The sequence below is a fragment of the Taudactylus pleione genome, unplaced genomic scaffold, assembly GCF_031769625.1.
Source record: "Taudactylus pleione unplaced genomic scaffold, aTauple2 ptg000408l, whole genome shotgun sequence".
Taxonomy (NCBI): domain Eukaryota; kingdom Metazoa; phylum Chordata; class Amphibia; order Anura; family Myobatrachidae; genus Taudactylus; species Taudactylus pleione.
Window position 1 is genome coordinate 3,444,340 of NW_028284810.1, and position 72,089 is coordinate 3,516,428.

General features: G+C 38.4%; 2 pseudogenes; one reads left to right on the plus strand and one right to left on the minus strand.

The window, feature by feature from the left end:
• Nucleotides 1-31,010: 31,010 nt before the first annotated feature.
• On the minus strand, nucleotides 31,011-31,129 carry LOC148506281 (5S ribosomal RNA; annotated as a pseudogene).
• A 2,506-nt stretch (nucleotides 31,130-33,635) lies between these two features.
• On the plus strand, nucleotides 33,636-33,754 carry LOC148506282 (5S ribosomal RNA; annotated as a pseudogene).
• Nucleotides 33,755-72,089: the final 38,335 nt, after the last annotated feature.

The following is a 72,089-nucleotide window of genomic DNA, read 5'->3' on the forward strand; positions in this document are numbered from 1 at the left end:
CTATGGGTTCTTGTGCACCAAATGTAAACTGCGACCTTTCACCGGAGTGTAAGGCCCACTAGTGCCTGAAAAGAAAAAGAAGTGAAAGAAAGACAGACACACACAGAAGTATCTCACCGCTAGTATTCTATTCAACTTGCCTTATTGTCTGCTCACAGTGCCCTGAGACATACACCCACAGTTCCTTATAGTACTCCACTCTATTCATACTGAACTAAATGAAAAAGCCCGAACTGCAACAGAACTAATGTCAAAACAGGTAAACAGTACTAACTAGATGTGTAGTGCCCTATCTTGCAGGTCTATCTATATCCACAACAGTTTAGAGTGAAACTTTACAGGACATTGGAGGCAATCTATTTAAAAAATAGACAATATACACAGAAAAAAAATGTAAAGAACAATGCAGACAATATACATCAAGCACAGACAATAAATAAATCATTACACGGTATCAACCTGCAGGAATTGCTTTTAAATTGCACTCTCTAAACCTTACTATCTGGCCAGCTTTTTTGTATTACCTGGGGCCTTCTGCTCTTTTTCCTGGTTAAGCTTATCTACAATGTTTTGACAGGAAAATGCGAGTGTGTGTTGGCAGGAAGCTTTTGGTAGGAAAACCGTGGCATGTTGTGTTGTGGCCAGTAAACCCTGGACACATGGGCCTAATACTTGACCTACTAATGTGGCACAGGCCTATTGCCATATCTAATGGTGAGGTACAGGCCTAGCACCCGAGATAACTGTAAGGCACTGGCCTACCACCTGACCCAAATATGGGACACGAGCCAAACGCCCAACTTAACTGTGGATCATGGTCCTAGCACCTGATCAGCTGATGGTTTGGGGGTTAAAAGTATGTGGAAAGGATGGTACCTTACTGACTCTGCTGCCATTGGATATGAGTAGAGGATTTTACATTTGTTGCTACAGTACAGTTTGCATACAATACTACTATGACTGTAACTAATTGAAAAACCCCTGAAAAGTTGTAAACTGGAGACATGGTGCTTGCATGCCACACACATTCACCCATTGAGATGAATCCCAGTATCAGGAGCCAGTAAGGTTAGCATCCAACATATTGATCTAGCCTTTTAGATTGTCCCTATAGATGTTATTGCAATAACATGTTGTTTATATTATAAGTCAAGGAGCTGCTGCTCTACTTTCATTTATGCTGCTTTATTATTGTAATGTTCACACTGTTATTTCATACTATGCCAAAGTATATTTTTCGATAAAATGAGAAAAGCTGCATTAGCTGTTCTAGTTCAATAAATGTGCTGGATTGGCTTCTGCAGGACACAGTGTATCACAGTATGTTAGTACTGGGCAGGGGGGCTCCCGAATCTAGCCCCTGTGTACAGTATTTTTAGACCGCTCCACAGAAGACAGAGCCTTGTAGGTACTAAAAACCAATTGCAGAGATGAAAAGCACCCATTGTACATAAGTTAACACACAGATATGTCCTTAATCATCTATCCTCCGTGCCTTATACAGTAAGTCGTGTTACACAGGGCTCATGAGTGCCATCGCTTCCCATGGGAATCTTTTTCACTGCAAATTCATCTTATTCGCAATGCAATGTGAATAAGATGCACAGGCAGACTCTTCTGATTAAAATGGCATGTGGTATGTGTATGCTCTGTGTGCGGCTGAGTCTGTAAAAATCATCACGAAGGAACATGGTTTCATTGACACTGTAACGTAGCTTTTCATATATAGATACAGTTGCAGTTGCACACAGAACATACTCATGCAGCATATCATTTTAATCAGCAAAGTCTGCTTGTGTGTCTTATTTTTTGTGGCAAAAAAAGATGCACGAAAAGACCCTCGGCATGTGTAAGCCTGCATGGGACTAGACATGACTAGAAGGGCTGTTTAATGCAACTGCTGCAAAAACGATGGAGGACACATCTGTATATATACCTTTGCAATGTATATTACAGGAGGGAGTGTTACAGAAACAAATCTTTACTTAGCCATTTATATATCTTCCATCTCCACAAACAATTAGAAGGGCAAACCTTACCAGTATCCTGGTCTCATATGATTTTAGGAACATCTCTCTGTATCTTTTTCTTTACAATCATAGAAAGATACAGGTCTTAGGATACCTGGATTTTGAAGATATCAAAAAGACATAATGATTTCAAACGGCCATTGCTACATCTCTTGGATCTATGATTTTAAATTCAACTCTAAGGGCTATGTAAACAGTGAATTATGCATTTCAGAAACAAGGTGGAAGAGCTTAGTGGTGGCACAACTCCAGTCTGCAATGGGATCATTTGTGGGGTCTTTCTTTTTCTTATATTGTTTCCCAAATGTAATAACCTGCAAGTTGTAAGTACCAGAGCAATTTTAAATGGCAAGAATTTAATAATAAAACCAACCTTTTTTCTTTTAAATTATTGCTGCTTTAAATCTAGCGGCTGAATCGCCCAAATCAAACCGGTACCTGCAAGTCGGAGGCTACAACTTTTGGGCCTCCATCTCTTTATACAACTTGTTAAGATTGTGATTCTCTGATGCTATTTCATGGGCCTCAGTGGGGTTTGACGGATCTTTAATTGTAGATACAGCTTTCTAAAATTCTGCAGAAGTCTTTGTTTAATCTCCTGAGATACAGTAGTAATACTTTAAGAGACTCTATGCCTATTCAATTTGCTGGCAGGGATTTATATAATTAATCTCTGCACAGATGAATCACATAGGGTAATGGTGCCAAGGGCATCACCAGTGTCAGGCCCGGTATTTTTTGTAAGATAGCGAGTGATCTCTCTTATAGTTTCCTTTTTCTTTTTACATGGTCAGTAGCTGCATCTTACAAAGTTATTTTCCCTTGTTGTAGGAAACCCAGCAGTAAATGTAAGTGCTAATAATAAGCTCTATTGTGGATTAAGGCACACATTTTTTAATGAAAAAACTTTTAAGAGGGTCAGCATAATAGTGTATGCCAATTTTAAATATTCACTTTAGAATTTAACAGTACAATTGTAATTTAACAAAGCACTCACAGCAATAACAAATTAAAACTGATTTTCAGTTTGCCGCACATTAATAATCCCATATAGTAAATAGTCAGAAAGGCATGCCCTGGAGAGTACTGTTATGGTAATATTATTACAATTATATACTTATATAATAGCCTTTTCCCAAATCTAATAATGTTTTACATACATAATGAAAATTAATAGTGTATGGAATCCACTTATTCAGACTATTTCCACATATTGACTTGATCAAATCTCACCAAGTTGATTACCAATGTGATTCTTTTTAGCTTTTAACAATTTCTATGGAATGGTTTCAGGGGAACACTCAAGCTATGGTAAATCATAAAATTCATTTTGTTTTGCATCAATTCATTCATCCGTGTTTCAACTAATCACCTCATTTAAAAATTCAATAAACCTAAATACCTGGATTTATGGTGCTTTGTCAGAGTGAGCAAGGGAATATAAGCAATGCAGAACTACATGTCTATTGCAACTTAAAGACCAGCTTTCAGTTGAAAACAATTAAAAAGACTCTACAGCAATAATTATATTCACAGTGTTAGCAAATAAAATAAATTAAAACCGATTTAATTTCTGCTGTGGGAGATGGAGAGGAAATACTGAAAGGCTTTAATGTAGATACTTAAGACATTAAAGTTGTGCTAAAGTGAAACTTTAAACAGTCTATAAAGTGTTGCTGCAGCATTAGGAGCTCCTAATTGTAAAGAGTGTATATACAGTATGCTGCACAGGGGCATTTTACGACTATGCTGTTCTGTAACATTTTGTAATGGTTCAGTTCATTTCTATCTACTGTAATTTGAATTAAGAGATATTGCCTATAATGTGTCAGACGTGATAGAAAAGCAATAGCTGGGGGAAAAAAGTATAGTGTAAGTTAAAGTATATATGTTTTATTTTTCAAGTATTTATTGTTTACTTTTATTCTGTTTATGTAATACTTCTTTATAAATCGGTATATTGCAGAATTGTTTTACATCATCTTTTCAATACCTCCAGTTTTGGGGGGGCTTTATCAAAATTTGTTATTTTTTTATTTTTGATTTCTTCAATGATGTAAAATATCAAAGAGAAAGAGACATTTATAAATACAAAATAATTGACAAGATGTAATCCACTAATTTCACACAAGAGTCAATTAACAAATTGAGAACATTTTGAGATAATGCAATGCTCCTGTGCAAATTTGAGCTTGCAATTACAAGGAATATAAATATTTTTCTTTTAAATGTAATCATTTTATGTTTTTTTATTTCTAGTAATTTGATACAATCTCACTTTAGATTTTTACATGGTACTTAATATTTTGTGAATCAGTGGCAAACATTTTTGATTTGTTTGTTTTTTTAATTTAGAATCTGGAACAAAAAAAAATCTGAAAAACTGTGTTGAGAGACTTATGAATATACTTTTTTTTGCAAATTTTATACAATATTTTTGGTAACTAGATTTCTAGTTGTGTTAATAACTTTTACTATAATATTGATAGAAATTTCAAATGGCCCACTACTGCAGAAGTATACAAATTATCTTTGTCATTATTGTATGGGACTTTTCTACAGGATATGTTCATTTAACCAGAAGATAGACTGGTTTTAGAGTGATGTTATAGTACAGTGACGAACATCCATAAATGACTTCAGGACAGTCTCAATAAAAGGCATTAGATACATTCATTGTAGCTACAAATCTATATTTTATTGGTTAATACTGGTTATGTGATTTGGGTAGTAGACAATGATGGGACATTAATACATCAACTTTATTATTGAACTGTTTTGGTTTATACTTTTAAAATGCCTCATTATAAAGCCGAGTGCATCTGAGAAAAATATTGAGAAGTGTTGTATGATTTCATAGAATAAGTACTTTTGAACAAACTTTATTGGTAAATCCTAACACATAATTTTTAGTTTGAAAAACTATATTATTAACTTGATTACATGCATGTACACATATCATGCACAATTTACAGATGTGTCCCCACTTACTGGTGGTCTGTATGCCATACGGTGTGAGATGCCTGGCATGACTGAGTCACTCCAATTCCAGTATGCAGACATAGAGAAAAGCCTGGTGTGAGGATAAGCTGCAGCAGCTCACATCGGAGCCCTTTTTACAAAGATTCAGACTCAGTCGCAAACAGATGTACAAATGTCACAAACCAAATTGATCAGTGTGAGTTTGCAATGTCATTGTGTAGACTTTATGTGTTTTAATGCGAATAAGATGAACATTCTGAGCAAAAAAGAAGACAAGCACGGAACCTGACGTGCCAAGAGGGTACTGTTTGGCGCAACTGAAACAACAATAAAAAAATGACACATTTGTACACATAGTACTGGAGCTGTTCTTGGTGCCCTATTGGATTATATTTCTTCAAATTGCAAATGATCCTCTTTGGTAGAAAAAGCCTTTTTAAGATACTGATGTCTGCTAGGTGATGTTGGTGTATGTGTGTGTATGAGCATGAGTGTATGTGAATGGGGTGTAAGCATAAGTCTATATGAGTTCACCTCCCTCCCCTATAAAATAAAATAATTGTCAAATCCATTTAATATCATCAGCAATTTACAAGAGGTAAAGTTATAAAGCATAATTTTTATGTGAATCACCAAACATCAGCATACAGTACATCACCAGTGACTTTACCCTCTAAATCATGGTACTTATTATATAATGTAGCATTTATGGGGGGTTAAAACTAAAAAAAAATTATTTGGTAGTTTGAAACTACTCAAAACTAACTTGATTCCCTTTTCATATGCACTAAAAAGGGCTGCCTACTGCCTTCTATTAGTTGACTTAGGAGTTAGTGGTTGCAGAGAGAGCAGGGAGAAGAGACAATAGTGCAGTGATGTAAATTACCTATTGATTACTGAGTGTTTAATTATTTTAAGCCTGTGTTTTGTCTAGTAAATTTTTTTTTCAGCTTACAATTTATTTGTCTGTGTCTTGTTTGCTTTACTTGTCAACTGTTTTAGTTGTGTGGGAGTACTATGGGAGAGTGTGTGTAGTGTTTTGTTTCCAAAGTGAAGTTCAATATTTAGTTATTGTTATAGCAATGTACAATTACATAATATGGCAGCAGCATAATACAATATTCTGCCATCATTTTTATGAGCATTGAATATCGACATTCTGCTTAGCAGTACTTTCAACAATGGTTTTTAAGATTCAAACATTTGATTACGCAATGGTATTAAGTACAGTAATCACATTGTGGTTAAATGGTACATGAAGAATATGCCACATGAGATGACAAAGTGCAATGTTGATGTACTACAAAAGGATAGAACAGTGTTATATAGGTCTGTTGATTTATTTTTGTTGTTTATTACATTACCTCCCATTTTTAGATATATATATAAGTTATTGCACAATTTAGTATTTAGCATTGCATCCTTTCTGCACTCCTGCATTGCATCCTGTTCAGCTCAATGTTTCAAAATTAATATTCTCTCCTTCTGTGGGCCCCATATTTTCCTACACCCTGAGAAAATGACTATCATTTGCTATGTTCTGAAAGCATGAAAATTCACAGTGTTACTTGTGCATAGTCCATTGAGAGATATGCAAAATATTTCTAAAAATAGTTATCAAAATAATAATTTATTTTGTTCTCAGAATATTGAAAAACATGCAGGGAATGTGTGAAATACATCTCTAGAACATTTTTTACCGGTAAAATATGTAAAACAGAAAGTATGTCAGTAATTAAAATGTGAGATTCAAGGTTGAAAGGTTGTTAGCCAAGAACTCAGCAATTGTGACAGGAAGTTGCAGAAATTATGATGGTTCAAATGGCATCAGATATTTGGGTCTCCATTAATTATAGTTCCTCTTTTTTCCCTACACAGCAGGTGTCATTTTCCTAATATATTTCCTGCCTATGCAACCTGATGCACTGTCTGCAGAATAAAGTAGCTTTACAATAGCTTTTATTACAGTAAAAAATGCTGAGAAGTGCTATTTGTCAGAACGTAGACGTAAAACACTAATGTTGCAGTTTTGCTCTAGGCAGTTTTGTATAAAAACAAAAATCTGTGAAAAAGTTTATTTGGCAACATGTGAAAAAAAAGAAAATAAAGCACTTCAGTTAACAACAGACACTGCTGTGAAAACTGGCTGATATTTAGTATTCTGTTTTATATATTCAGCAATGGTTTAATTCTGGTTATAAGCATAATATTAATTATCATATCAGTTTACTTGTGCTATTATTATTATTACTATTATTATTAATAATAATAATAATAATAATTATAATAAGTATTTTTTTTTAGGTTTTCTGTCCTGCTGTTAACACAACTGAAAAAGTACTAGTAAATTGTTCTTGGTAAAGGATAATGCATATTCTCTGTAACGACTTTTAAAGAAAGATCACATCTTATGTTAAATCACCAATTCACCAAAGGGGACTGGAACACCGGTGCAACCAAAGAATATCACTTTCATTAATAACATCAGATTTTCTTAAATGAAATGCCAGCAGATAATTGTCGCAAAATGTGATATGTAAAACCCTGTGCTGTGGTTCAATGATCAGAAATAGCAAACAGATAGAAACATAATTTAGCCTGCAGACAACAAGTCCTTGCATTCAATTATGTATCATGCATAAATATTGATTTAACTATGAACTTACACTTTCAATGCTGCTTCTGAATAAGCCTCTTGGACTTAATAGTTAACGGTAGCAGGACCGCTGCAAAGCTCCGTGGCACCCTGTCACGACCAGGGTTTCATGGAGTGGAGGTTTGCGGTCCTTACCGGTGAGGGCAATGTGGCGCGGTCCTTCTGGTGGGGGAGCTGGCATGTGGAGACTGACATTGCATGTACGCAGAGGTTTGTCAATGTTGGGCCATCCTGGCAAGGGTGAGTCTAGTGGCGTCTCTGCGTCACAGCTGTCTGGGCGCCACCGTCTTGTCTTTGGCCATGTGACCTAGCAGGCCAATCGTCTGTGGGTCACCTGCTCTCTCTAGCCTATCACGTTCCATTACTGGGTACTTAAGGGTGTTTGGAGCGCCCTGTAGTTGACAGTGCAACATGTTCACAGCATCAGCTGTGAGAGAGAGTTATCTGCTCTCCTGAACCTTATACTTGTGCTCCGGTGCTTGCCCTAACTCTTTGTCAGCCTCCGGCTTCCTGCATAGCCTGCACTGCTCTGCCTTGCCTTGCACTCTGCTGGGATCAGCCCTGCACCATCCACCAAACCCACTCTTGCCTGAACCTGTCTCCTCAGTTAACCCAGTCCTGCGCTGCCATCATCACAGCATTACCGGATTCTCCTTTCAGCCATCATCACAGCATTACTGGATTCTCCTTTCAGCCATCATCACAGCATTTCCAGATATCCCTCTCATCCACTATTCAGCATACCAGGATATCCACTTCACTCTTACAGTCTATCTGGATTCATCTCATTCATCTATGTCACTGATCTGGACATTCGTTTATTCCCACTCACTACAGTTCCCTCCTGCCACATATATTAGTTGTTATTACTGGACTATAGTTTATCTTATTGCTCATGTCTACCAACATTCATTAAACAACCCACCTTGCAGTTTAAACCTGTTTCGGTGTTTACGCCTGTTACCACTCTGAGTCGACAACAAACACAGTCTCTAACACACCCTAGGCAAAGCTTCAGCTTAACACTCGTCCATTCCCTTAAGACCAACTTCACTACTTTCATCACATACCCTATGCTGCCCAAGCCAAAGACAAAAAAGTGTTTTTCTTTCTGGATAGACCACTATGGACCACTAATATTAATTGAAATCTTCGTACTTTATTGATTATTCCTTAAAACACATAATTAGTTAATTTCCCTAAATTGGGACCCTAAAGTGAAGTCATGTAACAAAAGTATATCTCTTTCAGAGACATCCTTAATGGTTTTGCTGACAGACTCAGCGGTGCCCTCTAGGTTCCGGTGCCCCTGGGCAGCTGCCTAATGGTGGCGCCTGCTTTGATCAGTAGCAATATTACCTGTAAAACAAGAGTACATTGAATAATTTATCTGTTTTCAAATTATGACATGTCAGGAGATTTCAATAGAATAGTGTTAAGTGCTAAACATATACAGTAGTATGTAAAAAAGGGGTAAGGGCTTTTATAATATAATAATCTAATCAAATGGCTAATATGTGTTACACTATCTTAATAAAATCTGAATCCTTTTCAACTATGGACATTTTCATGCTTTCACCTTTCTATAATTGCTTTTTGCAAAAGAAGTTCTACAGATCTGTTTGATACAGCATGTAAGCACATTTATAGGTCAACACATTAAAATAATAATAATAATTCAAAATACTGTACAAATGTGGTTATCTTGCAATGTAGTGGTAATTACCCCTTCTTATTAATGATCACTCCTCTTCTCTGAGTTATCTGGCTAAACAGCTGGCAGCGCTGCAATAATCAGTAAAGAGCTGCTTTGTCTTGTGAACTTAGTCATGGTGGGGATGATCAGGACTAGAGATATGTGTGGACCCCCATATTTTGGTTTTGGATCTGGATTCCTCATCATGTTTTGGTTTAGCAAAACCACCCTAAAGTGTTTTGGTTTTGGATTCAGATAAAAATGTATTAAAAATCAACAAAAACGAATACAAATTGATACAAACAGTGAATCCCAAACCCGAGTTTGGTTTTTATATCAGAGATCCTAACCAGCAACAGATCCGAACCGGGACACAAAAGTGAATCCAAACCTTGGCCTGCTTCTACTCAGAACCCCTAAATTCAGGTGTATTCGGATTTCAGAAATCCAGACCTGCACATCTCTAATCAGGAACATTGATTCTGAAGAACAAAGGGAGAAAGAAATGCTGTTACGGACACCCAAAAAAGATCAACCTCTTGTGAACTGTAATAGATCTCATACTGTCAGCTTGTCCAGGAAATGTTAAGGTACAACTGTTGCATAAAGTTAAAGCCCCAAGAGCAACAATTTCTAAAATAAGGAAGAGCAGAGACTCAAAACCACTATATCTTAAATTGATATATGTGATATTTTAAAATTACTCAATCCAGGAGGTCACAAATACATAGTAAATTTTATATTATTCAACTAATACACTAATTTATCTAATGAGGAACAAAGATCAAATATTGTCAAATTACAGATTTATGCAAATCATTACAAGTAACAAGTTGCAGTGAACTCCACTTAAGTTTTGAAGTGACAATGGTGGTGAATTTACAGGACCTACTGAAATAATATAGTATTGGCCACCAAAAGACAGTTCCATAAACCTTATAGTGAAAGGGGGTTGAGGATAGGAAGAACAGCAGCACAACTCTGGACTTAAAATATGTCAAGCAGTCAAAGGGATTATGGTAGGATACAGTGAGAGTTCCAAAGGATACAGAAAGCTAAACCTAAGAACAGACAAGTTGACTATCAGCAACAGCATTAATTGTGTTGAAGATGTAAGAAATTATACAATGATCTAGCTAGCCTTACATAAACAGGAGAAACAGGAGAAGTCCATCACTATACGACTCACCACACATCTTCACCATGAATGAGAGCATACAGTCAAGAACAGATTACAAAGTAAATAATTGTACACTGGAAAACAAGAATCAACCACTTCTATGCCTCTCAAACAAATCAAGTGTAATTAATATATGTGAACCCACATTCTAGAAAGGCATATCTCATCTTTCTGAAAAGGAAGCCAGCAGATGGACAAAGCAATTGTAGTCCATTCATGATAACCAATCCTGGATACTCTATGAATTTCCAGCAAGGAGAAAAGTCATGACCTTCATATTGCTTGCAAGGTTGATTGGTACAAAGATGGTAAGGATGATCAAAACAAATCCTTTCTTTCAAAAAGACATAATAAGTTACTAAGGTTAATTGGTGTTACAGACTAAGCCTCAGCTGTTGAGAAAGGGTGTAAGGTTAGCAAATTGTGTGTTGATGAAGGGCAATATATAAGCAATCTCATTGACTTATTTGTTTTCATTGGACAGTGCCATCACCCAAGTCTTCGGCTCTGGTTGTCACTGGGCATTAATAGGCATTCCTCTTCTTGAGAAGACCCATCTTTACCTAAACTAACCTTTTAAAAAAATGTCACTCAACACACCTACAGTAGTGTGACATAGATAAACAATTTACAGATGTGTCCATTTACATCTATCCTCTGTGCACTACAAATCGCATTACACATAACGCCTGAGCACCATGCGACTTGGTAAAGCCAAGCGTCTTTTCGTGTGACTGTTTCCCTTAAAATGTGTCTTATTTGTAAAGTGATGCTGTTTGCAGTTATATCTGCATGAGAAATGCTACATTACAGTGTCAGCTGTTGTGCACTACTGTAATGTAGCATTTTGCATGCAGATACAGCCACAGTCGCACACAGAACATAGGCATGCCGCATATCATTTTATGTAGTCTGGCCATTGGGCTGCAACCATCGCAACTGATGTCCATCTGACAACATACAACAGAGTAAACATTGGTAACATTGTTGCTGTTCAGACAGTCACGTAGCTTGTATGTCAAGTCAGACTTGCCTCAAACACTGCAGCTCTCCTGACACGCAGAGAGCTCTCATGCTGCAATGGAGATTACAATGTCTAATTCATGCACACCCATTATACGGAATTTAAATGGTCCCAACACACCTGCATTTGCCTAACCCCCCCATTACGTCTCTCAAACGCTGACTACATGTGAAACCTCTGTGCAAGCATGATTGCAATATTATCACTGCTCATGCACAGTGCAGCATTTACACATTATTATTATTATTATTATTATTATTATTATTAGCCTTTATATATATGGCACCACAAGTGTTCTGCAGCGCCTTACATAGTACATAACCTAATAAATGAACAAGAAACATGTAACTTACAGTACATTACAGTGCAGGACAAGGACACGACTTATATACATTGCTGCAATAGCGATTAAAGCACTCACAATAAGCAGCAGGGAGTTGGCAGTCACGTGTTAGGTGCCCTTATGGGGAGTAAGGAGTAGAAGAAAATGTAAAGAGAAGCACATGAGGGAAGAGGTCCCTGCTCGTGAGAGCTTACTATCACATGCGCAATGGCTAGCAATCGGCTGTTCTGTGTAAGTATCGGCATGCATAAACCTAGGATTGCAGATGCATGCGGTAGGCGTCTATTTCCTACAGACACCTCCTGCTGCATATGCATTTTAGTTGGACGGTATTGTGCACTGTTCAATATTGTTGCATTCAGAATCAGGCCCACAATCAATAATACTTTACTGAAGAGCATTTTTTTTTCAAGTAGTTAGTATAATAGAGTTTTATCTATATGAGAGCAAGCAAATCTGAAAGGCAACATATGGATTTTTCTTTAAATAAATAAAAGGTGGCATTTTGTTCAATAAACTCTGTGTTGATGTAGTGAAATTATAGAAAACTAAAACATAACCTTTTAAGCATTTTTTTTAAATAGTTACTTGTACAGTATTACATTAGACAGGAAAGGAGTCAATGCGGTCAAAATTCTATACTTTATATAGCTTTGTAACAGTTTTACAGTTCTGATTGCAGAATAAATCCAGACAATTCCATAATAAATATTAAACAAAATCTTATTAATTTAAACAGAACGTCATCTTATATTTTGTAATATTAAACAGGATATCTAAAATAATGACATACAGTGTTAAAGCTGAAATATGTAAGGCACGTGTAAATGCACAAGCTAACCAAGATGGGTGTCACGGCCAACATGACATGAAAAAACGTATAGCCACCAGCAAAAGTGATAACAATAGTTTCTGTCAGCACATCAAAAATAGTTATAGAGCAGCCAGAGGGAATACCACAGTAACCCAGAAATGTCCTATACTTTCTTGTTCCATCTTATGATAAATCTGTAGTGACCTTTACAGGGAGGTGTTCTGTTTGTACAGCAGATTTATATCTTGCAATATTTCTTCAAGATAACTTTTGCTACCTATTCTAGCGAAGGAAAAAAATATATTTGGTAAGTTTGAGATATTACACATAAAATACATTTAGGTATTCAAATAACATTATTTGAAAATGTATTTGAATATAATTTATTGTGGCAACTTGAGGCTTCCTATTCCATAGTAATAATATTAATCTTACAACAATAGCTGGAAACACATAAAATATATACATTACTGCAATAGTTAATTGTCATAAAATATTCTAGTGCAGCTCAACCAAGAGTGTGTGTATATATATATATATATATATTTACATAACAGTGTCAAGAAAATTGCACGCACTTCAAATATCTGGGTGCTGCAATCACATGAGATGTTTCTTATGGGACAACTGTATGCTTACAAAAAAGCAATAAAGAGACCAGCACACCACCTTCTGAATAAGCAAAAGCTTTTTTTAGAAGCAAAGTATCATCACAGAGCCATAATGGTATAGCATCGATAATGTAAGTCACATATAAATTTTGACTGCAGATATACAGTACTCATCATCTGCCATGTGATGTCATGCATCCATCAAAAATTTACACTGGCCCGACGTCCATTTCGGTGGTGAACCGCCTTCATCATGAGCATGACTGCCACAGGGACTGCAAACACAAACTGTAAATGCGTGCCATTGATTTAGAAAATCATTAATATTTATGGCTATCAGTTGCATTTCGAAAGGTTCAATATTTGTGATGTCGAGATCAGTGGTGATTTCAACATTGTTAAAATCTTGACATGTCAATATTTTCAGAAAAGCTACATGTGGAATTCCAACATTGCCAGAATATCGACTTTAAGGTTAGGCTGCGGGATGGGAGGGTTAGAGTTACGCACTAGAGGGAGATTAGGGTTAGGAGGGGGGGGGTTAGGGTTAGGCACTACAGGGAGGTTAGGGGTAAGGATTAGGGTTAGGGGCACTGTACTTACAGAAATGGTGGCACAAAGATGACTCCTCCAGAACTGACAATCACTTGACTGCCGGGACTCAGAAGCTAACGCTGGGGAATCTGCTGCCACCAGGACCAGGTAAGTGACATCTGGAGCACCAGGGATGATATGTCAACATTTTATGTCATCATTTCATCAGTGTCTACATGATGTAGCAGTAGAATAGAAGGTTTCCTTTTAAAGAAACCTTTTGCATGTAAATGAAAGTGCTAGATGGGTAATAATTATGAAAAGTTAAGTCCCGTTCACACTTTTATCACAATATGGGTACATAAAAAACAATAATACAAATATCTAAAGAAACATTTTATAATATTGAAACAATGCTTCATTTTTTTTCAATACTGTATCATCAGGCTTTTTTTTCCTGCAATTTCATCTAGCTAAATTCACTTGAGACAGTGAACTTGTATTACAGGAAATGATAAAATTGAGCAGGACTTTGTACTTGGAGATAATAATTGGATAGGTCAGGTAGGTGAAAAAATGACATATATTACAATATATCCTATACATGAAATGGACATCCTAATTTTTTGCTTTCATACACAAAATTTCCTGTGCTGATTTGGAAGTCATAGAAGTTGAAAACTGTCTTATTAATAGCAGCCATCAGCTTTTCAGTAGTTAAAATGTTTAACAGATGACTAGGGTTAGTCTTCTTAGCAAAAGCATGATATTAGCAGCTTGACTCAAAAAAAGTCTTAATAGAAGTGATCCTTTAGTAATTAGCTTGATCTCTTTATATTAATGAGTGTAATAATTTTAGTTAACCTGATTAGAAAAATGGAGTCAATTTATATTTAGATCATAAAGTATTTTAGTAATACATAAATAAGAAAAAATGTAAATAAACAGCACGAGACACCTAGTGCGACTAGAACACTTCAACACAGTAATAGGTTGCAAATTTGTAATAAATGCGAGTTTAGTGCTAAACTGACATTTTTTTACTCACATGCCAATGTAATAGGGTGCAACTATAATAAAACTCACATTTCTTGGGCTTTACTATAACTCGCAAAAAACATCTCGCATCCAGAAGTTTTCCCATTCTCTAGATAGAACCCGGGCAATGTAATAGAGTTCAAGTACTTCACTCACACAAATTACTGCCTGAGAAATCACAAAAACAATAGACCAGCTTCAGGATAGTGAGTTTATCCTGAGCAGGTCAGAGTAACACAGAAACATACACATATCCATGAGATACATGCAAGCTTCTGTGTGTACATATAAAAACACTTTTAAAAATTAAAAAAAAGACCCCCCAGGAACATAACCAGCACTGGGCTATATAAAACCTTTCCTGGTCCTAAAAATACAGGGTCCAAAATGCGTAGGGGGCCCCTGTATATTATGTACTAGCACAAGGCTTTTCTGACCCGGTCCTGGTTATGGAAAAACGGGACAAAACAAGTAGTGGTCCCCTGTAATTTCCATAACCAGCACCGGACTCTTTCTAGCAGGGGGGGATACTGCCACAGCCCTAGAAATCCTTTCACCGGGTTCCGTGGCCAAAGCATTACCCCTAACCACTAGTCAGTCCAGGCCGGAGATCCCTGGAGAGTTAGGGACCCCCCCAATAAAGGGGTCCCCCTCTCCAGAGCACCCCATGTCTAGGCCGATAGCCCAGAGCTATGGTGGGTACCGGGTTGATAGTGTAGTGTTGTGTAAAAATTAGAAGTAAAATATTGTCTTTAGCTGTTGCACTACACATCCCAGCAATCCTCCCCCATATGCTGGTACTTGGAGAACCACAAGTACCAGCATGTGGGGCATTATGGGCCCGCTGGTACCTGTAGTTCCACAGCTAAAGAAATACTTAAGAAAACACAACACACACACCGTGTCAGTAAAAGTGTATTATAACACACATGCACATTCACACTTACACTCACACTAACTGACACACATACTTACCTAGTATCCCTGATGACATCATGTCCCCTTATCAAGTAGGATTACAAAGGGGTACCTATAATAAAAAATCCATACTCAACTCTCCTATGCGATGTTAATGTCCTCTTCGGTCCCTGTAGGCATCCATTGGGTTAAAAAAAACAAAATGCATAAACCCGAAACCATACTGGTAAGGAATCTATATTAGAACCTCTATACACTCCTTCCTATACCTTCTAATATCCTGCCTATACCTTCTAAGGATGACGCTAATTTGCGTACGCAGTCATACAGTAAATAAATACTTCAGACCTGGAATCTGTGGGTCCAAAGCACAAATATTATTCAAGTAAAAGTACAGTCAGTTACACGCTATTGATCCAGACACAATTTGGCGCAAAGGAATTATACAGACCCAAGTACAGTATACATACACAGCGCTTCCGGACCAGATGTTAGGCATCAGCAAGAAACCCCTTCGTCAATCAGCATTTAGCAAGAAGACTAAGACCCAGTGTTGGAGCACACATATTTATACCCCCCAGAAATAGACAACACAATAGAGAAGTTTGTTGCTGATGCCATTGTTTCCCAAGGGGGATACATCTGTTACAGAGCATTTAACAGGCTGAATCAAATAGACCCAACCCAGCCTCCAACAACTGAGGGTCTCTTGTTTCCCGCCCCATGTAACATCCTAACAGTTGTTCATGTTATATACATTTTGTTGCTTGAAGTCTCTGCGGTCTATAAGTTGAGAATGCATGATGCGATTTCCACACCAATAATACCGGAATTCTGTTGCTCAAAAGTGAAGTCCTTTGTTCTCCCAGGCTCTTGTGTAAATGCAAATTAGCACAGCTACAAGACCAAAAACCTAAGATAACACTCTTGGCTTTGAAGGTATTTTTATTGCAAGAAGCCTGCTAATGTAAGGTGTGTATTCGAGCAGGGCCACCTGGAGTGAGAGCAGACGTTGTATCCAGGATGATTGTCTACACAGACTAGTTGTCACGTGGCCATTTGCTCTGTTCAGCTAATGCAATATATCCTTTAGGAGAATTATAATAATATACACTTTATCCAGAGCACCCAAACTACGTAAAGGCATGAAATAGGCTTTTGGTGAATCGCCGTAACTTATGGCGATGGTCACAGATGCAATCGCATGATGCTAATAGTAATATCGCCACATGCACTAAAGAGTGAGTTTATCTAAAATGGCGCTTAGGCGGTCATTTGCAAAATGGCGTCTTGCGGCCAGTCGCAAGATGGTGTCGCTGTGATTCAATTTTAAACTGATCTTGTCTCAGCCAATAATCCAGCTTCGACACTGGACAGGAGGAAATCCTACTGTACAAGGGGATATGATATGATGTCATCAGGAATACTAGGTGACTATGTGTGTCAGTTAGTGTGCATGAATGTGTGCATGTATGTTATAAAATTATAATAAACTTTAACTGAAACGGTGTGTGTGTTGTTTTTTTTGTAAGTATTTTTTTAGCTGTGGAACTACAGGTACCAGCAGGCCCGTTATGCCCTGCATGTTGGTACTTGTGGCTTGCTGGCTTGCTGGGATGTGTATAGTACCACAGCTAAAGACAATATTTTTGCTTAAAATTTTTACACAACACTACACTATCAACCTGGCACCCACCACCTAGGGGTGCCGGGGATAGCCCCAGGATATGAGCCAAGGCCTGGGGTACCCTGGAGAGCAGGACCCCTTTATTGGGGGGTCCCCACCTCCCCAGAGATCCCTGGTCTGGGCTGACCCAGGATCAGTGTGAACGGGGCTGACCTGAGCATAACCCAGATTGATTGTGCTGTGTAAACGATGTCTGACCTGGGTTTGAACCATGGACCTTATTCAGACCCGCTCGCTAAGGCGTGATCGCTCGCTCTGAGCGATTTTTGCACGGGGAAGGTGCTTGTGAATGGGGCAGTGGATGTGCAAATGCAGGCATGTCAGGCCACCAAAATGCCATTTAAAGGGTGTGCATAATTAGTAAAGTAGCATCATTGTACACGTCACCAGCATATATCTCAGCCAGCACTGATCGCTGTGCTTGCGGCAGGCTAAGGCAACCCCAAGGGCTGCGTGCAACTCTAATGGCTCTCGCTGGTCCCGTTTAATCCTACATTTTCCGGAGATGAAGTGTGTTGTGAGTGGCAAGGGGGCGTCTTTAGACACTTGCGAGTGCACTTTGCCGTAGCTCGCTAAAACATAGTGGGCGGCCTTATGCGACGCAGTGCGAGCACTTCATTTAAATATCCGGACCCTTTTTGCAAGCGAGCGACCGCAACTTGCGAGCAGGTCTGAATGAGCTCCCATGTCTGAAAACCCAGGTCGGGTCCCATTTTTGGTGGAAAAGAGGTATAAGTGGTATTCTGGTGGTATTTTAAATTCTTAAACATCTAAGTCCATTCTTAAACATCTAAGTCCATTCTTGTGTTTGGCTCCACAGAGGAAGGCTGGTCTATAGTCTGACAGACACTAACATTACTAAAAATAAAATTGTCCATATGTTTTTTTCCACTGTTACAGACCTTGGAACTGTATAAGGCTTCAGTGGTTTTACCAAATGTTCAGCTCAAAACAATCAACAAACCAGAAGCTAAAAATTATAGATTTTATAGATTACCTGAAGGTGTCACTAATTTCATAAAGGCTGATGTGGATAATAATGACATAAGTGTGTGCTAATTTTGTATACAATTGTTCTAAATACTGATTCCAGTGATAAAAAGTTGTATACAATAAATTAACTTTTTAAAAGATTTTGTATTAACAATCACTGTATAGGGCTGCAAAAGTATGATGAGGACTGCCATTTGAAACTAAGTACATATAAAACATAAATGCCAATGACAAACCAATCATGAATTCTGGTTCTAAATGTGATATTTATTTTTTAGCTGCAATTAAGAAGCTGAATTACTTTAATAATGATGTATAAGTATTTAGCCACTGTAATTGAAAGATAAGTTGTTACAGCAAAAACAGACTATTATCACATCATGGATTAAGGGTATAGCCTTGTACACACTGGACAAAATATATGAACGATAATGATATCTTTTTGAACTATATATCATTCAAATCGTCCAGTGTGTATGCAATTACCGACAAATGATGCGCACTTCCGCGGGTCGTTAACGATATCACCAGTCATTTGAACATGCGGTTGTCACAAGCCATCGCACAGCTAATACCATGCAAGGTGAACGCCGGACAAGTGTTCGCTGAAGTCTGGTTTCTGCTGAGCCTCTGCACTAATTACTGCCTGTCTGTGTGTACAATAAGGTGAACACTGATTGATTCTCCTGTCTCTGCACAGCCCAGGTGCTCTCTGGTCTGTCATTAGGGAGACTTGCTCTGGTTGGGCCCTGTTTCTGTTAAATTGTTAAATTCCAGCCAGCCCTTCACTTCATGTCAGTGAGAGAGTTTTCTGTTCTGGCTTGTGACTGTATCTCCTGTACACCAGTAGAGTTCCAGTGTTCCAGCATCTCCATTGTTCCAGCATGATAAATTACCTTGGCCACTCTGTTCCATCCAGGCGGCACAATCTGCATCCCACCTGCTGTGTGCTGCTCGAGTCATCCAGGCAGCACCGTGTGCATCTCTGCGCTCAGCCGCATGTGCCATCCAAGCGGTACAGAGTGCACCCCCGGGCACATGTTAGCGTCCAGCATCTTGTGTCAACCCGGTGACATTAAGCCACACTTTAGCATACTCATAGTGCTATTCTGCACATCCTCACCAGTGTCAACCTGGCGACATTGGCCGCACTCCAGCATCCTCAGAACGGTATTCAGTATACCAATGCCAGTGTCAACGTGGCAACATTGGCTGTACTTTAGCTTGCCAAGGACGCAATCCAGTATTGTTACACCAGTGTCAAACTGGCAACATGGCCATACTTCAGTGTCCTTATTGTGCAATTCAGCGTGCCTGCACCAGTGTCAACCCGGAGACTTACCAGCCCTCAAGGCTGCTTCCACAGCCCAAAGGCTGCATCTCACCTCCAGTCTTCAGGCCGCAACTAGCCAAGGCCGACCAGCCCTCAAGGCTGCTTCCACAGCCCAAAGGCTGCATCTCACCAAAGGCCCTCAGGCCGCAACTAGCCAAGGCCGACCAGCCCTCAAGGCTGCTTCCACAGCCAAAAGGCTGCATCTCACTTCCAGCCCTCAGGCCGCTACTAGTCAAGGCCGACTAGCCCTCAAGGCTGCTGCACGGCCCAAAGGCCACCTCATCTTCACGGCCTTTAGACCCATCATGCCAAGAAATCGTCCAGCTTTCAAAGCGGAAGCATAGCCGCATCCTGCCAAGAATTACCTGCCCTCAAGGTTGATAATCCGGTTATACCCTCAGAGTCACCACCGTGGAATAACAGCAGTCCAATCTGGTAATATCATTAATGATGCCATGCTGCCGAATGCAGCATGGCACCCACCGTCGTTTGTTGTTTCTGGCATCTGCAAATGTGTATGCAGTTGCCGATGCTGGCACCCCCGCTATGTCCGCCGCATCTGACATTGCTGGGTACACACATCGTCTAGTGTGTAACCAGCTTAAGCATGTTGCATTATAATTGGAAAACATACTAGCACAGAGGTTCCCAAACGTGGTCCTCAAGGCACCACAACAGTTCGGGTTTTAGAGATAGCCATAGTTGAACACAGGTGATTAAATCATATTGACTGAGGCACTAATTAATTCACTTGTGGTCCAGCATGGATATCCTTAAAACCTTGCCTGTTAGGGTACATTGAGGACTGAGTTTGGGAACTTCTGTATTAGTAATTACAGGTATGCAACTCAAATCCTTGCAGTACCAGTATGTTGCTAGTATTAAATGACTGAGCTGGAGTACATTTATACAGTCAAATGTAGAGTTTAATGTAAATGAATGAATCCCATGCATGACTTTCATGTAAGCTGATTTACGTTTAATAAAAACCTGAATAGCTGAGTATAAAACTGATACTTTAATTTAATAGTAAGGATTATTGTGCTGACTAATAAGTGTTTTTATTGTATTTTTTTTTATAATCCCAATACAGAGACTTAATTTAACACTAAATAAACTGATCTCAGATGTGGATGATTAATCTTTGTGTTTTAAACACTGAGTTTAATCACTCCTGTTCTGAAACAAAGTAATTAATAGAGTTTCAGAATTAGTGCTAGTACTGAAAGCCTATTCAATAGTATGTGTCAGTGTGGAAGCAATTAAGTGTTACATTTAAAATGTGGTGTAGAGTCTCCTTCTCACATTCCCTCTAATACTGACACTTGTCTTAATTGTAATTATTTTGGTACAGCTGGTTTCCTTTATACAAACTCACTTTAAGTTTAGGACTCTACTGTAATAGTTAACCCATTAGATGAAACAATACTGTGCGTTGACTGACTTTTGTTTCATTTAGGTATTTTTTTACAAAGCTATCCTCCAACATAGTTTTGTCACAAGGCACACAATACTAGTCCCAATTACTTTCACCATTTAGATCTCAGCCTGCTGATTGCCTTCATTCAATTTTTCACATAATGAAACTGCCTCTTTCACATGCAGCTCTGTCTTCACTAACAATCACAGAAGTGGTTATGTTGCTGTCTCCTCTAAGATCAACACACTCATCTCTGGAAATAATTTTTGCTGCTGTGAACCATGTGATGACCTGAGATCCTACAGGTTTTTCTATCTCTGCCCACTTCAAAACTTTGTACACATGGAACGTTTATTTTATTTAATTATCATGCATGACTCAAGCTGCATACACACACAACGATTTGGTAAATGAACAACTTTAGTAAACGATTTTCGTAAATTTTTCCCTTGAAAAAATGAACTAAAATCGTTCATTTACTAAATGTAATGAACGATTTTTTTTAACTACAAACGATTTTTGCATATTCCCTTACTGAAAATCGTTGAGTTGGTCAGTCTGACTGAACTACAAACTACAAACTTGAACGCGCATGAATGAAAATCGCTCATCGTTTTAACTCAGAAAGTGAACAATTTTTTCAATGATTGAAAGATAACCGATATTGTTATCGATAATCATTCAAAAAATCGTTGTGTGTGTATGCACCTTTAAGGGTACATGCTAATATACACAGAGCCACAGTGGTCTGTTTTTGGAGCGGAGTGGTTACCTATGTTATATATATATATATATATATATATATATATATGTGATCAGTATGTATTGCTGGCTATAGGGATGCCTCTTGTCACAATACCGATAATACTTACTCTCCTCCCCCCTAACGCAAACCCTCCCTTCTTGCTGCCTAACCCTAACCTTCCCCACCTTGCAACCTAACCCTCCCCGTTAGTTCCTGAAATTAAGTCGCCCTCCTACATGCCTAAACCTAACCCTCCCCTTTAGTGCCTAAACCAACCCCCCCAGTGGGAACTGACCCTAAACCTCCCCCCTAAGTGGGTTCCTAACCCTAACCTCCCCCCCAAAACCTAATGCTAACCCTGCTAATTGCCCTAAACCTAACAGGACGGGTGCCCTGGACTTTCCTCGTTCAGGCACGTTTCCTCCTGGATTCCAGCATCAGAATTAAGATAGGCATTTGTATTTAGATGCCTATATTAACTCCCTTTTTGGGATTTCAGCATCGGCATAGAGACCGGCGGCCATAAGGTCTGTCGACTACATCCCATATATACAGCAGGTAAGATAAGTATTGAACACATCAACATTTTCACAGTAAATATATTTGTAATGGGGCTATTGTAATTAAATTTTCACCAAATGTCAGCAACAACCCATGAAATCCACACATACAAAGAAATCAAACTTTAGATTTCCATAAATTAAGTTATGTGTAATAATGTGAAATGACACTGGGAAAAAGTATTAAACACGCTTACTGAAATTTATTTTTTTACCTTGTACAAAAGCCTTTGTTAGTAATGACAGCTTCAAGACGCCTCCTGTATGGAGAAACTAGTCAGGTGTGATTTTGGCCCATTTTTCCACACAAACAATCTTCAAATCTTGAAGTTTCCGTGGGCCTCCTCTATGAGCTCTGATCTTTAGTTCGTTCCATAGATTTTCAAGTCAGGTGATTGGCTGGGCCATTCTAGCAGTTTTTTTTTTCTTTCTCTGAAACCAATTGAGAGTGTCCTTGGCTGTGTGTTTGGGATAATTGTATTGCTGATATGTCCACCCTCATTTCATCTTCAGCATCCTGGTAGATGGCAGTAGATTTTTATCAAGAATGTCTCTGCACATTTTTGCATTCATCCTTCATTCAATAATATGAAGTATGCCAGTACTGTATGCTGAAAAACAGCACCACACCATGATGTTCCCACCTCCAAACTTCACTGTTGGGATGGTGTTTTTGGGGTGATGTGCAGTGCCATTTCTCCTCTAAATATTGTGTTTATTATGCAGTCTCGTAACTAGGGTATTTGGAGCCCAGGGCAATTTAAATAGTGGAGCCCCCCCTGCACAAGTAGATGTGCGAGCGAAAAAGTGGGCATGGTCACATGCCACAAGGGGTATGACTACTGGAAAATGGGGACATGGCAACATGACACACCACCATTTATAGTCACTCTGGGAACATTCCTTTCAATTCCATATGCACCTTAATGCCCCTCTTGCAAGGACCACTGTAATAGTGCCCCTTATGCAATGTCCCCAGTAGCAGTGACCCTTCTGCACTGCCCCCAGTAGTGCCCCTTATACAGTGCCTGCAGTAGTGCACCCAGTATAGCGACTGTATACAGTGCCCCTTATACAGTGCCCCCAGTAGAATCACTTATATAGTGCCCCCAGTAATGCCCCTTATACAGTGCCCCCCTATGCAGTGCTCTCAGTAGTGCCCCTTATACAATGCCCCCAGTAGTAGTCCCCCCTATGCAGTGCCCCCAGTAGTGGTTCCCCCTATGCAGTGCTCTGAGTAGTGCCTCTTATAGAGTGCCCCCAGTAGTGGTCCCCCTATGCAGTGACCATTTTACAGTGCCCTGAGTAGTGGTCCCCCCTATGCAGTGCTCCCAGTAGTGTACCTTATACAGTGCCCCCAGTAGTGGTCATCCTTATACAGTGCCCATTATACAGTGCCCCAGTAGTGGTCCGCCCTATACAGTTTTCCTTTTATAGTGCTCCCAGTCCCTCACATGCAATGCCCCCAGTAGTAGTTTCCCCTATGTAGTGCCCCCAGTAGTGCCCTCCATTCTCCCGAGCTGGCCCGCACTGCATTATGTGAGAGACATCATGACATCTCTCCCATCACCCACTGTGGGAGCTGGAAGATGGAGCACATGAGTGAGCTCCAGCCTGGCTCTGGCAGGGGGCACAGCAGTCAATGAGAGTCTATATGACTTTCATTAGCTGGCTGCCAAAACAAACACACTGCCGCCGGGTAGTATGAGTCTACTATTCGGTGGCGGTGTTTGTTCATGTGTAGTGCAGACTACACTCTGAGCGGCCACACTACATTCACCACCCATGTCCTGGACTGTGTTTGGCTGCGCTCCTCATGCCACAAGTCTGATGGCACCCAGGGCATGTGCCCTGCTCGACCTTCCCTAGTTACACAACTGGTAGTATGGTATACAAAGAGTTCAATGTTGGTCTCACCTGACCAGACTATTTTTTCCCAGTATTTCATAGGCTTGTCCAAATATTGTGCAGCAATCTTTAAACTAGCTTCAAATTGCTTTTTCATCAGCAATGGTATCTTGGGTGGTGAGCGTGCATACAGGCCATGGTGGTTGAGTGCATTACATATTGTTTTCTTTGAAACAATTGTACCTGCTAATTCCAGGTCATTCTGAAGCTCTCCACAAGTGGTCCTTGGCTCTTGGACAACTCTTCTGATAATTCTTTTCACTCCTCTGTCATAAATATTGTGAGGAGCACCTGGTTTTGGCCAGTTTATGGTGAAATGTTCTTTCTACTTCCAGGTTATGGCCCCAACAGTGCTCACTGGAACATTCAGAAGTTTAGAAATCCTTTTTTAACCAATGCCATCAGCATGTTTTGAAACAATAAGGTTGCGAAGGTCTTGAGAGAGCTCTATGCTTTTACCCATCATGAGATGTGTCTTGTGTGACACCTTGGTAATGACACAAATTTTTATAGGCCATCAGTTGGTATTGAACCATCTTATATTAATTTGCACTGACAAGGTGCAAGATTGCTTTCTAATTACTGAAAGATTTCAGATGGTGTCTTGGCTTTCCATGCCTTTTTGCACCTCCCTTTCTTCATGTGTTCAATACTTTTTCCCTGTGTCATTTCACATAATTACACATAACTTAATTTATGGACATCTATGGTTGGATTTCTTTGGATTTGTGGATTGCATGGGATGTGGCTGACATTTGGTGAAAATTTCATTACAATAGCCCCATTACAAATATATTTACTGAGAAAAATGTTGATGTGTTCAATACTTATTTTACCTGCAAAATATATATATATATATATATATTGTAAGCTGAACAGTGCTGAACTCTTTTATCTTAGAAGAAACAGGGTATTTTGATGATGAGAGGAGGTGCAACACTTTCATGATAATTAATCTCAATAAAATATTACTCCTTTGAAGAAAAGTTAGTGTCTGCCATATATAGCTCACTATGCTGCTTGCCACCTTGAGTTGAATTTCAGCAAAAAATAGGGTATTTATATACTGTATATAAATATTAGCGACACACCCTGACCACACACGGGAGCAATTTAATCTCACCATAACCCCCTGCATCTCATATCAACCTACACCATGTCACCACAGTCTCCTGCATCTCACAACAGTCTCCTGCTTCTTACTACTGCCCCCTGCATTTCACCACAGTATCTTATATTAACCCCATGCATCTTGTCACAGGCCTCTGCTACTCACTCCTGGTTCTTACCACAGCCCTCTGCATCACACCACATGCCTCTGCAGCCCACCACAACCCCCTGCTTCTCACTCCTTCCCCTTGCATCTCAGCAGTGTCACCACAACTCCCACTGCTGCAACCTGCAGCTGGCTGGGGCCCGGCCACTTGGATGTGCAGGGAAGGGCAGGAAGATCATGGATGAGAGATTTGTACTGCAGATACTGTAAGCATTATCAACAGCATGTCCACAGGTTGGGGCACCTGTGCATATTTTCACAGCCTCCATGCGCAACCATCCCCAGCTGCCGAATATGGTGATGAGCAGTGTGCTCTTTGCACAATGTACCCTGTATGCACTGTGCTTCCTGTTGAGCTTCATCATGGTGGTGCTCCTGCCCAAGAACAGTGCTGACTTCCATGGGAGGTGCCTCCTGTTCACTGGGGGCATATGGTTCAATAGGAACTTCACACTGGAGTTGGAGCAATTAATTTTTGGAGGATTCTGCCTGCAGGTTCAGCTTAGGGATGGACACTGGAATCTGCTGGTTGCTAACTATCAATGTTTTTGTTCTGATGTTAGTGTTTTTACCATTTGATGGTGACAGTTTAAATACCAATGAATGGAAATCATTAGAATGTATTTTCAATACTTGTTTGTTTTTATTAAATTGATGATAGCTGTGAATCCCCTGGCTCCTTCCTGGCTACTGTGTTTGCATAAGGGCATCTTCATGGGTTCATGAAGGAGGCTGTCTGTCTCAGATGTGATGCTGCTCAGTTCCTGACTCCAACCCATCTCTAGACTGCTGCTAAGCAACAGGGCACATTGTTGTCTCTAATTGGCTCTTCCTGTGGTCCTGCAACTGCATCAGCAGCAGTCAGTCACTCACATAGCACAACAGTGCTTTCTGTGATTTGCTTCATTTCAAGCCTCAGTTTCAGAGTCAGATGCTCTCTTGTTGTTTCAGAATCATGGCAAGTTCCTATACAGCAGTGTGGTGCAATACATTTTCACTAAAATCATCACTGCTTGTCTCCTTTTTGTCACAGATGACTGGTTCATACCCTAAAACTTCCTTGACCAATGCTATATAGAATAGTGTAAACACCAACAAAATCCATCCAGTGGTTCAAGAGATTATCTAAAATGAACAGACAGACTAGGAACTTTATTTTAAATATAAAGAGATACAGTGAATATATGTATATATATATATAGAGAGAGAGAGAGAGAGAGAATTGACTGTGAGTGACAATTCCGCTAGGTCAGTGTAAAATTTGCAATACTGTGCAAATAATTGCTTATAAAGTGCTAATTAGTTAAAGTGCATAAAGGTACTTAATAAATACAGTTATTGAATAAATACCAGAGTGCTTAATAAATGAAAATACATAGTTGTACTAAATTACACCATACTGTCCTCATACAGCAGAATGTAGTGATCAGTCGGGTCCATGGGTGTCTGCCTGTAGTACTAACCTCCTGTTCCCCAGCACTCCTGGAATTGTCTCCCCGATCACCAACAAATCCGACCAATTCTTCTCGGAGATCGGCGAGTTCCGACGTGTGAACAGAGAGGAGTGTGCGCACTAGTGTTTCTCCGGGTGAGTTTTACTTGTCTGCAGTTATTGCCTCTTTAGGAAACCGATGTAATATAGCCAGAAGGTGCTAGCAGTGCCCAGTCCCCTGTTGCTATAACAAATCCTGCATAGGAACAGAACTAGGACACTCAATGTCAACAGGGAAAATACAAACTTGAAAAGGTTCGGAGGGCCCTGCTCGTGGGAGCTTACAGTATGGGGAATACAGTGTCTGGTCTATTTTATTATTCATGTATCTGGGTAAGGGGGGGTAACAGGTCCCCTCTAGATGTATACAGCCATGCTGATTGCTGACTACACGGACCCAAGAGCATGTCCTGATATGTCACATTCAGTATTACAACATCTCGGCTGTACATACACACTGCATGCATATCACTGCATGTTCTAGAGGGGGAGTAACTATGATTGTGCTTTCAGAACAGGGACACAGGACTCGTCCAAGGAAGAACTGGACGTCTCGCTAGACACTCATCAATGTAAGGCTCCTGTCTGTCTCCGTCCAAGCAGGTGGTCACACAGCGGTAACTAACCAGCGGTCTGTGTGTGGTCTGTGTCCTAGGTGTATACTGCTACAGAGTGAACCAGCAATTGTTCACATCCCCCGTCGGAGCCAAATCTGCCTGTCCCATATTTAAGAAGTGCAGGTTTGCATATTAGACCAACATGTACAGTGAGTTATATAATAGTAGGACATTGTAGATATACTCCTGTTTCTGCGATAATTTTTGGGTGACTAATTCGCCCCTCTCTTCCCTTCCATGCATTTTTTTTATTTTCTATTATTGAGAGTCTTTTCCAGCTAGAAAGTCGCCCGGTTCACAGAGGCTGTGTCCTATGCCAGTCCGCTGTAATTACTCCCGGGTTACGTGCTGGAGAAAAATGCAGACATTCCCCTTTATACAGAACTTTATGTATCTACGTGACTGCACCACCCCTAATCCATATACCGCCATCATTATCACTGCGCACTATGCACCGCCCATAATCCATACACCACCATCATTATCACTGTGCACTATGCACCGCCCCTAATCCATACACCGCCATCATTATCAGTACACACTATGTACCTCCCCTAATCCATACACCACCATCATTATCAGTACACACTATGCACCGCCCCTAATCCATACACCGCCATCATTATCAGTACACACTATGCACCTCCCCTAATCCATACACCACCATCATTATCAGTACACACTATGCACCTCCCCTAATCCATACACCACCATCATTATCAGTACACACTATGCACTGCCCCTAATCCATACACCGCCATCATTATCAGTACACACTATGCACCTCCCCTAATCCATACACCGCCATCATTATCAGTACACACTATGCACCTCCCCTAATCCATACACCACCATCATTATCAGTACACACTATGCACCGCCCCTAATCCATACACCGCCATCATTATCAGTACACACTATGCACCTCCCCTAATCCATACACCGCCATCATTATCAGTACACACTATGCACCGCCCCTAATCCATACACCACCATCATTATCAGTACACACTATGCACCTCCCCTAATCCATACACCACCTTCATTATCAGTACACACTATGCACCTCCCCTAATCCATACACCACCATCATTATCAGTACACACTATGCACCGCCCCTAATCCATACACCGCCATCATTATCAGTACACACTATGCACCTCCCCTAATCCATACACCGCCATCATTATCAGTACACACTATGCACCGCCCCTAATCCATACACCACCATCATTATCAGTACACACTATGCACCTCCCCTAATCCATACACCACCTTCATTATCAGTACACACTATGCACCTCCCCTAATCCATACACCACCATCATTATCAGTACACACTATGCACTGCCCCTAATCCATACACTGCCATCATTATCAGTACACACTATGCACCACCCCTAATCCATACACCGCCATCATTATCAGTACACACTATGCACCGCCCCTAATCGATACAGGAAGTACGTGTTCCCACAATGGCTGAATGGAGCAATAAAATGAAATGTGTTAGTAGGACAGAGTATAATATTGTATCAGACAGTTTTATTACTTTTTCGGATCCCTCCCCGTGTATGGAGTATCTGGGTGCTGTGGTGATGCCGCCATTGTTTGCGCAGTTCCCTGTGGCACCTCATAGCATGGGACGTCTATTCTCATGATCACACTCCGGATCAGCAGCCTATAGGAGTCACTGACACTTATTCATCATATGGGTACAACGTCGTCCAGCTGCTAAACATGGCGGCATCCAGCATAAAGGCGGCGTACGTCTGACTAGTGCCAATGCTGATCATAAGACCCAAATAAATAAATATCAGGATGATGCCAATATATAATTAAAAAACATACAATTTATTCCAAAAAAATATAAAACAGAGATATAGCTAAAACAGAGAAAACAATGGGGATGTTTAAAATTAATTCTCAGAATGTTCAGTGTAATATTTTAAAAAAAGTAAAAGCTTATCTGAGTAAAGGTTCAACGGAATACAATTTTCCTAGGACAAGAGATAGGGTCCCAACGCTTTTTGTCTGCTGACTTCTTCATGGGGATAGTGGTCAAGGTGTAATGTTCACCTATTTATACCCCCTTCTATTCCATTAGGGATTAATCACTTCCGGGTCAGGGTGAAACTTTGCACCTGGTAAAAATTGCCTACATCCTCCTTTTCTATATAAGTTGTGGATCATTAATAATATTAGGAGCATATAGTCATATTAGTAAAACATGTTTAAAACTTTTTTAAGTAGTCCAGAAACTTGTTTACTGGCTCCAATCTGTCCATGATACGAGAGATACGTCACTTCCGCCTTTCTGAGGTGTCGAGCACGTACTGGCATTAGGTGTGTCTCTTCATCAATATTGGCACTAAGCATCCAAGATCATTTCCGGCCTCCATTACTTCCGCATGCTGCTTCCAAATGCACCCCGTCGCGTCTACCCGAACACTACTTTCCATGTACTCACGGGCATCTGAGGCATGGTTTGAATGACTCATAACTTTCGCCATTCCAGCGCTGATGCATGTGCAGTATTTCCACCCTTCTTTTTCCGCTCACCATCTGTAATCACTATGTTTAGATGGTATATTATATTCCCTGGAAATAAGCAGAATTCATCATGAATATACTTATGATGATTATGCAGAGAAAGGGGGATATAAGATTATTAGAAACTTGTAAAAAACCAAGGTAAATTAATAAATATTTAAAAGAGGAATACATATGTGGCATTTAAAAGATAATAGATCTGACTGAATGTTAAAAAAGTCAGATTGAAAAAAATGTTGAGATATTCAAATTTCATAAATTAGTTATTTCATGAGTAGAGTCTTTATAGTAATAAGGATAAAATATAATCCTCCCAAATTCAGGATACAGTCACAAGGTTTTGAGAAAAATCTAGTAGGAAAAAATTAAAAAAGATGTTGAAGAAAATGTTCATAAATTAATTGTTACATAAGTAGTCTTCATGGTGATGAGGTAGGTGATTAGGATAAAATAAATTTCTCCAAGGTTTAGGATACAGTCACAAGGTGTGGAGATTTAATTACAACTGTTTCTTTTAAGGTGCCTTATGCTCAAGATAACAGTTTGTTACTCCCAGATAATTTACTAGCAAGGTAGTTTATTTGCCCTACTGGACTCTAGTATCTACACCACCAGGTCTTCCCCGGAGGTCTCCCATCCAGGTACTGGCCAGGCCCAGACATGTATAGCTTCCAAGATTGGACGAGTTTGGGCACACGCATACTGGTATGAGTGTAGATACTGTCGAGTTCCTTTCTCTCCTTGTTCCCATCATCATTTTTCAGTAGGGTTAATTTGTAACTCCTTGTAGTTAGGATATATTACTACACCTGATATTCTCTGGGGGTCTCCCTCCCAGATACTTGTCAGGCCCAAGAAACATGATTCAACCCATCAGGGAGCCCACTTTCATGGGTATTGTCATGTTGGTATAGTAGAAATAACCCTCTATCCATCTTCTTGTTACTTCCTCACAGGAAAGGTGCAATCTCGTAGCTATTGTTGAATCCTTTGGGAGCCATGCTGTTGAGTTCAAAGATCCAGTACATTTCCCGTCTGGCTAAAAGATTTCCTAAATCATCTCCTCTGTCACTTAAAGTCACATGTTCAATAGCTTTGAACATTAGGTCCTCAGGATTTGAATTATATTTATTTAGAAAATGTTTGGACACTGCATGACTTTCTACTTTGTTTTTGATGTTCCTAATATGTTCTTGAATACGCAAATTCAATAGTCTTTTTGTCTTGCCAATGTATTTGATCCCACAAGAGCACTCCAACATATAAATGACTGATGAGGACATACAGTTCATAAAACTTTTGATGTCAAATTCCTTTGTCCCATTCGAATCTGTAAAGGTTTTTCTCTTGGGGTGCAGATATTTGCATATGTTGCATCATCCGCATTTGTAACTTCCCTTGCAACTCAAATTACCACCATTATTTCCCTTCTTCTCCTTTGTTAGTAAACTTGGTGCCAAAATGTCTTTTAAGCTTCTATTTTTTCTATAAACGATCTGTGGTTTGCATGGCAGTATCTCCTTTAGCACCGGATCCATTAAAAGTATATTCCAGTTCTTATCTTATCTTCTTTTCTTGACCATTGAAAGTAGTGATGAAGGGGACCATTTCTTTTTTCAAATTTTCAGTTTTATATTGAAGTAGATTGTTTCTATCCAATGCTTCAGTTTTATCTAAAGCTTTCTTCAGGATCTCTTCCGGATATTCCTTCTCTCTAAATCTATCAGCATACTGTTCTAATTGTTCCTTACATGTTGTTTGATTGCTGCAGAGCAGCGATAGGGACAACATTTGCTCCCAGCTTTGCAAATTTATTCATGGGATGCTGGGAGAAAAATTATGTGTATACCACCAATACGTATATAGATAATTTAATCTTTTATAAGAGGTCTATAGACAATATTTTAATCATTTGGCATGGACAAGAGAGAGATTTTAACCAGTTTTTATTATCATTCTCAAACAATAACATGAACCTGAAGTTTACCTCTAACTTCAACAATTTTTAGATCTGGCTTTAAGTGGGGAAGATTCCAAGATCATGACAAAGAATTTTATCAAAAGTGTGGGTGCCAATAGTTAGTTGCACTACAAAAGCTGTCATCTTAACAGATGGAAACAAAACAAACCATTTTCTCAATTCTACAAGATTAAACGAAACTGCAGTGATCAAACAACATGTAAGGAACAATTAGACCAGTATACTGACAGATTTAGAGAGAAAGAATATCTGGAAGAGATCCTGAAGAAAGCTTTAGATAAAACTGAAGCGTTGGATAGAAACAATCTACTTCAATATAAAACTGAAAATGAGAAAAAAGAAATGGTCCCCTTCATCACTACTTTCAATGGTCAAGAGAAGAAGATCAAAACATCTCTGAATAAGAACTGGAATATACTTTTAATGGATCCAGTACTAAAGGAGATACTGCCATGCAAACCACAGATTGTTTTTAAAAAAAATACAAGATTAAAAGATATTTTGGCACCAAGTTTACTACCAAAGGAGAAGAAGGGAAATAATGGTGGTAATTTGAGTTGCAAGAGAAGTTACAAATGCGGACAATGCAACATATGCAAATATCTGCACCCCAAGAGAAAAACCTTTAAAGATTCGGATGGGACAAAGGAATTTGTCATCAAAAGTTTTATGAACTGTATGTCCTCATCAGTCATTTATATGTTGGAGTGCTCTTGTGGGATCAAATACATTGGCAAGACAAAAATACTATTGAAATTGCGCATTCAAGAACATATTAGGAACATCAAAAACAAAGTAGAAAGTCATGCAGTGTCCAAACATTTTCTAAATAAACATAATTCAAATCCTGAGGACCTAATGTTCAAAGCTATTGAACATGTGACCTAAAGTGACAGAGGAGGTGATTTAGGAAATCTTTTAGCCAGACGGGAAATGTATTGGATCTTTGAATTCAACACCATGGCTCCCAAAGGATTCAACGAGAGCTACGAGATTGCACCTTTCCTGTGAGGAAGTAACAAGAAGATGGACAGAAAGGGTTATTACTACTATACCAACATGACAATACCTATGAAAGTGGGCTCCCTGATGGGTTGAATCATGTTTCTTGGGCCTGACAAGTATCTGGGAGGGAGACCCCCAGAGAATATCAAGTGTAGTAATATATCCTAACTACAAGGAGTTACAAATTAACCCTACTGAAAAATGACAATGGGAACAAGGAGAGAAAGGAACTCGACAGTATCTACACTCATACCAGTATGCGTGTGCCCAAACTCGTCCGATCTTGGAAGCTATACATGTCTGGGCCCGGCCAGTACCTAGATGGGAGACCTCCGGGGAAGACCTGGTGGTGTAGATACTAGAGTCAAGTAGGGTGAATAAACTACCTTGCTAGTAAATTATCTGGGAGTAACAAACTGTCATCTTGAGAATAAGGCACCCTAGAAGAAACAGTTGTAATTAAATCTCCACACCTTGTGACTGTATCCTAAACCTTGGAGAACTTTATTTTATCCTAATCACCTACCTCATCACCATGAAGACTACTTATGTAACAATTAATTTATGAACATTTTCTTCAACATCTCAAAACCTTGTGACTGTAGCCTGAATTTGGGAGGATTATATTTTATCCTTATTAGTATAAATACTCTACTCATGAAATAACAAATTTATGAAATATGAATATCTCAACATTTTTTTCACTCAGACTTTTTTAAACATTCAATCAGATCTATTATCTTTTAAATACCACATATGTATTCCTCTTTTAAATATTTATTAATTTATTAATTTACCATGGTTTTTTACAAGTTTCGAATAATTTTATATCCCCCTTTTTCTCTGCATAATCATCATAAGTATATTCATGATGAATTCTGCTTATTTCTAGGGAATATAATATACCATCTAAACATAGTGATTACAGATGGTGAGCGGAAAAAGAAGGGTGGAAATACTGCACAAGCATCAGCGCTGGAAGGGCGGAAGTTATGAGTCATTCAAACCATGCCTCAGATGCCCGGGAGTACACGGAACGTAGTGTTCGGGTAGATACGACGGGGTGAATTTGGAAGCAGCACACATGCAGAAGTGACGGAGGCCAGAAATGATGTATCGCATAACCTCTCGGATGCTAAGTGCCAATATTGATGAAGAGACACACCTGGAGCCAGTATGTGCTCGACACCTCAGAAGGGCAGAAGTGATGTATCGCTCACGATCATGGACAGATCAGAGCCAGTAACAAGTTTCTGGACTACTTAAAAAAGTTTTAAACATGTTTTACTAATATGACTATATGCTCCTAATATTATTAATGATCCACACCTTATATAGAAAAGGAGGATGAAGTCAATTTTTACCAGGTGCAGGGTTTCACCCTGACCCAGAAGTGATTAATCCCTAATGGAACAGAAGGGGGTATAAATAGGTGAACATTACACCTTGACCACTATCCCCATGAAGAAGTCAGCAGATGAAATGCGTTGGGGACCCTATCTCTTGTCCTAGGAAAATTTTATTCCGTTGAACCTTGACTCAGATAAACTTTTACTTTTTTTTTAAAATTGCACTGAACATTCTGATAATTTATTTTAAACATCCCCATTGTTTTCTCTGTTTTAGCTATATCTCTGTTTTATATTTTTTTGAATAAATTGTATGTTTTTTAATTATATATTGGCATCATCCTGATATTTATTTATTTGGATCTTATGCTTAGCGCAACTATGTATTTTAATTTATTAAGCACTCTGATATTTATTCAATAACTGTATTTATTCAGTACCTTTATGCACTTTAACTAATTAGCACTTTATAAGCATATTATTTGCACAGTATTGCAAATTTTACACTGACGTAGCGGAATTGTCGCTCACAGTCAATTCCCCCCTTTTCCTTTTCTACAAAGAGGTATATCACCAATACTACCTATTGTTGACAGAGAGCTGATGCCCACTTATTGATATTGGGCTTATCCGCAATTTACATTGTAACTGGTATATTTTATAGTGGCAATCAGATACTTTTTTAGGGTGAAACAGCTTGTAGTTTAATGGTCGTCATCAATGTTTTGGAGATGTAACCTCCTTCCTCAGTACACTTACAGACAATCAAATCTTAAATACCTTAACACACCTGGATCCTCCCACCTCTTGGATGCGGTCACCAGTCACACTTCCAGACACCAACAAAGCAGCCAAAGAGAACTGGCACAACATCCATGATGTAACAAGACAGCACCACTGCCGCCTGCAATCACATTATTAGATGCTGTGATGCAGGGGCGGATTGGGCCACCAGGACTGCGGGAAAGTTACTGCTGGGCTGGTCCCCTCTCCCCCCCTGCTGGGCCAGTCCCCTCTCCACTCCTGCAGGCCGACCGGCAGCGGCTCTAACAGCCGCTTCCATGATCGGAGCTCAGCTACTAATGGGTAGTGGTCATGAATGAGTGTCTGCGCATGTGCAGAAGCTCATTCAGTAGTGAAATGGCTGCCGGGTTGCAGCAGCTCCTCCCATGGGGCACTGTAGAGCACATGAGGTACACCTCATGGCTCCGCCTCCAACAGCCACCATCAGTCTAGCAACATAGAATCTAGTATCAACCATCAGTCTAGAGCAGCAGGAGCCGGGATGGGGAGAAGGGGCACGGGTGGCAGGGCTGTTCCAGGACTGGAGCGAGCGGCCACGACTGGCAGTGACATGGTGTAAGTCACAATTTGCAACATCACTTAAATGACTAGTGGTATGTGAAGTGTGTATATATGTGTATATATATATATATATATATATATATATATATACACAAACTGCTTCTATATATTTGTGTCTACTGTGTGTGTGGATATACATATATATATACGCACTGTTTATATGCATATATATATATATATATACACTGTTTATATATATTATATATATATATATATATATATACTGTTTATATATATATATATATATATATATGTAAGAATAATAGTCCAGCACTCTCCTGCAGAGTATCAACAGCCCTGGTGCCACAGTCAACCAAAGGTTAAATATATTAAAAACAAAGAGAGGGCACTCAATGGGACTTGTGCAGCAAATGTTAATGAATTAGGCAAAGCCAGAAATGCTGTAAATGTTTCAGCAACTTAATGCTTTTATCAAGACATACATATAGTAAAAAAACAGTGCAATATATAGCAGATAACTCACCCATGTGCTGTCACCTCCACAATCCCCAGCCGCGGCTCAAGCTGATGACGTCATCAGAGGAGACACCAGTGCACGTGTTGGCCTGGGGGCGTGGTCAGAGAACACCCAGTGCCATCACCATAGCAACCTGATAACAAAGCAGGGAAATTGACTCACAGGATTAGCTAAGCAGTGTGAAGTCACCGCAATAGTGCTACATTTGTCTGATTCAGAATATTAATGATCTGGATTGCCCCATCAAATTCACATCTGAAAGTAGCTACACCTCGGCCCACTTCCTGGATGTCTCTATCAATCTCACACACAATGGCATTATGGAAACATCTATGTATTACAAAGATACTGACAGGAACACCTTGCTAGCATGTGACAGTCAACATCCTAAGTCACTTAAATATGGCCTGCCTTTTTCCCAATTTTTAAGGGTGGTGAGAATTTGCAGTGATCCTGATGATGTTAGATTTCAAATTCACAAAATGATGTTAATCAGCTTGAGCCGTCATCAGCTTGAGCCGCGGCTGGGGATCGTGGAGGTGACAGCACATGGGTGAGTTATCTGCTATCTATTCTACTGTTTTTTTACTATATGTATGTCTTGATAAAAGCATTAAGTTGCTGAAACGTCTACAGCATTTCTGGCTTTACCTAATTCATTTACATTTGCTGTACAAGTCCCATTGAGTGCCCTCTCTTTGTTATATATATATATATATATATATATACACAATGTGTATACTGTGTGTGTGTATATATATATATACATACACACTATTTATATATACATATGTGTATACTGTGTATATATACTGCATATATATATATATATATATATATATATATATACTATATATATATAAATATATCTGAGGTGTCATATGTGTTTGTGTTACTTCAATATCATGCACACTGACATTTATGTGGGTTGCACATGTAGTAATTAGCGATTTAGAGGTGATAATGCTAAATGTATGTGTATAGAGAGATCTATCTATCTATATTAAACAAATAGTGCGCTAATTCAGATTCTTACAAAGTGTCAAAATGGAATAGGTCCCAGACTGATTGCTTCAGGTGTGAACAACTCTATCCTTTAGTGGAAACCACCGTATCAGTCCTAGCATGGACGGAATAATTTTGCTGCTGATGTCTTTCCCAGTAACACCACTGCTCCAAGCGTGGCTTGGCGCTGTGACGTACCGCACCCTAACCCTAGCCCTTCCCCTGCAGCCTAAGCCTTAACCTCCCCCTAGTGCCTAACCCCTAACCTTAAACCTAATACTTACTGTCTGGATTGTGGTACTGGTATTATGAGCGCAGGCATGCGGACCCCCGGGATGTCAACTACATCCCCTCTGTATGAATCTATTATACTAGTTGTGGTTTCAACCGCATATTGGTACGTATGCCGTTTTTAAGTGTTTTATGATTGCAATAATTATATTACGATTTGATGCACAATGTGGCGCCCCCTTCTTGTGCTTTGATTTTATAATATATAATAGTTGCATCCAGCTCAGAATCAGGCCCTATGAGGAGGAGTCCCACCCCCATCGATAGTACCCACACCCTCATCAGAACCCACGCCAAATAGGGCTGCTTCCAGAAATTTCCCGGGCTGGTTTTCAATCCCAATCCGCCCCTTCCGTGATGTGCAGTATGTAACCATGGAGACAGAAAACAAAGTGTAACCTGTTACCATACTTACACAGCGGGCACACAAACACATATATACCAAAGTATAAACATGTGCAGAGCAAAAAATAATAAAATACTATAAAAATAATAAATAAAAAATAAATACATAACAGCAAAGCAGACATTATGCAAAGAACTATGGTCACATATGCAAAAAGTTTTTTGTATAAGCATCACTTTTGGACAAAATATAATAAAATTGATATGGCAAGCTAATGCCAACATAATCAAAAAACACAAAACTATGTGGTTCAAGCAAAAATGTCTATACTCCATGTACATATATTATATGCACCAATAGACTGCAGTGTCAATCTCTAAACCAAAGTACCTAATTGTATAGGACTATACTACTAGACATACCGAACCAGATAATAAACAAGCAACATGCCATATGGTATTAGAATGCAAATACATAAACACAACACCTGCCAAACAACAATTGGTTAAATCCGAAGGAAAGGAGACATGTCTACAACGTACACATGTTATAAAAAACAGTTTAATCCCAGAGATTCTTTCAGACCCTTGGGAGCCAGAGTATCAAGCAGAAAGATCGACCTGGCCTCCAGTTGTAGGAGTCTCTTAGTCCGATTGCCACCACATAATGTCAAGGGGACTTGATCAATATTGCGAAGTGGAGTGTTGCCAATCCATGTTGTGCTTGGGCACAATGGTGAGCCACCAGTTGTTCACTTATGCTCAAATTGATGGCCACTCTAATGGCTGAGTGGTGTTGGGCCATGTGCTCTTTAAATGGTCTCTCTGTCTTGCTCACATAGTGTAACCCACATGGGAAAGACAGAAGATACACAACAAATTTGAAGCTGCAAGTTAAAGCATGCAAGATCTGAAATTTCTTACCAGTGTAAGGGTGAAAAACACTATCACCGGTAATCATATACCAGCAAGTCAGACAACCAATACACTTGAAACATCCATTTTTACATTGTAAAAAGTGTGAAACAACAGGGGTGAAAAAAACGGTAATATCGGTTTTCACCACATAGTCTTTGATATTACAGCGCCTCATATAGCATGGTCTAATCTTAGTTTTGGATAATAAAGGTAACTCTGAATCTCATTGCACTAATGGCCAGAGTAGTTTCGCTTTCTTATTGGTGTAGGTACTTTTAGTACTATACTTATTGACCCATGTGATGACAACAGGGTTAGAGGGTTGCATGGATGATCTTAAAAGGTAGTGCTTTGGTTTTTGCTTGGACTAACTCACTCAAAGGATAACCCCTATCCAGAAATTTATTTATCTTCAAATCAAGTTGTAATAGCGTATCATCAGCACTGCTACTAATTTTACAAACTCTAAGCATCTGGGAGTATGGTGAACTCTGCAAAGTACAGTAGGCATAGGGTGCTGTCCTTCATGAAAGACAAGAGCACTAATTAGTTAGATAAGTTAAAGGTTCAAGTAGAACAATACCATAGAGATCTGATCTAATATAAAAAGGAAAAGCATGCAACAATACTATAATCAGCTCAATGTATATCGTTGGCTTAAAAGTGGGAACAAATCACATCTTACCTCTTTTGTAAAACTCCGTAGACCCATCCCTTTTCAGTTCAGCAAATCCAGCACATCTGCCAGTGATAATGTGGAAAGCGCCTATTTTTTCCAGTGAAAAGCAAATCCTTTTAGGGTTAGACACAAGAGCATGGCCTGCAGGTACAAGACCCATCCCACTAGAACGGGCGGGCAAATGAAGAGGCAAAACAACTGCCAAACCACCACGAGAGAGGAAAATTAAATTTTTCATTTATCATTAAGTAAATTATTTATTTATTTTTATTTTTTGCAAACGTTTTTAATTGGCATTAGGAGCAAAAAAAGAACCAAGAAACTGAAAATCATAAAATCTCAAATTTGAATCCATAAGACGTGGTGTAAGAGTGAAGTCACCAACTAAGGAAAGTGATAGTTTTTTATTATATCTCTTGAAAACACTTTGTTTGCTTACTGTGAACTATTGCATACTACATTACACTGTATATTAGCGCCTTGGATGTGATCTTATTTCTACATATATTCATGTTTCTAGGTTATTGGGTGCAACCGCGACTTAGATTAGAGGCTGCTGTATATTACATATGTGCCAAGGATAACCCCGCACTCTTTAACTTATTTATTTGACACATCTCAAACTGCCACTCCACCCAGACAATGAGCTTACAGTCCCACAGCACTTGGGACATGTTGCTTTATCATCCTATCACCCTGGTCGAGAGGAAACATTTTACCACTTTTCACCCCCTTAAGGAGTCAAATTTCAAAAAAATATTGCTTAGTGGGTGCTTAGCTCATGGAAGGAATATACTCTCCGAATTTCAAGTTTCTAGGTGCTTGGGTTTGTGATAAGTATTGATGAGTCAATCAGGACACTGCACAGGGGGAGAATTTTTTTTAGCCCTTTTCATCCCCTTAGAAGTCGAATTTAGAAAAATCCCTACTTGGCGGGCACCTATGGCATAAATACATATATTTCCAGATTTTCATATTTCTTGGTCCAGAGGTTTGGGCTGGGCATTGATGAGTCAGTCTGTCAGTCAGTCAGAGCATTTGATTTTATATATATATATATTAGGGGTGTGCACCGGCCACTTTTCGTGTTTTGTGTTTTGGTTTTGGATCTGGATCTTTCTTCGTGTTTTGGATCTGGATTGGTTTTGCCAAAACCACCCTTCCGTGTTTTGGGTTCTGGGTTTTGTGTTTTGGATCTGTATTTTTTTTTAAAAAAGCAATAAAAACAGCTAAAATCACAGAATTTGTGGGTTTTTATGCTCCTATTCAATTATTAACCTCAATAACCTTCATTTCCACTCATTTCCAGTCTATTCTGAACACCTCACACCTCACAATATTGTTTTTATGTCCAAAAGGTTGCACCGAGGTAGCTGGATGACTATGCTAAGCGACACGAGTGGGCGGCACAAACACGTGGCCCATCTAGGAGTGACACTGCAGTGGCAGACAGGATGGCAGTTTGAAAAACTAGGCCCCAAATAGTACATACTGCAAAGAAAAAAAAGAGGTGCAAGATGGAATTGCCCTTGGGCCCTCCCACCCACCCTTATGGTTGTATAAACAGGACATGCACACTTTAACAAACCAATCATTTCAGTGCCAGGGTCTGCCACATGACTGTGGCTGAAATGATTGGTTCGGTTGCGCCCCCACAAAACAAGCTGGCAATTAATGTGTCCCTGCACAAACTGGCTCTACGGAGGCAAGATGTCGTCCTCATCCTCCTCATCCACCGATTCCTTGGATAAAACAGGAAAAAGGGATATAGGTGTCCCTGGACTGCTTACGGTCTTAGCCAAAGTTTCTGAACTTGACAGTAACTTTTTATGAACGTGCTGCAGGTGCCGTATAAGGGAGGATGTTCCTTGGTGGTTAACGTCCCTACCCCTACTTATTTCACCCTTACATATGGTACATATGGCAAGACAGTTGTCTGGATTTGGATAGAAATATTGCCAGACCAAAGAGGTGGAATGTTTGGTCTTCTGCCCAGGCATGACCGTGATGGGATTTTTCAACAACTGTCTCCCCCAGAGCCTGATTTAAACAAACCACATCACCAACAGAATCCTTCTCGCCAACTTCCTCCTCAGCGCCAGCTACACCAGTATCCTCATCCTGTTGTACTTCAACAGTGACATCTTCAATTTGCATATCAGCAAGTGGACTGTGGGTGCTCCTTTCAGCACTTGCAGGGGGCATGCAAATGGTGGAAAGAGCCACCTCTTCCCGTCCAGTGCTGGGAAGGTCAGGCATCGCAACCGCCACCACACTTGGACTCTCCTTGGGGATTTGTGATATCTTCTTAGAACGCACAGTTCTTCGCTGTGCTTTTGCCAGCTTAACTCATTTGATTTTTTTAGCGTGAGGAGGGCTTCCATTGTCATGTGAAGCTGAACCACTAGTCATGTTCATAGGGAAAGACCTTAGCCGTTCCTTGCCACTCCGTGTCATAAATGGCATATTGGCAAGTTTACGATTCTCTTCAGATGATTTAAATGTTTTTTTTAAGGTCATTTTCCTGAACTTTGTCATTTGGGATTGTATGTGCCCTCTACTATGACATTGGGCATCGGCCTTGGCAGACGACGTTGATGGCATGTTATCGTCTATGTCATGACTAGTGGCAGCAGCTTCAGCACTAGGAGGAAGTGGTTCTTGATCTTTCCCTATTTTATTTTTATCGGAGAAGGTTTGGTCCTCCATTTATGTTACATTGATTTGATATATACGTGCGGCTAAGGCGCACACAAACACAGAAAATATTTTTTTATTTTTGCTGGAGAGTAGTGCACTTTGTGGGTTACACCACCCTTTAAGAAATGAGCCAGCCGGGTCTTTACTTATGGGACACAGGTGCACGCTTGGCGCTGCTCCTTTGTTGATGCACGTGTGGCTACTGCGCACACAATTCACAAACACAGAAAATATTTTGTTATTTGGTTTGGAGTGGACTTTCAGGGTTACAGCACCCTTTAACGGTCAAGCCAGCCGGCCCTTTACTTATGACACAGGCGTATGCTTAGCACTACTTTGTTGATGCACGTGCGGCTACTGCGCACACAATTCACAAACACAGAAAATATTTTTTTATTTGGTTTGGAGTGTACTTTGGGGGTTACAGCACCCTTTAACAGTCAAGCCAGCTGGCCCTTTACTTATGACACAGGCGCACGCTTGGCACTACTTTGTTGATGCACGTGCGGCTACTGCGCACACAATTCACAAACACAGAAAATATTTTTTTATTTGGTTTGGAGTGTACTTTGGGGGTTACAGCACCCTTTAACGGTCAAGCCAGCTGGCCCTTTACTTATGACACAGGCGCACGCTTGGCACTACTTTGTTGATGCACGTGCGGCTACTGCGCACACAATTCACAAACACAGAAAATATTTTTTTATTTTGTTTGGAGTGTACTTTGGGGGTTACAGCACCCTTTAACGGTCAAGCCAGCTGGCCCTTTACTTATGACACAGGCGCACGCTTGGCACTACTTTGTTGATGCACGTGCGGCTACTGCGCACACAATTCACAAACAGAAAAAATATGTATTTTTTTAGCACTTGGGGGGAGCACCCCTGATGGACAGAGCACCCCCTGGACAACACTACAGCACCCCTTTAGGACTGGGACACTGCACAGGACTTTGGAGTGGACAAAGTCCACTCCAAGCACAGTCCAGCCAGCCCCTATGGACTTTGAAGTAGTGGAAACAGCCCCTATGGACAACAGCAGCACAGCACAACACAGCCAGCCCCTATGGACTTTGAAGTAGTGGACACAGCCCCTATGGACAACAGCAGCACAGCACAGCACAGCACAACACTACTCTGCACTACACTACACTACACAGCCCAGCCAGCCCTAACTCCCACCCTCCCTCTTCACTGTCCACAGCCGAGTGAGAAAATGGTGCCGACGCGGGTACCTTATATAGGATCCAAAACCCGCGAGACCCGGAAGGCGGGATGATGACGTTTTGCCTCGATTTCAGATCCGAACCCGCTCACCCTTAATATAAATAAATATATATATATATATATATATATATATACACATTTGTGTACAACGTATACTGCATCTGCATTGTATTATCTATGATTGTGCTCTCTCTTTTGCTTTCAGATAGATATGAACATTATGTATCTTGTTATATCCAAATAAAATTGCTTAATATTTCAGTTAGTTTACTATAAAATGTTATCTGGGCAGAAGACCGCTGTCTACAGGGACTCATGTCTCATTAAGAATATACACTGCAGCTGTTGACCTTCTGCCAGGTGTTGGTTCCAGAGATATTTCTAATGAATTAGATTCACCACAGGGTAGGTCACAACTTGTAATCACAGCTCACAGCTGAGAATCTGAGCCATACTGATATGACATTGTGACTCCATTCAGGTAAAAACTGGGAAACCATTACCGGGGACTAAACATTCAGAGTAACATAAGGCAAAATATAATTTAATTCTAGATTATTATATTTTCTATATGAAAACTGTGTTTATTTTGTAATTGGCAAAAATGGGGGATGTTGAAAAATTCCAAAGAGGGACAATAAAATGTTAACTCCAATAAGTATGAGAATTTTTCAATTGATTTCTTGTAAAATCACTATTCAACACTGTGACAATTTGGGAAGGAAAATGTCTACATCTGCAGATCAGTGAAAGTGAGCATGTGGTATATGTTTATTGTGCTATTAACACTCAGCATTTTCATGTTTGTTATTCAGCTGTGTGTTTTACATGTTGTATGTGTCGTTGTGTGTGTTGTACATGTCATATGTGTCCTGCTTGCTGACCTTTTGGCTGCCTTCTCCAGGAAAAGGCAGTCAGGTCAGCATTGCAGAGGACGGGGCTTGGTGGAGGTGGGCTGGCCTGGGATGTAACAATACAATCGCATCATAGTAGCCCCATTATGCATTGGCAAGATTACCATGACAGAAGCAGCAAGGGATAACAACAAACTTGAAATGGTCAAAGGGTCTGAAGAGGATGGTGGAGGAGCTGGACAAATATCCTCAATAGCTCCACATAACACAGCTGTGATGACAGCTGAAGAAAGCTGCAACATGCCCCCAGAATATCCAGTACCAGTCATATCTACCACTAAAGGGGCACCAAAGGCAAGCACAACATGCTGCCAGTTGTGCACCGAAAATGCAGTTCCAGCAACCTCTAGCACTGATTCTTACCACTGCCTTGCTAATTGCAATGGAAACAGGCATCCACTTATCCGCAGTCAGCACCCCACTCTCCATTAAAGTAAAGGGAGGGGCCTCCCAGCCAATTGACAGCAAGACACCCAAAACACATGCCTTTTGGAGGTCACACCCACATAAGAACGTGCAACACCTGCACAAGAGCATGACTTCCCCAGTCACATGAGTCCCCAAACCCTTTCAAAAGCAATTGGGCTGGCATGCAGCACTACTCAGATAGGAAATGCTCAAAATAAAGTACAGGGATAATGAGGAAAAATAGAAAATAGAAAAGGATAAATTGTATAAATAAAAAAACAAAAAGCAAGAGAAGAAAAGAAGAGGTATAGGAAGAAAGTGATAGCAGTTAATAAAGGAAAAACATAAAAGAAGATAGGTAAGAGAAACAAAAGTCCCAATTTGTCTGACAACCTCACATAAATTTAGGATGGCATTTCCCTGGTCAAATTCCAAAGGAAAAAGAGGCCAGGACCTTGTCAAACTAGCTACATAACACTGAAACCCCACCAACATTAACTATTAATATACCCAGCAATGCAAACCACCCTATAACTGCCAACTGCTAGAACCTGCAGACTCAAACAGCCTTGGAGTTTAAACTAGGCATAGGAATCAAATGAATCGAATGATGTTTCATGGGAAACATCAGTGGTTTAGTTCTGATGACTAACCCTGCATTGCAAATAATTTTTTTATGTTCTACTGATTATTGGGGGTGGGAGCAGGCTGTCTCATTTCATTGTCTCCCGTGCCTAGTGGCTAACCCCATATGTACAGGAGATACAGTATGCGAACCTTCAGTTATATCCGCCTCTATTTAAAAAGAAAAAATACAGCATGTCATAACCTGGACTTGAACTCCCAACCTCATATTCCACAGTTACACAAGTAACACATGAGCTACAATATTTGCTCCTGTATAGGAAGCCTTGTAATTCATACAGCCCACCAAGAACATCTGCAATCTGGATGGATAATATACAATATTATGGAGCACATATCCTTGTGTATCAAATACCTACAGTATTTCCCTTATAGATTGTAAACTTGCGAGCAGGGCTCTTTTACCTCTTAGGGGCCTATGTGTCAAAGCTGGGAAAGAGATAAAATTGTGAGAGATAAAGTACAACCAATCAGCTTCCAATTTACATTTAGCAGGTTGTGTTTAAAAAAATGATAGCTAGGAGCTGATCGGTTGGTAATTTATTTGTTACAATTTTATCTCTCTCCCAGCTGCAATACATAGGCCCCTTAGTCTTTTATTATCCCATTTTGTTTTATTACTGTTCTATTACTGCTTTGTTCTCAATTGTAAAGCACAATGAAATATACTGATGCTACAGTATATGAGTAAATGGTAATAAATAAATAGCAATAAGAAACTTAACTCTTTTGGAATAAATGTTACTGTTTTTTTACTGGACAAAAAACTAATCAAACCATCTAGTAGCTGGTTCCCTCCAAAGTTTCCCTCAGGATAGCTGGAGAGGTTATGATCTTTAAGTGATTAAATTACATTCGTAGCATAGATGTGTAGTATGTTACTGCATTTCATTTCAAATCTTCAATATTTCTATTAATTACATAGCTGCAAGGGAAGTTGATTAAAATATATGCATTTATTTTGCATTTCTACCTTGTTAGTTTTGACATATGTTAAAAATTGCTTTCCCTAAGTATAGATATCTTGTATCAAGAATATTTTCTCATTGTATTTAATTTACTGACACACGGAACTAAGGACTGTAATTATTCTTAGATCATGAGGATATGTACTTATTCCTCATGGTAATAATAAATGGAGTTTCAGAACAAGCATGTATACAGTACATTTTATAACACTATGTAAGACCATCATTTATACTGTATATGCCAGAACAAGTTATCATTGTTTAAAACATTATGCAGAATTGCCCTGAATTAACCATATTGTGTAAGCCATTACTTATGGAACTGACAGTTTTAGAGGACTATACAATTGTAAAAGTCATCTGATCCCTGAACATGTTTTTAATATATGTAATAATATGAAATAAGACTTTCCAGTGGAAGGCTGACAACCTTTAGCCTGGGAAATAAAGCACCAGCAAGTGATCTAGGCTTGCCTTCCAGTGTGCTGCAATGGAAAAATGGGCATGCTAAAATGCAGACAAGGTGTCAACAAATTATAGTAAAATACAAGATCTAGCAGCTCCATTTGACTACTCTTCAAAGCATTATATTGACTTATATGCAGTACAGCGAGCCAGGGATGCCAAGACATTTCAAAAGTGTTTTTGACCATGTCCATTCGGTTAAACTTGTACTTAAAATACTATGTACAGCATTTAGCACCACCATCAAGCAGAGGTCCTCACATAAGTGGGGACATACCTCCTCCTCCATGGCAAACTCAGGACATACCATGTCCACTGACAAACCCGGGCATGGTTTACTAGTTCTCACTCCCTTTCGGTGCCCCTGCATTTTATTTTGTGATCTATAATATTCAGAGCATAATAGTGACCTTGAACACAAGGATCATTCTAGTCACTTCTCCTTGAACACAAGGAGCATTCTAGTCACTTCTATACAACAAAGAGAGCATTCTAGTGACCTATACTTTAGAGATATAGGGCCTGATTCAGAGCCGCTCGTAAGCGGCTGCTCGTTCACTCCGAGCGACGTTTGCCCAACTGCGCATGCGTACGGATCGTTATACGCATGCGCGAATCAGTCAGTGCGGCTGAAATTCATGTGCTCGCAAAATAGCGAATGCCTGATAATTTGAGTGACAGGAGTAGGCGTATGTGGGTGGTAACGGGGGAAGGTGCTTGAAAACGGGGAGTGGAGATCCGAACGTAGGCGTGCTTAAAGGTCAAAACGGGCGTTTTATGGGTGTGCATAATTCAAACAGCAGCGTCATTGACCACGTCACTGGGTTATTTTATAGCCAGAACTGCTCGCAAAATTGTGGTAGCAAAAACCAACCCCAAGAATAGCGAGCAGTTCATACCCTGGTCGATGTACTCGATTAATCTAATAAATAGCGGACATGACGTAAGATGCGTGCGGCCAGGGGGCGTATTTTTTCAAAAAACGACTGCAAGTTTTGTTCGCTCATTCAGACCTAGAGGTGTGAACAGACCGCAAAGAGCGAAAGGTTGATTTGAATAGCCACCCCTATTTTCTGGACGAGCAAGCGCTAATTGCGTCCGGCTCTGAATCAGGCCCACTGTGCAGTACATAAGATCATGGGAATCAAAGATCAGACCATAGAAAATCACCACTGTAATAGAAGTGATAAGCCAGTAGCGTTTGATATGCTTAAAGCTATTATAACTCTATTAGTTTTTCTTACACTATTAGTATAACAGTATGAAAAATACACATTTTACATAAACAGCACAGTCACAGTGATTTTAAAATATCTGCAGTTCTGCATATTGCGTAAAATGCATGTTTTTTTTAACACAAATTTAAGTCTGCATTTTAGACGTAAATTGCTTCCATATCTACATCAAACGCTACTGTGTTTTATTTGGGCTTTATATGCTAAACATTTTTTTTATATGGAGAGCACTGAACCTTATTATATTTCATATCATTCTGATCTAAAGCAGGTATATATACCAGGCATATACCTTTGCCTTTTAGGTGTCTTTAAAAAAAAGCTTACACTTAACTATACAGTATATATCTTTATTACAGTATTAAAGCTTCACCTTTACTTTGACAAGTACTGTAAAATATCTTTTAATCCAGACAACTACAGTACCTGTTTTTATCCATTACTAGGTAATTAATGTGTGACTCCTGAGGAAACCATCCTAAGCAAACAGAACATATCTATTACTTTGACCCTTCATTTTATTTAGTAAATGTGAAGGTTCAGCAGATTATATAATGTGTCATGAATCCAAATGTGTTAGTTTTTGAGAATGCATGAGCGACTATACTTAACAGCTTTAACTAAGCCATATTCCTATTTTAACCTTTTTGACTTTACTGTGTTATTTGAATAAGTGACTGATTTTTTTATATGATCATTAATAACATTCTTTTGTGATACTTTCTTTATAAATTAATGAAGTACAACTTTTATAGAAGAACAAAATTCATTTTTACATTTTACATATGACATACTGTCTTCTGGAATCTAATTAAAACTTCCTCTTTATCCCTTAGGTGGAAGATGACTCTGCAGAGATGTGCTCTTAATTAATGTACAGAGCTTTTAAGTCCCACCTCTCAACACTAATGATTGACATCCAAGGATATATAAATTACACTAATTGAGATTTACGTCCATACAGCTGGTTTATATCTATCCCATCAGAGAAGGTAAGTGAACAGAACAGTTCCTCCTTTGAGAGCAAGAAAACTGTTAATTGGTATATTTCACTTGTATCGCCATCTATTAAAGAAATTGCACATGTTGTATTCAAATTTCTAGAAGAATAGTAATATGTTTTTTAACCTTATAATAAAAGTTTTTATTATTATTTTTATACTTTTGCTACAAAAATGAAGACCACAATTTACAATTATTTTTAGTTTAGAATGTACTGTGTATTATCAAGCCACATAATCTACGATGTAATGTAATTTTAATGGAATAAATGTAAAGTATATAACTATAATTTGCCTTCATCAATTTACGCACAATCTATTTCACATATATGAGCAAAAGGTTTATGTAAATTATGAGGTTTTATGAATTCACAAAGGGGGAGCTAGAGAAGTTTCAAGATGCGCATCAAAATTATTTTTCAACACATGAAAAAATTATAAAATAAACTAATAATTTGATGAAATGTACAAATGTATCCTTAATATGTATTTTTAAACCCTTTGCGGATAGCAATGAGTGGGACTCCCCTTTACATGCAGATCAAATCTGTGATAACTGTGGGCCTGATTCACTATGGATCGCCACTCTGCTTTTACGCACGCAATGCAGTTGCTAATATCAGTGGTGATATTTAAATGTTTGCATTTGCATTGCATTCGCAGCCTGACATAAGGATGCCCACTTCCCCTTACTCACATCCGTACACTAGGCCAACATAGAAAATCAATCGGTAACATCGACCAATACGCACAGTTAATGAAGCCCAGACCTTACTCAGGAATTGCTTACTTCTGCACATGCTATCAAACCGCAGCGGCATCTGGTATCACAGTAGCTAATTTATCCATGCCCATGCACATGTGTTGAAACGCACTGGCCCGTCTGCGCTCACCACCGACAAACAGCATTTCCTGTCAATCACTCTGTCAAGAGTCTGCGTATCCTCTGCAATTGCAGTTCTGATAGCAATAGCTATTTTGCGCACATGCACTGCGATGCATGCGCAGAATGCAACAATCGTCCGATTTCGTGCTTATAAGCAACTACGTTCCTTGCTGAATCAGGCCTTGAATCCCATGTGTTAAAATAAAAGTCCACGTTTCTGACCTAACATGATCGCTGGGATTTCCTCTTGGGCTGCAGTTTGAGAGGTTGTACATGCACCCATGTTGTGATATCATGACATTTTTGTACTTGCTCACCCTAGACAATGAGCACTAAGTGCTCTAGGGATAGGTGATTGTTCTTGCATAGGCTCAATCTCCCTATCCATAGCTCAGAATAAATAAGATTCACTCACATCTGGAATTGGAAAGTCTCCTCTAACAAATTAGTGTGTTTCTGTTTAATTATATCTGGCTGATAATTTTTGAACAGCAACAAATACATAGGGCTGGAATTCAGTTCGGAGCAAAAAGCCGTTTTGTCATGGTTTTTGGCGAAAATTCAGCCTGAAAATTTATCTCTGTATTCAATTCCAGTTAGTTTTCGCCTATGCGAAAAGTCAATGCACCTAAATAGGCAAAACTTTTTCTCCACAGAATAGCAGGAGAAAAGAAGTGCAAAATCTATATTTTGGGGTGTAGATGTTGGGAAACCACTCAGAACCCACCCCCCCCCAAGGACAATTCATCCAAAAAAAGAAATACAAAATTCCAAGAACACCCAAGAAAAATTAAAAATTCGGGGAGAAAATGAAAAAAGTAGGGGGACAACTTAAAAAACTAGCAAAATAAGCTTCTGGGGGTGCTCTAAGAAGGGGCCAAGTATTTTGGGGATTTCAGATGCTTGTATGACAAAGGAATTGAATTTTTCTAAAACTTCACTTTAGATACATTAAAATATGCTAGTACCCAATTTCAAGCACCCCGAATTTGATGGAACTCCTAAAACCACTGCTTTATGCCATTCACCACTTTTACCTAGATGCTAATAGCAAGCAATTACCACCATTAAGTACCCTAACTAGTTCAATTTGGGCTAATACTAAACTACCATAATGATTTCTGAAGTCAGACCATTTTTTCAGGGGTACAGAATGATTCCCCCAATTCAACCTGCACTTTTCGCCTGTTTCACATTCGCCGGGCCCCCTTTTCGCCTGTTTGGCCATTGAATACAGAGTAAATTGGGGGCGCTCACAAAAAGTTTTCCCGTTCAAAACACGCGAAGGCGGCAAAAAGTCAGGCAGGTGGAACTTTGTCGCTAATGCAAAACAAATTGAATACAGCCCATAGTATTAACTAAGAATGGAGAAGGGGATAACTCTATGAGGACTATTTAAGATACTTAAACATGTGGCCAATCCTCCAAAAATAGCCATTTGTAGAGGGTTTCTGCATTTATTAGTATTACGGCCATTTACCAAAGAGAACTACATCATATATAAGAGATATCTGCTACGGTCCCCCTCTAAATGACTGTACAATCAGACCCCATAACTGCCCTACTGTATTTACCAAACATGTCTCCACTAGCTAACCTCATCTGTAGCTGGCATTAACCTTTGTAGCCAAAGGATTCCTGTATTTTAATCAATGGCTGCACATGTGCATTAGCTCAGTCATGCCCAAGAAGTAAAGTGATGGCATGAGCTCATGGTCTGGTATCTGACTAATGTTAAATATCCCTGTCAAAGCATTCCAAAATGTTATGATGACTATAGGATTACCTTGACAGGGCTTCTTCATACATTTTAATAAATAGACCCTAAAAAAGCTCATATCTCACTCTCTCTGAAAAAAAAGAGAGCACCCTCTTTCAAAGAACGGAGTATCCTCTTTCAAATAATAACCTCTCCTTTTCTCATTTAGGCCCAGATTTATCAATGAGTGATATTCTTGTTATCACTCATTACTAATCTTAAATTGTGCTCCAACCAATCAGCTCCTATCATTTTTTAAACACAATGACATTATGAGCTAATAGGTTGGAGTACCATTTAAGATTAGTAATACAGATGTGTCCACATACTGTACATTTAGCCTCCTTGTGCGTTAAATAGCCCGTCTAGTTGCGCCATGCCATGGCACAACTCAGTAGTGCTGAGCATCATTTTGCATGATTTTTTTCCCTTGAAATGTGTCTTAATCATAAAGCTAATTAATGAACTATGTCTGGGGGGGGTTGGGTGGTCTATGAAATGGCAAGGGTTTGTGGTCTGTTTCCCAGAGAGGTGTGGGGAGAGTAGCTTACAGGTATGTCCATGAGGATAGGAGGTGTTTTCACACACACAATTCACAGCCTGTGCATGCTTGAAATGAGGAATTTCACCTACAAGTGTTTTGTCAGCCTAAGAGATAGAATTACAGCCAGTTTTTACTCAAGATATATTATACTATGTTGGAGGGAAGTGTCAGTAGATGATGGGGGCTCATGTTCCCTGGTGTCCCCAATGAGCACCACCTCCAGTTATTCAGCCCAGCTCTTACTAAAACTTATTGTGGCACTAGGTCTCAAAGTTTCAGAAAGCAAGCAAGATTTTGTATTGACAATAATCCTAAATACCCACAGTAGACTGCCATAGCCAGTAGCTGTACAATACAGTAAGTAACACAAGTAAGACCAGCAGGGAGAGATGGAACCTGACTGATAGAGGGATCTACCACATATTTCAGATAATTGTTTCATAGCTGCAGATGTTTGATCCCATGTGTGGAATGCAAAGAAATGTAGACACTGAATGGCCCTGATATTTGAATCTTAGCCTGACTGGGTGGGTCTACAACTCACTGACTCCTACCATATCTGTAATTTCTGCTGTCCTATATCTGGGTTTATGTGGCCATTCCCCAATAATCCAGATATAGGTTTGTTGGTACTGTATTAAAGGATAATTTGTCCTCTATTACATAAGATTTTTTACATCATTTAAACTGAGACATGTATCTTTTTTGTGGCATACTGTGGATACATATCAAGATGTGAGCTACAAGTCACGTTAAACATAATACATGAGCGCTGTGTGACGCAGAGTATCTTTCCATGCATGTTATTTGCAAAGCAATGCAAATAGGATGCATAAGCTGCTTATGCTGATTAAAATGATATACGTCATGCCTAAATTCTGGCCTCTGCATTCGCAATTCTGTTTGCAAATGCTAGTTCTCGCACGCACACTGCGATGCATGCGCATAATGCAAAAATCGACCGATTGCGTGCATCTTTGCAACTGCAATCCATGATGCCCGTAATCTTCCCTGCCTATAATAAGTTCCTTACTGTTGGTCTATTTTCTTCTTGGTGCTGATTCTGGTTCCACTTGTAATTGAACCTGATTTTATACATTTGCCTGTATCGCTGCCTGCCCTGTCCTCTGGACCTTGTTCCATCACTTACTGTATTAGAAATACCTATATTTTTCTGTTATACAGGTCCCAGTATTTTTCTGATTGTTATCTTCAATATTTTAGGTGTCTACTTCAGATATTCCATGCCCAAGTCCCAGTGGCATCTGTGTAACAGTAAGCATGGTCATAGGGGCTGCTACAGATGAGACCACAACCTGCCTGGTTCCAGAGATTTGGGGCTTTCTTTATGAAGTGTTAGGTTGTAAATTCTGACACTTCTTTTCGAACTTATGCCCAATATTTAAAAGGGTAGTGCTTTTACTATAAAGACACGTTTAGTATAAGCACTTCCCTTTTAAATTTTGAGCATAAACATATTACAATAAATAAACAACTAAGCAATGTTAGGAGACAGAATGAAAAGTGATAAGTCTGTGATAAGGTGCCAGCCAATCAGCTCCCAACTGTCATTTTTCAAACACAGCCTGTGAGATGACAGTTGGAAGCTGATTGGCTGGCACCTTATCACTAAGTCTGGTAATTTGGTGTCTAATGTCACAATATTCACAGATAAATACCCTTAAAAGCAAACCACATATTGCAGAGAACTACATTAATTTCCAATAACACATTGCAGAAAAATATCTGATTGGCACCTATAACTTGTCCAGACACCCACCAAATACCAGCCATGTGCTGCACAGCAGAACCCAATATACTGTACACCCATATGCTACACAGATACCACATATTGCCAGCCATTTAATGCAGAGAGAAGACTACAGTAAACCATACATGCCTACTCTCCCGGGAGTCGCGGGAGGCTCACGATTTTTCAGAGTACCCCCCACATCCCCGAAATAGTAGGCAAATCTCCCGCATGCCGCCCACTTCCTAGTGAAGCAGGCAGGATGGGGAGATCTTCCAAGCAATTTGCGGGTCCGTAGGGAGGGGGCGGGGCTAAATGACACCGTTTTCTGCATTTAGCCCCGTCCCTCCTCACAGACCCACAAATCGCGGGGATTTCCTGTAAAGGGGGCGGGCCTAGGGGCAGGTCTAATGACAGATATAGCTGGCTCCGCCCCCCAAAGATGACAGCAGCCAGGTACCCTCCCGGGAAGGTGGAGCAAAAAGTCGGTAAGTATGCAGTAAACATCATCTGTTTTTCCATTTTCCAGTGTCATTTTTGATTAACTCCTGATTACCATCCTCACCTCTATGCCCATGCCCCAGAAATTTACCATTATATGGTCCTCTTCAAATGCTTACACATTACTCTCTAGATGTTTATTTAGGGTTATACATAAGTGAGCACTTATTGGTCCTGACTCCTGAATTATCCCAGAAGAAATGTGAATGTGATGAGAGGAAGTGCCATTCTCTGACTCATATATACCTGTGAATGCTTAGTACTCAAGTCTAAAGGGCCACGACAAGGTGGGGTGACAGCAGAGGTGACAGCAAGTGCAGCCATTATCTCAGCAATCACCAGACAGCAGCCTTTAGATAGGTGTACATGAGAAATGGTGCAATGCTGCTTTGACATGGACTATAGTTAATGTTTTTAAGACAGAAATAAGCCCATGTTGTATTTACCATTATTTTACAGATGGTTTTAAATGATAAATTATTAAATCTATTAATTTACTTAATATTATGCAGAACATATAAACTACCAGTACTATTGCCAATTTAATAATCAAAAATATTATACTTTATGGGGAAGATGTACTAAGCCTTGGAGAGAGATAAAGTGTAGAGTGATAAAGTTCAAGCCAATCAGCTCGTAACTACCATGTTAAAGGCTGTGTTTGAAAAATGACAGTTAGAAACTGATTGGTTGGTAGTTTATCTCTCTCCACTTTATCTCTCTCCAAGGTTTAGTACATCTGCCCCTATATCTTTTACATTGGTTGGAGTTAATCAGGTAGCATGGCCTAATGCAAGTTATGTGTATGGATGAGGCTAAAACAAATCCACCATAAAATACTCAGGAAAAATTGAGGTTTTGACAATGCATATTAAATAAAAATGGACTACAGTTTGAGTATCCAAAATGCTTGGGACCAAGGGTATTTTGGATATGGGAATATTCTGTATTTTGGAATATTTGCATAACATTATGAGATATCTTGGGAGTGGGACACAAATCTAAACACAGAATGCATTTATGTGTTATATATACCTTATACACACAGCCTGCAGGTAATTTTATACAATATTTTCAATAATTTTGTGGCTCAAACAAAGTTTGTGTACATACATAAAATTCAGTTATGTTTCATATACACCTTATATACACAGCCTGAAGGTAATTTTATAGAATATGTTTAATAAGTTTGTGTCTTAAACAAAGTTTGTGTACATCGAGCCTTCAAACAACAAAAGGTGTCACTTTATCAGTCTTGGTAAAAAATTCTGTATTTTGGAATATTTGGATATGGGAGACTCAACCTGTAATATAAATATAGTAAATACACATACTTAATAATTAATATAAAAGTAACATATTACAGTTCATGGTCAATATAAATAGTATAATCAAATCCAAAATGCAATGAGTCCCACAAAGAGAATCAGTCAATTAATCCAGTATCTGTCAAATTTCTGTCGCCACATAATTAGTTGTTAGAAGTAGTATTGATACAATGTTAATAAATATTAGTAGTTACTACTCTTCAGAATCCAGAATTCATTATGTTTCCAGAAACAGGGGATATATCATAAAAACATATTGGAATAAGCTAGTTGTCCACTACAATGTAACCATACAGGATATTAGCTCTTGTCTCAATAAAATAAATTATGGATATAAAAAGTATTGCCTCCTAGCTGTTGATAGATCCTATAGTGTATCTTGAACATAGGAGACTTTTGACCTGTATGATTGATGTGGAACCCAATAGACATTCCCAAACCACACTAAAGTCCCTTCTTAGTATGAGCAATTAGTATACAAAAAAGACACTCTCTCTATGACGCATTTCCCAGTTTAGCCATTGGCAATTTCAAGCAGGGGTGTAGATGGGGGGGGGGAGAAGCGGCTACTAATTACTCAGGCCAGGGACTTTTGGAGGGGCTGGTGAGGATGACAATTGTCCCCCTTTGCATCGCACAGTGCTGCGCATATTATTTTCCATTGTTTTTATTTTTTATAGGATGGAGTGTTCACATCTGCCAGATATGACCATGTTCCCTTCAGTACCCAGTTCCCGTGGCTGGCTCATCAGCCCTTGTTTCATCAGATGAAATTGTCTGAGTGACAACTCTGATACTATTCAAAGTTTTGTTCATACTAATTCATACATAGCTGTTTTTAGATTACAAAGCGCACTGCAATTATGCTCAAACGTACCCAGTCTCTAAGCCTTTTCATTCCTATGGCAATATGCATCAGAATGCACTCACTGGAATTTTCCACTGCCATAAACATGCTGAACCTAAATGCTTAATACAATGAAAATTTATCTCTACCTTCAACACTTACTAACATTTTGTAGAATGTACCTATGTTATAATGTATTCATAGCTTGGCTTATAGGACACCCATAGATATTCATACCCATAATCATAAAAAATAATAAGAAAATAATGAAAACAGGTAATAAGTATTATTATTATTATTATTATTATTATTATTATTATTATTATTATTATTGTTCTCCATTACATTATAACTTTCAAAAGGAGAAAACAGAGCTAACCATTCACAAAATATCTCTCATACAAAAGGATTACTGTTCACATAGAATGATATATAGTATTTTAATTAATCATAACAATATACCCAAAAACAATCGTTTCTTGCCAATAATATTATTAATGGCAATTTCTTCAAAATCACATTTTGTAGCTCTGCCATCTTGTTTAATATATGGAGCATTAAACACTGTACCTGGGAGATCCATAATAATTCTCTTCTACATAACGTGTGATATCTATCTGCCGGGATCCCATACCCAACCTCTATTTCCACCACTATGTTTTCCTTTCATCTGTTCACTATGCTACAAAAAAGTATAACATTAGGACTACAAAATAAGAAGCTTATTTTGGAGTTAAATCAATTGCATTGCTGTGCCTATATATTAAAAATCTAACACTGAACTCAACTCTGGTTATTAAGCAAAGCTCTAACAGACTCCCTAAAAAGATGAATAACACTTGGTTGGTTATTGTAAATATTTGAAAAAAGGACAAAGTGGTCAATGTTTTTGAGACACATCTCTAGCTAGAAAATGGTTAATTTTATCACAACTAATTTTTGACAGTAGCTGTCTCAGATCTCCCAATAGATTAGTTGTGCCTTAATAAACTATAGTGTGTACAATATCCTACTTTAATATTAAATATTACTTTTGTGTTCTAATGCAAGTTTGTGCTCTAGAGGAAAATAAACAGTAAGAATGAAAAAAAGTATTTTTTCCAATTTCAGTTACAGTTCTTATGACAAAATACATGTGTCAAGTAATCAGGTAGATGACTTGTAACTCCAATATCTTAGTTATTACTTGGAAGACAAATTAGAAGTAATAATATATAATTAGCTTTTCCCTCAATTTATATTTTATAAGATGTTTCTGTTTTCAGTCACTTTTTATTAAATCCAATCTTACATAACATGAGTTATCTTATGAAAAGTGTCTGTTTTTTGATAGCATAATGAAACAGATTTTTTTTAAGAATATTGCTTACAGTAGTTCAACTTTGACTTGTTTTGTAATTAGTGTTGTTGTAGTAATTTGACTTGTTGAATCTGTAGGGCTATATGGAATTATTATTAATTTTAGTTCTCAATACTATATCTACATATAACACATATTTGTCCAGACACATATTTTATTTTCATATAGTATGTAAACTAAGAAGGGTCACCATATAGATTAATTTGATTTATACTTATATGCCTGTCTGATGCACGTTCAATATGTATGGAGATGTTTTTATATAATAATTTAATATGATAAATGGTGATCATCATTGAGTTGAATACTGATGTTTTTTAAAGAGAAATCACTGAAATCATTCCAAACCAATAATATTGCCCACAGCATAAGCAAAAAATCAAACATATGCGGTTACATGTATAACCACATAATTGTTCCATCTCATTTAAACCATAACTGATTGCATATTATACTATGGTTTGAACTTGTGTGAATTTTTTTATATAGGCAGGGTTGGCAACAGAAATCATGGGGTCCTGTACACTGATATTTTAGTGGCCCACCATACCAGGGACCATGGCAGGTACAGGTGAGTCGCTTTGATTTTCCTTATTTATATGTGCTTTCTCTGAATTGTGTAACCTCTGAAGAAATTGTTCCTCCCTGGGCAGATGGCAATTTTAGATTGGTATTCACTATTCATGTAGGAGATCACATGTCCAGAAGATGCCTGTTTGTGTTGGAGAGTCACAAATGTCATTGTCATATACTGTAGCAGAGGTTCAACCATATAATACATAGTAACAGAAGTTTTGGTGTAGGGCAGAATGTGAACTTCCCTGATCAAACAATTTTATATTATTAAAATGTATTTGCTAATTTGGTACCATTTGTATTAGTAATCTTTATTTAGAATGACGATTACTGTCCCCAAACCTTTTACTTCTAAACCTGCCAGTTGTGGTTTAGAATGAAAAGGTCATCCAGCCACTTCTCCCCAGTTCTCTTTATTCTCATCCTCCTTTCTGTCTTCTGCAGCCCTAGCCCCCTTCTGTCTCTCCAGCACCAGACCCCTTCTGCCTTTCTAGCACACAGTGTCTCTCCAGCTCCAAAGTGTTTTTTCAACCCCCAGAGTGTCTCTCCAGCCCCCATGCATTCTTTATTTTATGTCTTCTGGCTGCCTGCTGCAGCTCCTTTTTTTCATTGGTCATGACATCATGCATGCTGCACCACATAAAACAAAAAAAAACATTTTATTGCACCAGCCAGTGCAATAAAGCTACGGCAGCTCCCCAGAAGGATCCTCAACATACCTGCTCCCTGCTGATCACTTCAGCAGCACAGGCAGCAGTTAGAGATAGGTTTATCTGTGGGCCTGTCTGGGCCCCCCTAGAACCTTGGGGCCCTGTACAGCTGTGTCCCTAGTCTTGACTCTCCTGTCACCAGGACTGTTTTTGCTGTTGCCCACCTGTGAATTTATGCAAATGCTGCTGCAAAGTCCTTCCCTGGTGTACATCCATGCATATGAATGTGCAAGGACTGATATGTCCACTTTATCATCCAGAAATACTGTTATACCAGCTGGTGCATCTATAGACACCATCAGTTGCACCATTGAAACTTGCACCAGCCCTATGACATAAGATGGACCATCTCCATGCAGCTGTTTAACCACCTCCCAGTCACCGCCCAGGAATTCCAGGCACTTAACCAAGACATTTCTGATACCATGCACCTCAGTGGAAACAGCACATTTGTACTGTATGTACACACTATGTAATGCATACACCATAGGAGTTTGTAGGAATATTTGTGCACATGCAATACAATAAAAATTCTAAAGTCTGTGAACATCAGCATAACATGTGGCTCTAAATCGAGTCCATAATATGCAAAAACGTATTGTACTGTAATGTAAAGTGTATAATGTTGTCATTTTATTTAAGAAAATTCTGTATTGCTCACTTTGCTGTTTGGCATTCCCTAAAATATATTACATTTGGAAAACCTAATCTAACATCTCATACTCCATTGGTTCATGGAAACAAACACATGTATACCTTGCCATTTATAGCCTATTTTGGTCATCTGTCTTTTACTCTAGTTTATGTGTTATAGCAAAGAAAGTCAGTGATTACTTGTTAACTGTTGGCAAATCTGAAATTACCAAACCAGTAGGACTTTTCCCTAACACAAAAATCTATTAGATTCTTCTCTTTTATAACATTTTACTAGTTGGCACATTTGTTTGACATTAGGCTATGTCGGGTTTTGCATTTCTCTCTGCATTCAGAATTTAGTCATTATATATATATATATATATATACACACAGTATGTATGTATAGACTTTATTTTAGGATGATGCCGTCTTTAAATAATGCATTTTTAATATGTTGCCGTCTGCTGCATGGGCAAGGATACCTATATATAATTCCTTCCATATATATATATATTTCAGTTTGACCCTATTTCAAAAAAGTTCCTCTGATGTAGTCATGTGTCATGGGATGAAACACACTACTTTTTGAGACTCATCGTGCAACTGCCATACACATACTTGTTCCCCAGCTTTGGAGCTCCAGTCATTACAAGGAATTACATTTCTAATGCTGGGTACGCACTGTCAGATATATTGGTCTTTACAGATATAAGTGGCTGGAGCTACATTCCCTGTGAAGTCTAATGGTAGACCCAGAATGCAGCCAGGAACAGCAGGAGCTTTCAACAAGGCCCCTCAAAAGGATAATCCTATTGTGAAGTGATTCCGGTGCTTCCTGTGATCTATATGAAAAAGAAAAGGAAAATATATAGTGTAAAACTGTAACAATGTTTCATAAATCATGAAAGGTTGATGTACACTCACTCTTTAGAAGCGAGTTGTGGACGTTGGATCCAATTTTCACCATGGTCCTGTGGTGGTTGCAAAATGCAGGGCTGGCCTTTAAGGTGAGGTCTTCAATTCCTCCCACACAGAGGGGTATTCAATATGAAATGTAAACTTCGCTGTCGAAGTTTACGTTTCATATCGGAGCTTTTACCTGCGTTAAAGTATCGGGCGCTTATCCCCATATTCAATATGAAACTAACGAAAATGGGAGCCTACGAAGGGGGATTTGCGTAAAGTTACGAAATTTTCCTTAAAAAAATTGTAGGACCCCCCCCTAAAGTTGTAAAGACATGGGGGATCACTATGGGTACCCCTGTTTTAGCCTTTAAATGAAAGTCGGGATTTAAATAGCCGCAGCAGGTGTTTTTTCACAACATTGAAGAAGTGTTGCAGAAGAGCACTTAGGTTATTTTTTAAGTGGTCCCTTCAAATTTGGGGTACATGAAAATGGGTACTAGCATATTTTGATGTCCCTAAAGTAAGTTTTTAAAATTTCTGCAATTGTGCACCTGCCGCTATAAATCTATTCTAGAATACACCTGCCGCATACTTGCAGAAAAGCCCTGAACCTATTTCCCTATTGTTAAACAATTTTTTCCCATTTTTTTTTCACCCCAATTTTTAAATTAATTTTTTGGGGTGTCCCTATTTTTTTGTTAAACTTTTTTTGACACAGTTCTTTTTTAAATGTCATTCCCAGGGGTGCAGGGTTTTTTTTTTTAAGCCTGCACCCCTAAACCCCAATTCTGCACTTTTTTTTTTCAACACCTATTCAATGGTGAAAAGTTATCCCCGTTTTTTTATCAAAGACTTTTCGAACCTGCGAAAAGTATTTGAAATTGAATACGGTGTAAAACTAAAACCTGCGATAATGACGTCATAGGTGCGATATTAACGCAAAAACTGAGTTTTCGCTCCCATATTGAATACCCCTGTTAGTGTTGTAAATGGGGAGATAAATACAACAAGCCTACATGGTACAGATCGATCCAAGATTTTACACAATATGCAGTGTATTCACCTTGAACGGGATATATTATACACCTTGGAGATTCATTTTCTCATCCCGATGTCCATCGGTATATTACTATGGGTCCTTATACCCAGTCCAAAAAATAATTGTGGATATAGACTAATTTCTTTATAAAACAGTAATTTTATTTCTTAATCTGTATATGATAAAAAAGCTTTTAGCAGTATGTTGGTAACTTCACCCGACCTCAAAAAACATACTACAATTTCTGTATAATAAAAATTTAAAATATATAAAAATGCAAAAATAAAAAATAAATAAAAAGAGCAAAGATAATTCCAAATCTTAAAAGTAGAAAAAGGAGAAATGAATGAGTGGAGGATTCTAATAATTAATACCTAGCAACATGTTTCACAGATCCTACATCTGATTCCTGCAACCACTGCAGGACCATGGTGAAAATTGGGTCCAATGTCTACAACTGTTTATATCAACCTTTTACGATTTATAAAACATTGTTACAGTTTTACACTATATATTATCTTTTTCAAATATTTTTTAGAGAAAAATGCCAAAAAGAAAAGACTTTCATTAGATTACAGGAAGAGCCAGAACTACTTCGCAATACAGATTATTGATTCCTATTAGTCGCTATTTAGCGCTGCAAGTCGATTAAGAAAGAATTGCTTTCCAGTCCAATCTTGTGGTTTCAAACCACAAAAAAGTGGAAAAAGTTATTTATGTAAATAAGAAAAGATTTAACAATTAGAATACAAAGCAATGAAAATAGCAACAGCTGATACATATGCATGGGCTACTGGTCCCAGTATGCAGTCCTTCAATCCTGAATCCTGCGGTCACCCAAAATGGAGAATGACTGAACACTGAGAGCAGCACACAGCATATATACGGTACAGGTTACAAGGATAGCAAAGGGACAAGTTGGCATGTTTTCATTGGTTCTTGCATCTGGTCAATCTGGTCATTGGTCAGTTCATACGGTGTCATCAGAGGAATGGCTCAGTTTTCCAACAGCTTCTTTGTGTAGCTTCCCACCGAACAATTGGTTAAAACTAGCTGCAACACTACACATAAGTAATAGCATTGTAACCAATAACTCCCTATAATCCATAACTAGCGAATGCAAGATGTGAATCCTTTGCCAATAGAAATGGATGTCTGCAAATAAAAAGGGATTTAGTATGATACCAAACATGACATGTCCATTGTATTCTGAACCTTAGATCTCTTTTATGTACATATTACATTATAATTAATAGCTAACAAAACCTTTAATAACTCTGGTTATTAACTGTAATGTGTGGGAACCATCTTATATTTATGCGTTTGCATATGTGCGCCTGTGTGTTGAAATAGCAAATAGTATTGGTATGCACGTGACTATGTACAGATGAACGTCCATGTGTAAGTATGTGTATATGCATATGAGCGTCTGTATGTTTATATGTGTGTGCGTTTATGTGTGTGATGGATTCGCATTTGTGCACATTGAATTGCACAACGCAAAGTAGCGTCCTCGCAACAAGTCACCCGACCATAGACCACTATATCATCAGATAATAATTGTACAGCGATTATAACCAATTATTTGACTGTGACAGTATATATTGGTCAATCAATTAATGGCAGATATATCTGCACAATGTGCTGTGTGTATGGACGATCAACTGCCTGGCTGTACACTTGATCAACAGGCCATTGAGGAAGGGGGCACGATGGACCCCCAGCCAGATGGGAGTGATGGTTGTTCAGTGTGTATGGACAACCATCATCTGAAAATATATGCAGATCGGTCGATCTGCAGATATATCTTTCTGGTGTGTGCCCAGCTCAAGAAAAGTTTGTGTTCCTGCTCCAATAGTTCATCCAAATGGGCTAGAATGTTGTTCTAGTGGGTAGTAAGAATTGATTCCCCCACTTCATTTTGTCTGATATCTTAATGGAGATTTCAGAAACGTGTCCTTTTTGAATTCAATATATAGGAGTGCTCTTAACTTCCCCAAATTTGACTTAGAGAAAGAATGGGAAAGGCAGTAACTTACTCAGTGTCCATGAATCTTTAACTTAATAGACAGATTACTAATCACTGTCAATATTCAGAATTGATTGCCAGTTTAAGGGTTTTAGGTCACTAGCAATTTGGAGGACACTCCTCCTTGTGGAAATATTTCAGTGGTTCTTGAACATCACCTCATAAGGATCCCTGGTAAAATAGTAACTGGTCTGGATTTTGTTAATTAATGGTCATATGAGACTTAATTATTTCAGGTTTGCTAACAAGCATCAATAATTCTAACATTTATGCAGTTTTTATACCAACCTCAAAAGTCTATTTGCAGTGCTCCTTATATAACTTTTTGCAAGATGGCCACAGTGTTTTTATATGTTTCTTATTGTTAGTATGTATGTTGATAATATCCTGTATGAAGGAGATTAATTTATTAAATTGCATAACATTTCATATGACTCAGGTTTATATTTAAATATTTTTTATTATTTATTTTTGATATATGATTTTTAGTTGAAATGTACTTCTGTTTTTTTTGTTAGCCTCTCCTTCGTTAACCAAGTTCTATTCGTAAAGGATGCTGCCTGCAAACTTATAATTTGCCATACAGTGTTGATGGTAGAAAAAAAAGTTGGGGAACTGTTTTGCCAGAATTACATGGATGTTTACTTAAAGCTAGTAGAGGTTACTAACTTATTCTAATAATTGTTATCATTTCAAGCACTACTATAGCAAGTCCTTGATAAAATAACATAATGTGTTAAAGTTAGTGATATTAGGGACTAATCTCATGGGGTTCACCTTGACGTGTTGGATGGGACACATTTCTGGGCAAAAAAGTGCCAAGAACCTCATTTATACTCCATATTAATTGTAGAGTTTATCATAATTGTTTTGATTTTCAGGATTCTTAGTGCTTAGAGTGTGCACTTGCATTTTATTTTTCCTGCATATTTTTAATACCCCAAAGATGTATTTCCATATTAAGCAAGGAGACAAAGGCTGAAGCTTTTTGCTCGTTCCTGCGATAAAACTCAACCAAGCAAAATATATATATTTTTCAATAGTAGAATTATTATCTGTAATTTAAAAGTCAATCTTCTCCCAAAGTTCAGCTACAGTACGTACCTGTAAATTCTTGAACCATTAAAACACATGCAAATTGACTTAATTTGTTTGTTCATTATAAGCAACAAACTTGTTTACAGACATTATTATAATATGTGTGTCAAACCTTCAGATTAAAAATTAATTCTTTTTATATTCAATTTTATTTATAAGCCATCTACAAATTACAAAGCACTTTACAGATAATATTTTTTTATATCAGTCACTGCCCAAGTGGATCTTATACTGTACAGTAAATTTTCTATTACACAAACTAACATTACCTACAGAAATAGTGTGTATTTGGACTGCTGGTAGAAACCCAGATAAAACCATGCAAACATGGGGAGAAGAGCCAACATGAAAATGAAAATGGCCTATTTGGATCCAGGGCCAAATTAACAATGTGGCAAATGGGTCTACAGCTCCTGGGATCCACATTAAAATGATGATGATAACTAGCCCCTAGCTTGTCACACAGTTGCCCAGAAATTGTAACTATTAAGATTTTATTTCTATATTCCACACAAAATATAAATATTTTTACATATTTAGGGAGACATTGGGGCCGATAGTGTATAGGGCTGTACATCCCCATATGGTACTGGCCACAACCACACAGTACTGGTCACAGCTTCTCCCCTTCTCACAATCAACCCTTGATCATTTCATGTGGCCCTGAATCCAGCCCTGGTTGACCTATGATCCAATGCTGTGACTTAGAAATGCCAACCTGCTGTATATGCCATTGTACTACCCAACAGATAAGCTAAGCTGCTCAGATGCTTCACTGTAACTGACTTTTAAAGCAGAATGGGAAAATTAGCATAGGAGTTTATTTCTGGCGAAACAGTTCCACAACTTTTTTTTACCATCCATACTGTTTGGTAAATGCTAAATTAGCAGATTGCATGCTTTACAAATAGTAATTGGTTAATGAAGGACAAATAATTCTGCAATGTAGGGTGTATGATGCAGGACCAAGTATTCATTCTAGATAGATAGTAGATAGATCTAGTATACAGTGATATGTTAAGTTTGATCTAAAGTATTTCTATTATTGCTATCAACAAATGTTTTAAAATTAAATTACTAAACAATAATAATTACCTTTATAATTGTTAATCTTATATACTTGAGAGGTGCTATGACATTATACTTAGAATATTAAGTTAAAAGCAAAGGAAGAAAGTAAATCATATTTTTTCTTTCAAATGTATTACTAAGCAACTAAATTAATACTATTCAGATACATAAAATAATAATAAAGAAGGCATGCTGAGGAAATTATAGTCTTTTAAAATATTGTGCTCTGTCACTTTGTTGACCTTTACTATATTCTAAAATATATGATCAATAAAGACCTATTTAGAAAATTATGAACATATTTTTTTTCAGCTTCAGACTGAAACATACAGTTATTGAAATAACCCTTAATTCTCGAATAACAAAATTATACCATTAATGAGAATTAACATTAATATATAAAACAACAGTGTTAGAGTCAGCTAAATAAATGATAAAAAGACAAATAAATTGTGGTCAACCATTCTCCCCCCAAAAATAAAATTACCTTTAAAATGATGTGTGCACCATGCAGAGTGGGTAGAGAATGGACATAGCTCCCAACACCTTCCTACCAAATCAAGTAAATATCCCCACCTAAATTGGGACTGTGATGCCTATATTGGAACAGGTGTGAGGTACAGTACAAGATATGAGTCCAGCATATTTATCTTTTGGAAACAGCTTCTCTAAAAATTTACTGTGTGTCTTTTGAGGGATTGCATCACTGGACAGAAATGCACATAATGGAAAAGTGAAATTGTCACTTAAAATTTTGTAAGCAATTATACTAGGATAACTAATTTTAATTTCAACATTTAATTTTTTGTAAAGCCATATAAGTCTACATTAAATCATGAGTGTGAAAATAAAGATATACTTTACTAAATACTGTACATGTCCCCTAGAGTAAATGATTATTAAATGGTAAATGAATATGATTTAAGTATTTCTCTCTGAAAAAAAGTAGTATGTGTAAATAGAACTCCGTGATCTGCAAATCAGATGCAAACTTTTCAAAAATACACAGACACTGCCAAATTGACACCTCACACTTCTAAACATTGTCCTTGAAGTATTATGTACAATTCGGCAAAAAAAATAGGCTGCCTCTAAGTAACCTTCATACTGCTAATGTTTGAATTTGCCATATGCACTTGCCATAGCTTGCCATGGGAATGTTCCCAGTCACTATGGTGAGAGGAGAGATATGGTTATAAATTGAGACAAACATGCTGACTATTGGTGTGGTGGGAATGCCTCCTCCTATTAGGGATGTCACATCTTAACCTGGTGATATCAGTGAACTTGTTGTATAAACAAGCACATTTACATTAAACTAAGATTGATATATAATCTATTTAACACTTATATCAAACATCAACATGTATGAAAGCAGATAATGGTGAAAATCATTCAGATGTTACAAGAAAATGATAAGTGCACTTTTGTGGCTTTTAGTTTTTTCACATATTAGCAGGATTACTTGCCTGTATGTGTACTATCCTGCTGTGGCATATGTGGGGGTCCTTCTGCACAAGAGATTTTGCAATGTTCGCTAGATCTTGTGCATGTGCATTGGGGCTGCCCGTGAGGCAAGACATTTCACATTAGCTCTAGTCTTATGTACTCCACAGGGATTGCTGGAGGGGTAATTTCTTTCTGCCCCACTCTGGCATCTGAGATTTTAATACTGTATATCTCAGCATTATTGCTTCCTTGATAAGAAGCACAACAGGAAGAGCTATAGTGGCACAATAGGTGCTGCTATAATACATCTCCCCATTGGTACTGTACATGACACCATAAAATACAATTTGTTCTGTATGTCCACATTTTAACAGCTTCATAAATGACAATTTGATAAACTTAAATCTAAAATATTAAATCAAAAATAAGTATTTTGTTCTAAACCAAATCTCTGTGTAGCAGCTATTATTATACTTATATTTTCAGATGCTGTATTTATAATTTGTGAAAACCTGTTTTCCATCTAACTTTGTCATAGTTGCCTACCCTCCCTCATCTTGCAGGAGCCTCCTGGATCATGATCTGCTCTCCTGTTGTCAGGAATTGTAACTCATCAATACCAGATTTTTCACTGCAACGCAACTCAACCTGCTGGGGGATCACCAAGGAGCTGCTGAGAAAAGACAGAGATTTTCTGCAGTCACTGTGATTGCTGTCATTGCTTAGGAGCCTCTGCTGTCCTTGCTCTTGAGCTCCTTGGTGGTGCCCCAGCAGGATGATCACAGTGTCTTCTTATCTCTGTGTTTTATGCTGCACTGAGCTACAGCCTCTGTTGCTGATGGTTGCTAGTGTGAGCTGTTAAATCTAAATACAGGGAGAGATATTACTCCCAATGTGAGTTCCTCACTGTGAACACACAAAAAGGTCTATATAAGTAAAATATTTAAAATCCATTTTTTACCAAAAGATGATCAATAAAGTAAGTCTGTAATTTCTTATCACATGTGGTAAACCAATGGTATTTAGATGAAATATAAGTTCAAAAGTAGATGAACAATAAATATGTAAAATAAATCAGAATAATAGTTACCGTGATAAGCGTTGTCTAAAGTTAACTATATTTTACAGTCTGTAGCTGGTTAATACAGTGATTTGTGGTGGACTATAAGCAGTCTGTTTAAATAAATACTATTGGGATCCCATACACAATTCCTCAAAGTAGCTCATGTGACCGATAGTCTTCTAGCAACAATCCATTACTCGGATTCAAGTAAGTTGTATTTAATTAGAGTATCTGGTGTCTGTAATAATTTGGAGGATATAATAAAGGTATGAAAAACAGCACAGTAAATAAATATGGGTAGGGCATATAAATTGCTGACAGTCCAGGTTTCACAATGAAATAACATCTAGGACACCAAAAAAACACACTTAGCAACATATTCTCAGTCAGCCCATCAAGAAATATATGCTTAGGGTTGAATTAACACAAGATCAAATTGCATTTGGAATTTATTGCTTAGGCATCACATTTATCATGTATATTGTGTTGACTGAGAAGAAAAGAAATATCACAGCGAGTAGTTACAAACAAGAAATTGCGTATTGCAGGGAGCAATGTTAATATCAATACTTGCAAAATTTCCCAAAATATATTGTTACTAATGTTATATAGAAATATCTTGCAACAATTATTTAAGAATAGATATGCCTACGGGTGGAGCTAGACACACCTCCTCAGTGGCGCATTCTGCCAACAACTACAATCTCTCTGAATCTACAATACTTTTCAAAAGTAGGCAAGTATGAACTTTGTTTAGTAGAGAATTATAATAATGAATGGTAACTGTATGCTGCAGTGAATCCCTCGTATAAACTGGTTAACCTAAAACAGATATTTTTAGTTTATCTTTTTCATGAAATGTCAATGGATCAATGGAAAGTTTATTAAGCTCAGTGAGTGTAAATTAATACTCAAACAACCCATTTGCAATGCTATGAATTTTTGTCATCCCTCAGGCCACTGTAATTACAAGACACAGTAACAAAATAGTAGACATGTAATAAACTTGTTTTTATACAAACAAAAGATTGTTATTGCGGCCATGATCAGATATAGCTTTTGTTATTTTTTAATAATTCTGAAAGATGGATGAAGTGGAATTTACTAAAGAATGTTTATATAACATATGCAATTTTAAGTATTTCATTATAAGCAGTGCATACTGAATATACCAACATAAGACCTATTTTGCACAGTGTACACTATACATGTTTTTCAGTCATTCATCTTTTCAATTTATTCTTATAATATTTAATGCCAAATAGTGTTAAAGTCAACCAAAATAAATGTTCTTTACATTATTTTCAATTAGTGTTTATTAAAGTTGGACATGGTAAAGTAATTGTTTACCAGTAAATGACAAAAATGGTATATGGTCATCTCATTGAATAATTTATTTTATATATTCATCTGGTCTTGATGTAATATTTCTATTTGAAAAGTTGCACAGAAATAAAGTATGACTTGGTCATGGTTTAAAATAAATCATGTGAATCTCTCTGGAAAAGCTATCTTAGGCTAATAGATTTTTCTTTTCAATAAGAACACATTTATCTATTAAACTGATATTCAGAACTAATTAAAATAGATGGCATTTTCAGACTACAGTTGCCATTTCATATAACAGTTAGCACTTTCAATGAGAGAAGACCTTTACAATGAAAGTAACTTCTGAAAATCCCTTAATAAGGAAACTGCTAACCAATTGTTTCAAGTTGCATTTCCCATCCATTTATAGTTATGTATATAATGGATATTTGCATTTGTGTAATTAACCAACATGAGCTAATACTGTCTAATGGCATACATAACATTTTGACAGACCACACAGATAAGTTTATATTAAATTATAGACTTTATTATTTATTTTCAAACTTTGATCTTTATTTAATCAATATAATTTGCCTGTCCTATCAGAAGTACATTTCAGTCATGTTAGAAGACATAGGTATTCCATTGTTATAAAGCCGTTTACACTTATTATTTCAGCTGCTAATTGACGCTCACCATTGATGGAATATACTATTAATTAACCATTCCCTGAGTCACGCTATTAAGGGATATGCAGGACTGAATGACATAACTGGTTTAAAAGCATGTGACATTGTGACATTGTCCAACCCAGTTCTGATATCCCTAACCCTGTTTTACATGGTGCACAGTGGAGCTTGAAATAAATGAAGGAAGTGCTTTGTAGTACAAATGTAGTACCACTGTTTCAGGGGTTGGGTAAAATAAAATTCAGCTCCTGAGGCAGTGGCTGGAACTCCCACTCCCTGGTAGATTGGGGTGGTTCAATAAATGCATTGTTTGGACAGTCAATAATTAAACAACTTTACCTGTCTATGAACAAAACAGATACATAAGTTAATTTCAAGTTACTCTTTTGCAGTTTGCATATGTAAGAGAGTGCTTATGGTTTTTAAACGGGCAGTATTTTTTGACACATAGATCATTGTGTATTTGTGCTCTACAAAATAAACATACAATTAAACTACTGTAGACTCATTCCGATACATGCCAAAATAATATATTTAAAAACAAAATTGTTCTGGTTTAATAAAGCACAAAAATAACAAGACATTTAATACAATGGGCCTAATGTCTCTCTAAGTCTCCCCTCACAGCTTTCACTGGTTGCCTGACATCACATAGCCCCCTGTCACCTCCCCTCACACTTTTCACTGGTGTTATGAGCCGTCTTGTCAGCTCATATCTGCTGTAGATTCTGGCCAGAGCTGAGAGGGTTAACAGGCAAAGACAGCCACAGTGAGGTTTGGTCCAGACTGATTGCTACCAGCTGGGAAGCCTCTGTGAACATGCAACACTCAGCTGCTCATAGTAGTAATTACCAGAGGCTGGTCTCATTTGCTGACACAGGATTGCCTCTGACTTCTGTTTTAGGGCAACCAGCTCATTCCTGGCTTGCCAAAGATAGTTTCTTGTCGAAGTCCCTGTTCCTATATATGCTGTTTGGTATTCCTGGTTCCTGTCCTGGCTCTGCCTTGCATTACCTGTGCCTGTTTCAAGTATACCGGGAACATTCATTGTTCTGCAAATCCACTCTACAAGCCTTTGGTGTTGTTTACTGTTGCTATTCCATCCTGCAATATATGTTTTGCTGCAATTCCATACTGCCAGCTGCATGT